The 71522-nt window shown below is 44.3% G+C and overlaps 3 protein-coding genes and 1 pseudogene across 7 annotated transcripts in view; 2 read left to right on the plus strand and 2 right to left on the minus strand.

The window, feature by feature from the left end:
* GFRA3 (GDNF family receptor alpha 3) overlaps positions 1-9341 on the minus strand; it is a gene marked incomplete at both ends in the record, with an annotated part of 21226 nt that extends 11885 nt beyond the window's left edge. Inside the window, 2 exons of the mRNA XM_080710454.1 lie at positions 895-1182; positions 9272-9341. Coding sequence (XP_080566580.1) covers positions 895-1182; positions 9272-9341 — 358 coding nt within the window. The remainder of the gene's footprint in view (positions 1-894; positions 1183-9271) is intronic.
* LOC308270572 (DNA damage-regulated autophagy modulator protein 2-like) lies at positions 1378-3869 on the plus strand (annotated as a pseudogene). The gene is made up of 2 exons: positions 1378-1451; positions 3290-3869. The product of its transcript is annotated as a DNA damage-regulated autophagy modulator protein 2-like (transcript).
* Positions 9342-25749: 16408 nt separating the features above from the next.
* On the minus strand, positions 25750-57735 carry CDC25C (cell division cycle 25C; the record flags this gene model as incomplete). Its single annotated transcript, XM_080716181.1, has 9 exons — positions 25750-25899; positions 26081-26192; positions 28626-28759; positions 32279-32377; positions 33817-33879; positions 35973-36074; positions 39157-39315; positions 52683-52728; positions 57545-57735. The coding sequence occupies 9 exons, from the start codon at positions 57733-57735 to the stop codon at positions 25750-25752; spliced, it is 1056 nt and encodes a 351-aa protein (XP_080572307.1).
* A 12530-nt stretch (positions 57736-70265) lies between these two features.
* Positions 70266-71522, plus strand: part of FAM53C (family with sequence similarity 53 member C) — a gene marked incomplete at both ends in the record, with an annotated part of 6767 nt that continues 5510 nt past the window's right edge. For 2 of the 4 annotated variants that reach the window (XM_080703824.1, XM_080703827.1), the window contains 2 exons: positions 70385-70462; positions 70865-70922. In XM_080703824.1, coding sequence (XP_080559950.1) covers positions 70385-70462; positions 70865-70922 — 136 coding nt within the window. Of the gene's footprint in view, positions 70314-70384; positions 70463-70864; positions 70923-71522 lie in introns of those variants that run through there. The other 2 variants (XM_080703825.1, XM_080703826.1) reach the window with 2 other exon arrangements.

Raw genomic sequence — 71522 nt, forward strand, 5'->3', positions numbered from 1 at the left:
TCTTCTTCTTCTTCTTCTTCTTCTTCTTCTCCTCCTCCTCCTCCTCCTCCTCCTCCTCTTCCTTCTCCTTCTCCTTCTCCTTTATCATCATCATCATCATCATCATCATCATCATCATCATCATCATCGTTGTTATTATTTGTGGTACTGGGGATTGAACCCAGGGGTGTCCTAGGTCTGAGCTATACCCCAGCCCTATTTTATTTTGAAACAAGGTCTTTCTAAGTTGCAGAGGGCCTCACTAAGTTTCTGAGGCTGGCCTTGAATCTACAACCTTCCTGTCTCAGCCTCTCAAGAACTGAGATTATAGACCTGGGCAGCCACACCCTGCTTCCTCCATCTCTTATTGATGCTAAATGAAGAGCTTCAACATCATCCCCATCAGAATCCACCATTTGCCTCATATCCTACAAGATTAAAAACAACCCCCAAAGCCAGGCGCAGTGTTGTATGCCTGTAATCCCAACTACTCAGGAGGCTGAGGAAGTAGACACACAAGTTCCAGGCCAGCTTGGGCAATTTAGTGAGACCTTGTCTCAAAATAAATAATAGCGTGGTGGTGCACACTTGTAATCCCAGCATTTGGGGGTCTGAGACAAGAGGATCCAGGTTCGCGGCCATCCTCAGCTACTTAGTGAGGCCCTTTGCAACTCAGTGAGACCCGGTTTCAAAATAAAGAATAAAAACTAGGCCTGGGGGTGTAGCTCGGAGTTAGAATGCCCCTGAGTTCCATCCCCAGTACCGCAATAAATAAATAAATAAATAAATATAAATAAATAAATAGGGCTGGGGATGTAGCTCAGTGGTAGAGCACCCCTGGGTTCAATTCCCAGTAGTGAAAAAACAAAAGTCCAAGAGCCATCTTCCAGAGCTTAGCCCACTCCAGGGCCTCACCAAGGCCCCGGGCAGGATGGACGGTCCAGTAAATGTCCAGGCACGTAGCTTGGTTCTTCATGCGCCGGTGGCATGAGCAGCTCAGCAGAGAGCTGTTCCTGAGGTGCCGCGCTGCTTCCAGGCAGTCTGCAGGAACCGAAGACGCTGCAGAGGGCAGTGGGGTGCTTAGATGAGAGGCGCAGGAACCCAGGTGGTGGTAGGCAGCATTACAAGTGGGGTCAGCCAGGCACCTCCTCCGGGCCTGGACACAGCTGTTGGTGAGCCGGCTCTCTGTGGGAAGGGGATCTCCTGTAGAGGGAGAGATCAGGTGAGGCGCAGGTGAGATCGCAGTAGCCGTCTGGAGTACCAAGTCATGAGGTAGCATCAGGGAGATTCCTGATGATACCCTGAGAAGCTTTTAGAGTGGCGCAAAAGGCCTGAGAAACAAGGGTGGAGAGAAGTCCAGATCTGCATGCTCTATGATCCGCAGCTCTCACGATCCGCATGGAACAGACCTTGCCTGAGAAACGATGGGGTCTGGAGAGGCTGTTCGGCCTCCAGGGAGTCAGAGGAGGACAGTGTGTGAAACTAAGCCTGACCCTGCCAGGAACAGGGGAAGAGGGCCCTAGGCAGGGTCCTGCCACGAGCAGGGCTAACAGCAGAACTGGAGAGTTGAGAATGTGCAAGAGAATTTTAAATGAGAATTAGCACTAAAAATCATTTTAAAGCCAGCTTTGGCTACTTAGTGAGGCCCTCCTCAACTTAGTGAGATCCTGTTTCCAAAAAAAGAATATTAAAAGATAGGACTGGGGGTAGAATATCCCTGGGTTCAATCACCAGTACCACACACAAAAAAAAAATCATTTAAAATAAAGACAGGTTTGGTGGCACACATCTGTTATCCCAGTACTTGAGAGGCTGAGACAGGAGGATCAGAGTTCAAGATAGGCTTTCAGCAACTGAATGAGGCCCTCAGCCACTTACTGAGACCCTGTTTCAAAATACACACACACACACACACACACACACACACACACACTTACAACCAAGGCCTGGTGGGTACTAGTGATCCTATTACTTGGGAGGCTGAGGCTAGAGAATCACAAGTTCAAGGCCAGAATCCAGAAATTTAGTAACACTGTGTTTCCAAATTAAAAACAAAAAAACCACAAAAAAACCACAAAAATGACTGTGGTGGTACAGGCCTATAATCTCAGTACTTGGGAGGCTGAGACAAGAGAATAGCAGGTTTGAGGCCAGTCTCAGCAATTTAACAAGACTCTCAGCAACCTAATGAGACCCTGTTTTCCTAATATTTGGGAGACTGAGATAGTGGGATCGCAGGTTCGAGACCAGCTCCGCAAGTACTGAGACTCCTATCAACCTAGCGACACCCTGTTTCATAATAAAAATAATATAGGGCTGAGGATGTAACTTGGAGGGAGAATGCCTCTGGGTTCAATCCCCAGTGCCACAAAATAAAAAATAAAAAATAAAGTGAACAGTCTGGCTGGGCATGGTGGCTCATGCCTGTAATCCCAGTAGTTATGAGGCTGAGAGAGGATTGCAGGTTAGAGGCCAGACTTAGCAACTTAGCCCTTGTTTCAAAATAAAAAAAAGCCAGGCATGATGGCGCATGTTTATAATCACAGTACTTGGAAGGCTGAGATAATAGCCTCCCAGGTTTGAGGCCAGTCTTAGCTACTTAGTGAGGCCCTCAGACAACTTAATGAGATCCTGTTTCAAAATAAGAAAATAGGGCTGGGGGGTGTAGCTTGGAAGTAGAATGTTCCTGGGTTCAATCCCCAATGCCAATAACTAACTAACTAACTAAGGAGTACTGAGCACAGAGGCATCTTCCTAAAATTGCAGTACTTGGGAGGCTGAGACAAGGATTGCAGGTTCAAAGCTAGCCTCATCAACTTGGCCCGGCTGGACACAACTTAGTGAGACCCTGTTTAAAAAAAAAGCCGGGCGTGGTGGCGCACGCTTGTAATCCCTGCGCTTGGGAGGCAGAGACAGGAGGATCACGCAGGTTCGAAGCCAGCCGCGTGCCCTGGCTTAGGAGACCCTGTTTCCAAATAAAAATATAGGTCTGGGAGTGTAGCCCGGAGGAAGAAGGGCTTCCAGGAACCCCAGTACCACCAAAAAAAAAAAAAAAGAGGGTTAGGCCGGACGTGCACGCTTGTAATCCCAGCATTTGGGAGGCTGAGACAGGAGGATCATGGCTCAAGGACAGCCTCAGCTACTTAGTGAGGCCTTTGCAACTCAGTGAGACCCTGTTTTAAAAATAGAGTAGGTGCCCACGGGCGGTGCTGGAGGGTCGTGGCGGGACAGACCAACAGATTTCAGAATTTGCAAAAGGTTCAGGTTTGGGCAGTTCTGAAGACTGAAATTTTGTGAACTTGTAAAACAGTGACACTGATACAGTAGCTCCAGAAAAATGGTTGTTTGGGGCAATGCTAAATATTGCTGCAGTTTCACGCATTGCTACCATTTATGTCTGTTATAAGCAAGTTCATGCCCTGAACCCTTAGCATCAAATAAACAAGGCTAGTCTTGTACTTGGAATACTGAGTGGTTTAGGACTTTCTCTTGTGGCAAATTTCCAGAAAACAACACTTCTCGTCGTGCATGTATGTGGCGTGCGCTTACTTTGGGTACGTGTTCATTACATGCTTGTTCAGACCATCCTTTCCTACCAAATGCAGCCCGAATTCATGGCCAGCGTATCTTCTGGATCGGATTGCTCTTGGTTATCTCGTGTGGATGCTGACTTGCTCATCAATTTTGTACAGTGGTGATTTGGGCACTGATTTAGTACAGAAACTCCACTGGAACCCCGAGGACAAATTTTATGTGCTTCACAAGGTCACTACTACAGCAGAATGCTCTATGTAATTTTTCTTCTTTGCTTTTTTTTTTTGACTTACATTCATGATTTTCAGAAAATTTCTTTACGAGTGGAAGCCAATTTACATGGATTAACCCTCTAAGATATTGCTCCTTGTCCTGATATCAATGAACGAACAAGACTACTTTCCAGAGATTTCTAATGAGAGGATAAAATATTTCTGTGATGGTTATGATTCTCAGGGATTTTTCTTAAGAGAGCCTTTAACAAAGCTGGGCGTGGTGGCGCACGCTTGTAATCCCCGCGCTTGGGAGGCTGAGACAGGAGGATCGCACAGGTTCGAAGCCAGCCTCAGCTGGCTTAAGAGAGCCTGTTTCCAAATAAAATATAAAATAAAATAAAATATATAAAATAAAATATAAAATTAAAAAGCGCCTTTAACCTTTGCAGATATTCTATAAGAAAACCAATCTATTTTAAAGCCCAGAGAAATATCAAAGAGCATTTAAAGATGATACATATTATGTGATATGTTATCATCAATATTTTTCATCAGGTAGCTCTAGTTTTAAAAAAAAATGTAACTGTTAAATGTTGGTCCTGTTAAGTGTTTTCTTATGGGTGAGAGCTACTCTATCCACTTAATATTAAACATTCTTTACCTCGTATTCAGCAAACCAACTAACACAGTATTTACTTTACCACTGACCACTAAAATGATAGCTCCAGAAATGTGACCAGTTTCATATGCAGATACCCACTCCCCCCTCCTCTTTGAATAGGATGGAGATATAAGTGCATCCATTGTCTTGAACAAGGATTGAATGGACACAAACCAATGAAAAGATGACGCAGAGTAAAGCAACGTGGGTTCAAAACTCCCATGTTCGACGGGGAGGTTTTAAAAACCATCTTTCCTTATGCAGAGAATAAAAGGACCATGTGCAATAAAAAAAATAAAAACTAAAAACCATCTTTCCACGACACCATATAATCTGGCCATACCACTCCTGCATATCTTTCCAAAGGTACTGAAATAAAATTATAGTAACACATGCATAACTTTGTATTTTTATTTCTTTATTTTGAAAGCAGCTTACTAAGTAGCTGAGGCTGGCTGCAAACATGTGATCCTCCTGTCTCAGCCTCCCAAGTCCTGGGATTACAAACCTGTGCCACCACACCCGGCTGGCTTTTTCTTTCTCTTAGTACTGGGGTTAGGACCCAAGCACACTTTCATCGCTGAGCTATATCCCTCAGATTGTTTTTAATTAATTATTTATTTATTGTGGCACTGGGAATTGAACTAAGGGGTATTCTACCTCTGACTTACACCCCAGCCCTGTATGTATGTATGTATGTATGTATGTATGTGTATGTATGTGTATGTGTGTGTGTGTGTGTGTGTATATATATATATATATATATATATATATATATATATATATAGTGGCACTTGGGATAGAACTCAGGGGCATCCTACCTCAGAGTGATACCTCCATGCCGGGCGTGGTGGCGCACGCTTGTAATCCCCACGCTTGGGAGGCTGAGACAGGAGGATTGCACAGGTTGGAAGCCAGCCTCAGCTACTTAGTGAGGCTTTCAGCAACTTAGTGAAACCCTGTTTCCAAATAAAGTATATATATTAAAAAAAGGTCTGGGAGTATAGCCCAGAGGTAGAAAGCCTCTGGGTTCCACCCCTAGTACCACCAAAAAAAAGAGTGATACCTCCACTTCTATTTTTTGTGTGTGTGTGTGTGTTTGTGTGTGTGTGTGTGTGTGTGTGAGTGATACTGGGGATGGAACCCAGGGGCATTCTACCTTCAAGCTACACCCCCAGCCCTAATTTTCTTTATTTTGAAACAGGGTCTCACTGAGTTGCAAAGAGTCTCACTAAATAGCTGAGGTTGTTCTCGAACCGTGATCCTCCTATCTCAGCCTCCCAAATGCTGGGATTACAAGCATGCACAACCACACCCCGGCTCTTTTTTATTTTGAAACATCATCTCACTAAATTGTGGAGGGTCTTGTGAAGTTGTTGAGGCTGGCTGCTAACCTGCAATCCTCCTGTCTCAACCTCCCAAGTACTGATTACAAGAATGCATCTGGTTCATTTCCTCCTCCTCCACCTCCTCCACCACCACCACCACCACCACCACCACCTCCTCCTCCTCCTCCTCCTCCTCCTCCTCCTCCTCCTCCTCCTCCTTCTTCTTCTTCTTCTTCTTCTTCTTCTTCTTCTTCTTCTTCTTCTTCTTCTTCTTCTTCTTTTCAGTCCTGGGAATGGAACCCAGAGGCATTCTACCTCTGAATGACACCCCCAGCCCTATTTTTTTTTCTTTCTTTCTTTCTTTCTTTTTTTTTTTGGTGGTACTGGAGGTGGAACCCAGAGGCTTTCTACCTCCGGGCTATACTCCCAGACCTTTTTTAAATATTTTATTTGGAAACAGGGTCTCACAAGTTGCTGAGAGCCTCACTAAGTAGCTGAGGCTGGCTTCGAACCTGTGTGATCCTCCTGTCTCAGCCTTCCAAGCGCAAGGATTATAAGCGTGCGCCACCATGCCCGGCCCTATTTTTTTTTAATTAATCTTTATTTTGAAACAGGGCCTCATTAAGTAGCTGAGACTGTCTGTGAACCATGATCCTCTGGTCTCAGCCTCCTGAATGCTGGGATTACAAGCATGTGCCGCCACACCTGGCTCTTTTTTTTTTTTTTTTTTTTTTTTTTTTTTTTTGGTGGTACTGGGGGTGGAAGCCAGGGGCTTTTTAAATTCCAGGCTATACTCCCAGACCTGTTTTATGTTTTATTTGGAAACAGGGTCTCACTAAGTTGATGAGAGCCTCACTAAATAGCTGAGGCTGGCTTTGAACCTGTGCAATCTTCCTGTCTTAGCCTCCCAAGTACTAGGATTACAAACGTGCGCCACCACGCCTGGCTCTTTTTTATTTTGAATCAGGCAGGGTCTAAGTTGTAAGTTGAAAAGGGCCTTGCTAAATTGCTGAGGGTGTCCATGAATCTTCAATCCTCCTATGTTAGCCTCCCAAGTATTGGACTTACAAGCATGGACCACCAAACCCAGCTATCTTTTGAGACAGTCTTGCTAAGTTACCTGGAATAGCCTGAAGAGTTTTTTGTTTGTTTTGTTTTGTCTGAAGTACTGGGGATGGAACCAGGGGCATTCTACCTCCCAGCTATACCCCCCAAGCCCTATTTATTATTCTTTATTTTGAAACAAGGTCTCACTAAGTTGTGGAGGGCCTAAGTAGTTGAGGCTGACCGGGAACCTGTGATTCTCCTGTCTCAGCCTCCCAAGTACTGGGATTCTAGGTGTGCACGACCACACCCGGCACTATTTTATTTGAAACAGGATATAATTAAGTTGCAGAGGCTTGCTATGAGCCTGCGATCCTCCTGTCTCAGCTTCCCATGTACTGAGATTATAGGTGTGTGCCACCATGTCTGGCTTTATTTTTGTTTTGAAACAGGGTTTCTTGCTGCATATGGTGGCACACACTTGTAATCCCAGTATTTGGGAAGCTCGGACAGGAGAATCCAAGATTCAAAGCCTGCCTGGCCAATTTAGCAAGGCTCTCAGCAATCTAGTGAAACTCTGTTTCCAAATAAAAAATAAAATCTGGCTGAAGGTAGAATATCTCTGGGTTCAATCCCTAGTACCATAAAAAGAAAAAAAGGTTGCTAAGAGTCTTGCTAAATTGCTGAGGGTGGCCTCAAGCCTGCAATCCTTCTGTCTCGGCCTCTCAAGTACTGGGATAACAGGCATGCACAACCATACGTGGCCAATTTTATTTATTTTGGAACATGGTCTCCTGTTCCAAAACACTAAGTTACTTCGTGTTTTTCTGGATCCTGACACACAGACATACATTAAGGTTAGCGAAAATTCCTGGGCAGTCAAATCAAATTGGTGATGTCTTGCTGTACACATTTACTGATGAAACCAGTCTGAACAGACCAGTCCTCTCCCTCCTTCTTTCACCTCGTGAAAGGAGGTGGTGGGGCAATGTGTGTGGTCTCTGCTTCAGGATTCTCTCCACTCAGGCTGCTGAGGAGCCTCACGATGAGATTCCATGCATCTACCCCAATCTCCAAGGCCTTAAGCACCTCCCCAGGGATATGGTGAAGCTCAGGCTGCCCTTCCTCTAAAGAAGGGCATAGTTCTAAAATCAGGCTTTGGCCAGGCATGGTGGCACACACTTGTGATTGCAGGTTTGAGCACAGCCTCAGCAACATAGTGAGAATCTCAGCAACCTTGTTTCAAAATAAATAAAATGGGGCTAGGGGTGTAGACTGGAGGTACAATGCCTCTGGGTTCAATCCCCAGTATCACAAACACACACACACACACACACACACACACACACACACACACACACACACACAGCAAAACAGGCTTTGGGCTATACATCCCACTAAATATATACTATTTTTTATTCTTTATTTTGAAACGGTCTGTTGCGGAGGACCTAAGTAGCTGAGGCTGGCTGCAAACCTGTGATTCTGTGTCAGCCTCCCAAATACTGGGATTACAAGCATGCACCACCACGCCAGGCTACTATGGATCTTTTCTCCAGGGGTCAAAGCAAGGCGCTGAGCAGCTTGCAGGGGAAAGGCCATCCTGCCCAAGAGGAAGTCTTCTGCACCAACTTAAAAAGTAAGTATATGAGCTGGGCGTGGTGGCGCATGCTTGTAATCCTAGCGCTTGGGAGGCTGAGACAGGAGGCTTACACAGGTTCGAAGCCAGCCTCAGCTACTTAGTGAGGCTCTCAGCAACCTAGTGAGACCCTGTTTCCAAATAAAATATAAAATAGGTCTGGGAGTATAGCCTGGAGGTAGAAAAGCCTCTGGGTTCCACCCCCAGTACCACCAATACATAAATAAATAAACAAACAAACAAACAAAATAAAGAATAAAAAATAGGGCAGGGGGTATAGCTCAGAGGTTGAATGCCCCTGGGTTCCATGCCCAGAACCCACAAAAATATAATAATAATAATAATAATAATAATAATAATTATAAGTATAATAATAAGTATATGGGGAGAGGGAGTATTGATGTTAAAGTCTCAACAATACAGCCAAAAATGATGTTGGCAAGGTTTGTGCTGTTTACACCCTAGTTTATAACAAGTGCTAACAAACTGTACCCAGTTTCAGTCCTCAAGGAAGGTGGAGGAGTGGAAGCCCCGTGGAGCAAATGGCAGTCCTAGCTGTGCCCAGATTCTCCTCTCTTCCAGGAGATGCTGTCTTGAGGTTGCCCGACTGCGTGTTGTTTTGTAACTACAGAGATGCACCTCGAAAGAGGAGAACCAGCCGCGGGGAGACGCTTGGGTGCCCGGCCGTTGTTGGCACTCAGTTTCACAACTGTTAAGATGCTCTATCAGGCACAGAGCCCAGCCCCTGCCCGGCACCCTGGGCTTGCTCCCCAGTCCCCGGCTCCGCTGGGCCGATGCACGGGGCTGGCCCGCCGTGACCTGGCCCGCCTGCACGCTCACCTCCACCCGCCCCTCCGCAGGGCACACTCACCCGCTCCGAGTGGCAGCGGCAGCAGCAGCAGCAGCAGCAGGACCACCCGCGGGCTCGGGGGTCGCACCATGGCGGATCAGGGCGTCGGGGTCCGCCCCGGGGCGCTCTACCTGCGCGGGACGCGGCGGGTGCGGGGCTCCGGGCTCCGCGCCGCCGCCCTCCTCCTCGCCCTCCTCGCGGCCGACTCTCCCACCAGGGTCCCGGCGCCGCCCTCCAACTCCACGCGCTCCGGAGCGCACGGGCGGGGCGGGCTGGGGGCCGAGGGTGCTCCGCCCGCCCGAGGCTGCCCCACTGCTGTCTGCTGCCAGCTGGGCTTAGCGAGGCTGAGGAAGCTGCCCAAGAGATGTCCATCTCCCGGATCCAAATATTTCTCAAGAACACCCCCACCCCCTTTCTGAACAACAGCAACCACCGCAAATGCAATCTTGTAACACAACTTGAACAAACAAGGCACGTGGCGTTTCTAGTATTTTGTTTTTCTTGTAGAAATTGCACAACTGAGATTTCATTTGTCCCTCAGAAGTATCTTCAAGGGTAAGATTCCCCAATTTTTTTTTTTTTTTTTTTTTTTTTTTGGTACTGGGGGTGGAACCCAGGGGCATTCTACTTCAGGGCTACACTCCCAGAGCTATTTTTTTTTTTACTTTTTTTTTTTTTTAAAAAGGGTTGAGTTGCAAAGGACCTCATTAAGTAGCTGAGACTGTTTGTGAACCGCGATCCTCCTGTCTCAGCCTCCCAAATGCTGGGATTACAAGCGATCGCTACCACGCTGCCAGGCAGATTCCATGGTTATTAAAAGTAAGATTCTGCAAATGGGCCCGGGCCATGTGAAATGACTTTGCTGGGAGCAAAACTGGAGCAGACTAGACTGCTTCAAATCTCAGGCCCTTTGTTGTTGGGAAGATGGAAGGATTGCCCCACACCCTACTCCTGCTAAGTAGATTTCCCTGGATCAAAGACAAGTCCCTAAGGAAGGTGCCTGGAGAGACAATTTAGGAGCCCATCATTTTTAGATGATGAGTTTTATAGAGCAAGCTACAATACCAGAATTAAGCCAGGTAGAAATACAACTGTGCCCAGAATCTAGTATGTCTACCTGTAAGGATAAGGGAATTAATTGGGGCTGGGCCCGATTACCGCCAGCTCCCATGGTAAAGGTAGAGTGACTTGAAAGAATGAGAACTCAGCAGTGCCTAGAAAGAGAAGAGGGTGATGAAAGTGTGTGTGTGATGGGGTTCCACCCCCTAACCCTTCGACTCGGGCCCCTCCTCACTTCCATGGCCCGCCTGGCAGAGGGCCAGGAGGGAAGGTATTGCAAAGTGCAATATAAACCTCTGAGATTTATTGGCTGCCGCTTCTGAACATGGCCATCCTGCTGTGGCCTCTGGGGGGCATTTGCCGATGTAATCAGCCCAGAAAGAGAGTCATTCCAGCCAGGGGTGTAAATCACCCTTCACAAAGCCGGGAGAGAGACATGTGGCCCTAGATAAGGAAGGAGACTGACGTGGCCTCTGCGCCTTTCCCACCCTTCTCCTGCCCAGGGGGAGCTGGTTCCTGAGCTGTAATGCACTTTAAATGGAGTTTGTGCTTTTTTAAAAATCTATATCTGCCCTGCCAGCTTTATAAGAGAGCTGTGAAAGTGAACATCTGGCTACCCAGCCGCAGCCTGCTCCCCTCCAGCCCCATCTACCTGTGTACCTTTCTCAAGCACTGCCTTCCAGTGAGGTCAGGAAACCTGTAGCTGGGGAGTTCCTGTCCTCAACTTTCTTCTCCACCCTGGCAGTGGTTTCAAAAAGAATTTAAAAAGCCAAAAGGAATATTTCCAGGTGGTTGGGATGCTAGCAAAGGGCCCATGAACCTACAAAGATGGAGGGTGGTCAAGGAATATCCCCCTCCTCCAGCAACCAAGCCAGGTCAAGTTCCAGTTAGGCGGGTGCCCACTGAATTGTCTGCCCAATGCTACCCTGATGGAATGAGCCAAGAACACAGGAACAGGGGCAAGCTGACGGGCTGGGAGTGATGGCCAGTCTTTTGTGAGAGTAAATAAAGTGCCGGGAGCATTATTTCTGTCTGGGCACTAGGGTGGAGAGCCTGACATGTCGGCCCTTTAATGAGGATTGGTAACCAAGGCCAGGAGAGCATTGAGGAAGCCTGTGCAAATAAATATGACTCCAAGACTAATATTGACAGCCCTCCAGCATACCCTTCCCCACCAACCATGTCCTCTGTGACTGCCAACACCTGCTAGGTAAAACGCACTGCCATTGGGAGCCTTGTGGATAATGATAAACGAGCCAGTTCTTTCTACAAAGATGGTGTTAGCCATCATTCAATAATGACTTTTGAGACGGAGTATAACTCTAGCGTTGTGCTAGGTACAAAATGATTAAGATATGAACCCTGTCCTGGGAGAGCCTAACAAACTACTGCTGGGGTCTCAAAGGTCCAGAGCCCCTGTGTCCCGACTGCACTTGCATTGGCAATACTGTTTTCTCCTTTTGTGGTCAGACTATATGGATTCTATCTTCTCTCAAGTCATTTCTCCATATTGAGCTTTAAATTGCTGATATCATCCTGAACTAGGATGAGAGAAGTATAATGAATAGTCAAGACCACACATTTATGCAGATCACACTAGTAATCCCAGTACTTAGGAGGCTAAAACAGGAGGATTGCAGTTTCCTCAGCAACTTAGTGAGGCCCTGTTTAAAAAAAAAAGAAAAAGAAAAGACTGGGATGGGGGGTTGTAGTTCAGATATAGAATGCCCCGGGTTCAATCCCTAGTAACACACACATAGCACAGACTTTACAGATTGCCTGGGTTTGATGCCATGTCCAACACCTGCTAGGTGATCTTGAAGTCACAACTTTTCTGTGCTACCATTTCTTCATCTGTAAAATCAAGGGTAATAGTATATTTTTTTTCTTGGTACCGAGGATTGAACCCAGGGGCATTCTACATCAGAATGACATTGCCAGCTCTGTTTTTTATTCTTTATTTTTGAAACAGGGCCTCACTATGTAGCTGAGGCTGGCTGTGAACCTAAAATCCTCCTGTCTCAGCCTCCCAAAAGTTGGAATTACAAGCACGAGCCACCACGCCCAGTATCTCTTTTGTGTAATGGTTGTGAAGATTAAATAAGTATATATCAGGTATAGAGCTTATAGTACCTACAGTATACCAAGCACTGAATGAGTGATATCATCCCGGTGCATGTGGGAGTCAATTAGTCTATAAACTTGGCCGGCCCCACCACCTGACCTGCTGATTTAAGCTGGAGGCTACAGGATGTCTTCCTTTTTCTGAATATACAGGTGGGCCAAAGTGCTTGCACTTTGGGAACAAAAAGAACCATATTCTACCTTATCAGTTACTTCTTTTTTTTTTTTTTTTGTACTGGGGATTGAATCCAGGAGTATTCTACTTTTATTTATTTATTTATTTTTTATTGTAGTTCTGGGGATGGAACCCAGGGGTATTTGACCTCTAAGCTACACCCCCTGCCCTATTTTTTTTATACTTTATTTAGAAACAGGGTCTCATTAAATTGCGGAGGGCCTAAGTAGCTGAAGCTGTCTGCGAACTGCAATCCTCCGTTCTCAGCCTCCCGAATGCTGGAATTACAAGCGTGCGCCACCACACCTGTCTCAGGGGTATTCTACTTCTGAGCTACAGGCTCAGTTATTTTATTTTTTTGTACTGGAGATTGAACCGAGGGCCATCCAACCTACAAGGTACATAAACAACCCTTTTTGTTTTTGTTTTTTTGAAAGAGTGTCTCAGCCGGGTGTGGTGGCACATGCTTGTAATCCCAGCATTCAGGAGACGGAGACCTGAGGACCGCAGTTCATAGCCTCTGTACTTAGTGAGGCCCTTCACAATTCAGTGAGACCGTTTCAAAAAATAAAAAGACGCCGGGCGTGGTGGCGCACGCTTGTAATCCCCACGCTTGGGAGGCAGAGACAGGAGGATCGCGCAGATTCGAAGCCAGCCGCGCTGGTTTAGGAGACCCTGTTTCGAAAAATAAAATAGGTCTGGGAGTGTAGCCCGGAGATTGACGGGCTTCCAGGAACCCCAGTACCACCAAAAAAATAAAAAATAAATAAAAATAAAAAGACTACAAAATAGGGCTGGAGGTGTAGCTCAGAAGTAAAATGCCCCGGGATTCCATTCCCAGTATCACAAAACAAAACAAAACAACACAGGTGTGGTGGCGCATGTCTGTAATCCCTGCACTTGGGAGGCTGAGACAGGAGGGTTGCACAGGTTCAGAGCCAGCCTCAACTACTTGGTGAGGCTCTCGGCAAGTTAGTGAGACCCTATTTCCAAATAAAATATAGCCGGGCGTGATGGCGCACGCTTGTAATCCCAGCATTTGGGAGGCTAAGACCGGAGGATCGCAGTTCGCGGAAAGCCTCAGCTACTTAGTGAGGCCCTCTGCAACTCAGTGAGACCTGGTTTCAAAATAAAGAATAAAAAATTGGGCAGGGGGTGTAGCTCGGAGGTCGAATGCCCCTGGGTTCCATCCCCAGACCTGCAAAACAAAACAAAACAAAACCAAATAAAATATAAAATAGGTCTGGGAGTATAGCCCGGAGGTAGAAAAGCCCCAGGATTCTACCACCAATAAAAATAAACTAAATTTAAAAATAGATAGGTCTGGGAGTATAACCCAGAGGTAGAAAGCCCCTGGGCTCCACCCCCAGTACCACCAAAACAAATAAAAAGTTTAAAAATTAAAAAAAAGAGGGTCTCACTAGGTTTATCAGTCTTATTATTTGATGAGGCTGTCTTTGAATCTGCAGTCTTCCTGTCTCAGCCTCCCAAGTACTGACATTACAAGTATGTACCATCAAACCCGGTTCTATTTTATTTTTTACTGTGAAACAAGGACTCACGGAGGGCGTGGTGGTGCACGCTTGTGATCCAGTATTTGGGAGGCCAAAGGATCGCGGTTTGCGGACAGCCTCAGCTACTTAGTGAGGCCCTCCGCAACTCAGTGAGACCCTGTTTCCAAATAAAATATAAAATAGGTCTGGGAGTATAGCCTGGAGGTAGAAAGCCCCTAGGTTCCACCCCCAGTACCACCAAAAAAAAAAAAAAAAAAAAAAAAATTGAGCAGGGGTTGTAGCTCAGAGGTAGAATACCTCTGGGTTCAAGCCTTAGTTCTGAAAAAAAAAAAAAATTAGTAAAATGTGAAAACATGGACACCAATTTCTTTTCAGGTTGGTTTTATCATTCTGGAGCTAAATATCAGGAAACGACCCATTAGTGAAAGCGACGCATCTAGGACTTCTCCTCATACTTAGAAGAGGTGCTTCAAGCAGTTTCTTCCATAGGCTACTAGGAATTCTTGCTGGGAGTGGGGCACCTGTGCTAGAACACAACGCAACAGATCATCTCTTTGTCAAATGCAGGTGCACCTCCTCTCACCTTCCTTCTGAGCTTCAGAGTTTAGTTAGAGAGAAGGCCAGAGTGGTAGCCCCCATCCCCACAGACACGCAGTATTGGCCTAGAGGCTGCAAGCTCTGGCTGGCTGTCTTGGAGAATACAGTACTGCCCTCTGCTGAGAGGCACGCACATGGCACTCCAGGCCAAGAGCACTTGAGAACTTTGCACCCAAATAAAAAACAATCCCAGGCCAGCTGTTTCTGCATAGTGGTGTAGGTTTCCCTAAGGCTATATATAACCTTCCTTCCCACCCACACAGTTTTTGTTTGTTTGTTTGTTTTTTGGACCGGGGTTTGAACTCAGAAGTATTCTACTTCCAGCTAAACCCCTAGCCCAATTTTATTTCTTATTTGGAAAAAGGGCCTCACTAGGTTGCTGAGAGCCTTGCTAAATTGCCAAGGCTGGCTTTAAGCCTGTGATCCTCTCCTGTCTCAGCCTCCCAAGTACTGGGGATGACAGGTGTGCACCACCATGCGTGGCTACCCGCTCCCTTTTTTTCTTTTTTTTTTGTACTGGGGATTGAACCCAGGGGTCATTCTACCTATGAGCCCTAGTCTCACTACTTGCTGAGGCTGTCCTCAAACCTGCAATCCTGTCTCAGCCTCCCACATCAAGATTACAGAGGTACAAAATCACACCGAGATACCTGTTTTGGGGGGGTTTGTTTTTATTTTTTGTTTGTTTTTTTGCTGTACTGGAGATTGAACCCAGGGACATTCTACCTCCAAGCTACACCCTCAGCCCTATATTTAAAGTCTTTTTTGTGTGTGTAGTACTGGGGATTGAATCCAGAGGCATTCTAACTTTGAGCTATACCCTCAGCCCAATTTCATTTCTTATTTGGAAAGAGTTTCAGTAGGTTGATGAGAGTCCACTAATTGCTGAGGCTGTCCTCGAACCTGCGATCCTCCTATCTCCGCCTCCCAAATACTGAGATTAGAGGTGTGCACCACGAACCCCGGCTTTATTCTTTGTTTTGAAACAGGGTCTCCCTAAGTTGTAGAAGGCCTCACTAAGTAGCTGAGGCTGTCCTCAAACCTGCAATCCTCCTGTCTCCGCTCTCACGTACTGGGACTACAAAAGTGCAACACCACACCTAGCTACTCACTCACTTTTTAAGTAACTCTGCTCTAGAACCTGAAAAGATGTCAGTGTTGTCTCTAGTCCATGATTCAGAGTGCTTTGTCCTTTTCTTTTTTCTTTTCTTTGTACTAGGGATGGAACCCAGGGGCTTTCTACCTCCGGGCTACACTCCCAGACCTATTTTCTATTTTATTTGGAAACAGGGTCTCACTAAGTTGCTGAGAGCCTCACTAAGTAGCTGAGGCTGGCTTCGAACCTGCGATCCTCCTGTCTTAGCCTCCCAAGTACTGGGATTACAAGCGTGCACCACCACGCCTGGCTAATTTGTCCTTTTCTAATTGTGGGCTTTCAGTACTAGTAGGTCAATGCCAGAGAATGACATGCGTACTTAATTCCTCTGCTACCTCAGGCCAAGTAAATCTATACCTCACTACACACAAAAAAGGCAGACTCACCTTAAGTATCTCTGAGAAAGAAAAGCCTAGGATATTACTAAAGAATGCAGTTTAAGTACATGGATTGACAGAATAAATATCATTAAATATCATTAAAATATCATCCAAAAGTGATCTACAGATTTAACACAATGCCCATTAAACTACCAATATCATTCCTCACAGACATAGAAAAATCAGTCCTTAAATTTATTTGGTATAACAAAAAGCCCAGAGAGACTTCCGGGAAGATGGCGACCGAGAAAAGCGGGGCTTAAGAGCCCCGCTAACAACCAATCTCCATTACCACAAAATCAGCGCCTTTCATAGCCAGAAAACACCATCACCAGAGAAACAAAAAAATCACCAGGCTCCAGAGAGAAAGCGGACTGAGAACAGAGCTCAGAGCCACAGAGGAGATACACCGGCCTCACGCCCGAGGACGCGGCGGCAGCGCCATACTGCTGGCGGCAGCGGCGAATTCACCGGACGGCTACAGCAAGCCAAGGTGAGCCGCTGCGGAACAGCCAGGCGGGATCTTTCGGCGCAGGAACATCTAAAGCTCCCAGTGGCTGAGCTCAGCACATGCTGCAGGGACTCAGAGTGGAACTCAAAACCAGAGAAGAAAAAATACACCAGCCTCACGGCCGAGGGCGTGGCAGCGGCACCGTATTGCCACCTGTGGCAGCAGCAATGAATTCCAGTACAGCTACATCTGCATACTCAAGAACAGTGAGTCAAATTGCGGGCCACAGAGGAGAAATCCCAGTACTGTACTCCCTGGGACTTGACCCAGTGGGGGAGTGGCGGTAGCAGAGATATCACACCATAGGAGAACGTGCAACCTGGCACCCCCCATAGTTTAAAGCAGCCTCTATCGACTCCCTGGGTCGGAGACTCTGTGATACAACCCAGTAAAGGAGTAGTGGGGTCTGAGATACCACAGACTTGAGATCCAGAGCACCTTAAGTAGTGACCCAGGGAAGAACCCAGAGAAGGCACAAACCTCCAAAATCATGGGAAAGAGGAATAACACTGGAGCAATGAATGCCCACAACCCCACAACATCAGAACCCGATAAAACTGAAAATCAGAGATTTCTAGAAGATCAAATCAGGAAAATAACTGTAGAAATAATAGAGGTGCTTCGAAAAGAACTCACAGAGAGCCAAAAAGAGATGAAGGATGCAATTAATGAAGTAAAGGCCTCAATTCAAAGCACAAACAACCGATTAGACCACATGGAAAACAGAATCTCGCTCTTAGAAGATGATCATTCCAAAAATGAACGCATAGTTTCTAATCTAGAAAAAAATACCCAACAGCAGGAATCTGACATTGAAGAAATATGGGCCCATTTTAAGAGAGCTAACCTAAGAATAATTGGAATAGAGGAGGGAAAAGAAAGTGAAACCAAAGGGATTAACAATCTCTTCAAGGAAGTAATAGCAGAAAATTTTCCAAACATAGGGCAAGAGGTTGATACACAGATCCAGGAAACTTATAGAACTCCCTTTAGACAGGATTGGAGAAGAGGATCCCCACGCCACATAATTGTCAAAATGACCAATGTGGAAGCCAAGCAGAGAATCTTAAAGGCAACTAAAACAAAGGGCCAAGTGACATTCAGAGGCAAACCAATTAGAATCACTCCAGACTTCCCAAACCAAGCTTGGAGTAACATATTCTAAATTCTGAAAGAAAACAACTTCCAGCCAAAATTTTTTTGAGAATTTTATTCTTTTCCATGTAATTATTATTTTTCAACAATATTTAGTTAAAAGATTATTATTTCCACCACCAAATGTTCGTGGAAACCTTGTCAAAAATAACTTGACAATACAGGCAAGAATTTAGCTCTAGGCTTTTATTTAACTCCAATAGTTTATATATCTGCCTTTAGAACAGTACTACACTGTTTCAATTATTGTAGCTTTATATGGTTTGAAATCAGAAAATATATATCTTCTAGCTCTGTTCTTTTTCAAGATCGTTTTGGGTATCTAGAATCCATATTCCATATTAGGATAGATTTTTTTCTGAAAAGTAAATATATAAATATATGATAGTTTCACCTAAAAAGATAGAAAAAGAATATTCTCTGGTAAGAAAGAAAGCAAAAAGAAATATTGAAATGTTATCTTTAAGTCATCAAAAGCTTGGTATCAGACAAATGAAACTGTTATGTGAGATTATCATTTTTAATTTTGGATAAATTGCTATAATACTAGATGTCAACCACTAAGCCAAGCATGGGAAGGAGGGATGGGGAGAGAATGGGGTGGGGATTGGGTGGGGGCTGACTGGGTGATGTGTGCATGTATGTCTACAAAATTTTGTATCCCACTATGATGTATGAATACAGTGCACCAATTAAAAAAAAAAAAAGCCCAGAATCACCAAAGTAGTTCTCAGCAACAAAACCATGCAGGAGGAATCAAAATACCTGACTTTAAACTATACTACCAAGCCACTGTAATAAAAACAGCATGGTTCTGGCACAAAAACAGATACATAGACCAATGGAGCAGAATAGAAGACCCAGAAACAAGTCCACACACTTTCAGCCAACTGATTTTTGACAAAGGGGCCAAACCATACTGGAAAAAAGATAGCCTCTTCAATAAATGGTGTTGGCAAAACTGGTTAACCATATGCAGAAAATTGGAAATTAATCCCACTTTCTCACCCTGTACAAAAGTCAATTCAAGATGGATCAAAGACTTGGAAATCAAACCAGAGACCTTGAAGCTCCTTGAAGAGGGCATAGGTCCAACACTGCAACACACAGGCACAGATAAACACTTTCTCAACAAGACCCCAAAGGCACAACAAATTAAAAGGCGAATCAATACATGGGATTGCATGAAACTGAAAAGCTTCTGTTCAGCAAAGGAAACTGTCAAGAACCTCAATCAAGAGCCAACAGAATGGGAGAAGATTTTTGCCACTTACACCTCTGATAGAGGACTAATATCTAGAATATACAGAGAACTCAAGAAACTCAACAGTAAGAAAATAAAGCATCCAATAACAAAATGGGCAAGTGAACTAAATAAACACTTCACTAAAGAATAAATTCAAATGGCCAATAAATGCATCAAAAAATGCTCAACATCACTGGCAATCAGAGAGATACAAATCAAAACTACCCTGATATTTTACCTAACTCCAACTAGAATGGCAAGCATTCAAAACACAAACAATAGATGCTGGCGAGGATGTAGAGAAGTGAGAACTCTAAAACATTGTTGGTGGGACTGCAAATTAGTGTAACCACTTTGGAAAACAGTATGGAGAATCCTCAGAAGAATGGGAACAAATCTACCATTTGATCCAGCAATATCACTTCTGGGTATCTACCCAAAAGATAGTAAACCAAACTACCAAACTAATGCATGTGTATCTATGTTCATAGCTGCACAATTCACCATAGACAAACTATGGAACCAGCCAAGATGTCCATCAACAGATGAATGGATTACAAAACTATGGGATATGTACACAATGGAATTTTACTCAACCATCAAAAAAAACTAAATTACATCATTTTCAGGGAAATGGATGGAACTGGAGGACATTATGCTAAGTTAGATTAGTCAATCACAAAAAATAAGAAATCAGATGCTTTCCCTAATATGTGAAAGCTAAGGAGAAATGGGTCATAGGAGGAACTCTAGATGAAAAAGGAAATCTTATAGAGGAGCAAACAAGACAACCTAAAGGAGGAGAAAGGAGGGGGGGGAGAAACTCTCTAAAACACACAATGTACTTAAACATATCGAAGTCAACCACTAAGCCAAGCAAGGGGAAGAAGGAAAATCTCTAAAACACACAATGTACTTAAACATTTCGAAGTCAATCACTAAGCCAAACAAGAGAGGGAGGGATAGGGAGGGAATGGGGTGGGAATTGGGTAGGGGTTAAACCAGTGATGTGTACATGTATGTACACACAAGTTTTTTACCCCAATATGATGTATGAATATAATGCACCAATAAAAATTTTTTAAAAAGAACGCAGTTTATTTTTTTAACCCAGAAGAACAATGAGTATTTATTTAAAGAGTATTTAAATACTTCATGAAAGAAGAAATCAATATGGTCAGCAAACATATGAAATGATGGTGAACTTCAATAGTAGTTAGGTAAGCACATATACACCACTAAACTGGTAACTTTAAGAGTAGATCATCAGCCGGGTGTGGTGGTGCACACTTATAATCCCAGTACTTGGGAGTCTGAGACAGGAGGATCGCGCAGGTTCAAAGCCAGCCTTAGCTACTTAGTGAGGCTCTCAGCAGCTTAGTGAGACCCTGTTTCAAAATAAAAAACTATAAAATAGGTCTGGGAGTGTTAGCCTGGAGGTAGAAGGCCTTGGGTTCCATCCCCAGTACCACACACACAAAAAAAAAGTAGATGATCAATATCAAGTGTTGATCAAGTGAAGTGGTGGACAAACTCTTGGCTGGATACTGTTAAATATGAGAACAACTACTACAGAACAGTTTGTGATTACTGATGAGGCTGATTTCTGTAAAGAAACCAACAATACAAGGTGGTTTAAAAGAATGCAGTTTAAAAGGTCTTCCTACACTGGGCACAGTGGCACACACTTGTAATCCCAGTACTTGGGAGGCTGAGACAGGAGGATCTCAGGTTCAAAGCCAGCCTCAGATACTTAGTGAGGTCCTCAAAACTTAGTGAGACCCCATTCCAAAAGAAAGAATAATAGCTGAGCGTGGTGGTGCACGCTTGTAATCCCCACACTTGGGAGGCGGAGACAGGAGGATCGCGCAGGTTTGAAGCCAGCCTTGCTGGCTTAGGAGACCCTGTCTCCAAATAAAAATATAAAATAGGTCTGGGAGTGTAGCCCAGAGGTAGAACGGTTTCCAGGAACCCCAGTAACACTAAAAATAATAAAAATAATAATAAATAGGGCTAGGGGTATAGCTTTGAGGTAGAATGCCCCTGGGTTCAATCTCCAATACTGCCAAAAATAAAAAATAAATAAAAGGTCTTCCTTGAGCCCGGTGTGGTGGCACACACTTGTAATCCCAGTACTTGGGAGGCTGAGACAGGAAGATCATAGGTTCGCAGCCAGTCTCAGCTACTTAGTGAGAACCTGTTTCCAAATAAAAGGCAGAGGGTGCAGCTCCAAGGTAGAAAGCCGTAGAGGTCAATCCTCAGTGTCACACACTTACAAAAAAGATCTTCCTTGAGTGTAACTGGATTTTCTTTATACTTTTTAAATTTTTTTTTCTCTTATTTTCTTCATATATAACAATACTCTTATGTTCAGCCATACTAAATCTAAACTTGTTTTTTCTTTTTTGCATGTCTGAGGATGGAACCTAGGGGCACTCTACCTCCGAGCTACCCCCACCCCCGCCCTATTTTTTTTCTTTATTTTGAAACAGGGTCTCACTGAGTTGCAAAGGGCCTAAGTAGCTGAGGCTGTCTGCGAACCGTGATCCTCTGGTCTCAGCCTCCCAAATGCTGGGATTACAAGCGTGCACCACCATATCCAGCTTAAACTTGTTCTTAATATGAAATAGAATGAAAAGGACTATGAGAAATGGAAAAAGTCAAATCCCATTATAATTATTTTTTGTGGTACTGGGGATTAAACACAGGGACATTCTACCTCTAAGCTACACCCCCAACCCTATTTTATTTTTTGTGGTACCAGGGATGGAACCCAGTGGCATTCTACCTCTGAACTAAACCCCTTGCCCTACTTTTTATTCTTTATTTTAAAACAGGATTTCACTGAGTTGCAAAGGGCCTCACTAAGTAGTAGCTAAGACAGTCCACAGACCATGATCCTACCATCTCAGTCTTCAGAATGCTGGGATTTACAAGTGTGCACCACCATGCTTGGCTTTTATTTTTATTTATTGTTGTATGTGTGGGTCTGGGGATGGAACCCAGGGGCATTCGACCTCCGAGCTACACCCTCTGCCCTATTTTTTTTTTTTTTTTTTTTTTTTTGGTGGTGGTACTGGGGTTCCTGGGAGCCCTTCTACCTCCGGGTTACACTCCCAGACCTATTTTTTATATTTTTATTTGGAAACAGGGTCTCTCTCTTTTTTTTTTTTTTTTTTTTTTTTTGGTGGTACTGGGGTTCCTGGAAGCCCTTCTACCTCTGGGCTACACTCCCAGACGTATTTTTACATTTTTATTTGGAAACAGGGTCTCATAAGCCAGCGCGCGCGGCTGGCTTCAAACCTGCGCGATCCTCCTGTCTCTGCCTCCCAAGCGCGGGGATTACAAGCGTGCGCCACCACACCCGGCTGAAAACGGGGTCTCTTAAGCCAGCGCGGCTGGCTTCGAACCTGCGCAATCCTCCTGTCTCCGCCTCCCAAGTGTGGGGATTACAGGTGTGCGCTACCATGCCCAGCTACCTGCCCTTTTTTATTCTTTATATTGAAACAGGGTTTCACTAAGTTACAGAGGTTCTCACTAAGTAGCTAAGGCTGACTGTGAACCGTGATCCTCTGGTCTCAGCCTCCCGAATGCTGGAATTACAAGTGTGCGCCACCATGGCCAGCTTACATTTTTATTTTGAAACAAGGTCTAAGTTGCAGAGGGCCTCACTAAGTAGCTGAGGCTATCCACAAACCGTGATCCTCTGTTCTCTGCCTCCCAAATGCCAGGATTACAAGCATTGACCACCACACCCAGCTGAAAAGGAAATATTTTAAAAACCAGATTTGGGGGTCCTAACCTCAGAAGTCCTGACTTAAAGTCTGAGGTGGGCCATGAAAATCCACACTTCAAATAAGTTCGGATAGTGCTGATGATCTGAGATCCAAAATTGAGAACCAGAGCCAGTGTGGTGCTGCATGTCAGTAATCCCAGTATTAGAGACAGGAGGATCGCAGGTTCATAGCCATCCTTGGCAATTTAGTGAGGCCCTCAGCAACTTAGTGAGACCTTGTTTCAAAATAAAGAAAAAGCCGGGCGTGGTGGCGCACGCTTGTAATCCCCGCACTTGGGAGGCAGTGACAGGAGGATCGCGCAGGTTTGAAGCCAGCCGCGCGCGCTGGCTTAAGAGACCCTGTTTCCAAATAAAAATGTAAAAATAGGTCTGGGAGTGTAGCCCGGAGGTAGAAGGGCTTCCAGGAACCCCAGTACCACCAAAAATAAAAATAAAAATAAAAAAATAAAATAAAGAAAAAAAGGGCTGAGGGTGTAACTCAGAGGCAGAATGCCCCTGGGTTCAATCCCCAGTACCATAAACAAACAAACAAACAAAAATAAATAAATAAATAAATAAAAAGATTGGGAGTGTAGAATGCCCCTGGGTTTAAGCCACAGTACCACCACCACAAAAAAAAAAAAGCTTGAGAATCACTTTCAGAAAAAAGCAATTTGGCCTCAGCTATGAATAAAAATAGCTACACCTCACTCTCGTTTCTAGCCTCTTATGATACCAGAGAAAAGCTCTGTGCTGTCCCTCTCCACTTCCCACCACTGCCTGCCCTGAGATCCGCAGTCCCTGGCCTTAACCCCAGTATCGCTAAGGAAAACTGTGAGCAAACCTTCCTTCCTCTTCCTCTTCCTCCTCCTCCTCCTCTTCTTTTTCTTCTTCTTTTTTGCAGGTCTGGGATGCCCTATTTTTTATTCTGTATTTTGAAACTGGGTCTCACTGAGTTGCAGAGGGCCTCACTAAGTAGCTGAGGCTGTCCGCGAACTGTGATCCTCCAGTCTCAGCCTCCCGAATGCTGGGATTACAAGCGTGCGCCACCACGCCCGGCACCTTCCTTCTTCTTCTTCTAAAAAAAAAAAGTAATCAGGGCCAGGTGTGGTGGCACACACTTGTAATCCCACTACTTGGGAGGCTGAGACAGGAGGATCCAGGTTCTTGGCCAGCCCCAGCTACTTAGTGAGGCCCTCCAAAACTTAGACCTGTTTCACAAATAAAGAATAAACCAGTGTGGTGGTGCCCGCTTATAATCCCAGCATTTGGGAGGCTGAGACAAGAAGATCGCGGTTTGTGGCTAGCCTTGCCTGCTTAGTGAGACCCTTTGCAACTCGGTGGGACCCTGATTCAAAAATAAAGAATAAAGCCGGGCATAGTGGCGCACGCTTGTAATCTCAGCATTTGGGAGGCTGAGACTGGAGGATCGCAGTTCACGGACAGCCTCAGCTACTTAGTGAGGCCCTCTGCAACTTAATGAGACCCTGTTTCAAAATAAAGAATAAAAAACAGGGCAGGGGTTGTAGCTTGGAGGTCCAATGCTCTTGGGTTCCATCCTCAGACCTGCAAAAAAAAAAAGAATAGGCCAGGCGTGGTGATGCACGCTTGTAATCCCAGCATTCAGGAGGTGGAAACTGGAGGATCACAGTTAGCTGACAGCCTCAGCTAGTTAGGCCCTCCACAACTTAGTGAGACCCTGTTTCAAAATAAAGAACAAAAAATAGGGCAGAGGGAGATAGAATCCCCCTGGGTTCCATCCCCAGACCTGCAAAATAAATAAATAAATAAATAAATAAATAAATAAATAAATAAATAAATAAATAGGGCTGGGAGTATAGCTCACAGGTAGAATACCCCTGGGTTCCACCCTAAGTAGTACCACAAAAAAAATAATAAAAAATAATAAAATGAAATAAAATAAATAAAATTAGGGCTGAAGTGTAGCTTGGAGAATGCCCCTGGTTTCAATCCCCAGTACCACAAAAAATTAATTAATTAGTTAAAAAGGTTATTACTTGTGTCTAAAGTATGGCTAAAGGAGTCTTTTTATTTTTTTTTCCCCCAGTACTGGGGATGGAACCCAGGAGAATTCTACCTCTAAGGTCTCACTAAGTGTAGAGTGCCTCACGAAGTAGCTGAGCTGTCCCCAAACAGCGATCCTCCTGCATCAGCCACACAAGAAGTTCTGGGATTACAAGCATGTACCCAGCTAAGATTTTTTTTTTTTTTTTTTTTTTTTATGGTGCTGGAGATCAAACCCAAGGCCTTGTGAGGGCGAGGAAAGCACTCATCAGTGACCACATCCCCAGTCTAATTTGGTGATCATCTCTTTATACACATCTTCTAAGTAGGAGACTGGACTCAATCACACTTCTTATTCCGCAATATTTACTTTCCCATCTTAAAAAGAAAAGGGAGATGGAAATATAAAGAAAGAAAACAGAGAAAGAAGGCAGGCAGTTCTTTTGTACAGTCCGAAGCTCAGGAAGAGAAAGCCATCTGGCTTGTAAGATTCGAAAGATGTGAGAAGCTGAAAAGAAGAACGAAGAATTCCCTGAAGCAACAGGAATCTCTATGCAAGTCGAGGCCACAGCTTTCTAAGCCAGCGCCGAGTCTCAGCCACCAGCCAGCTGGTTTCTACTGAAACCCAGCCATCCCAGCCAGGCCTGTGATTTCATTAGTGTGGCAGCCTGTGGTTGGCAGACATCGTTTGAGCTGTCTCAAGTCTAGCCACATAGCTTCCTTCTCCTTAGGGTCTCTACAGTATCTTTTAGTGACGAAGTCATTGCCACTGGTTGATTCAGTCACGGGCCCGCGTCCTTCACCAGGAGGGCGATTTGCTCCCGCAGCTGCCGCTCCCCTTCCTGAGCTTTGCTCTGGCTTCGACACCTCAGCAGCTCAGCCTGGTGGTCCTGGTGATGCATAGGGCAGTAGCTCTGTGGTTCACACAGCTCCTGAAAGGTAGGGAACAGAGTAAGGGACTCTCTAGACTCCTGAACGCTACTAAGTATCACAGAGACTAGGCCGCTGATGGAAAGAACAGTGTTTTCTGCTCAGAGATTTTGCAGCCTGTAGGAGTTGCATGCTGTGCTGGCTTTGCTGACTCTGACCCCTACCAAGTGTCCCACCATTTACCATATATTCTGAAAAAAAGTCTCTGTAGCCCCCTTTGAGGATATATAGCTCTGGGTAGTACAATGTAGGATACTGGTTCAGAGCCCTGTCCTCTTCTCTCAGAGCGCGGCACCTTCAGAGAAAACACAGAGAAAGGTGGGATAGAAAGAAGCAGGGTCAGAATCTCATGACCATTCATGGGGTTCAATCCCCAGCACCACAAACCAAACAACAAGAATAAAAAGCTTCAGATCTTACTGTGCCTGCAAAACAAGATCCAAAACACAGTATCCCTCTTCCTCCTTTCTTCTATGGGATCTCATTCCTAATCCTTTTACCTTTATTGCTACAAACATTGTTTAAATGGCACCGGTGATTGAACTCAGGTGTTCTTTACCATTGAGCTACATCCCCAGGCAACCCTCACCCCTCGCTTTTTTTGGTAATAGAGGATTGAATACAGAGACATACTGCTTCCAAACTACACCCCCAACCTTTTTTGTTTTGAAACAGGGTCTCACTAAGTCCAGAAGCTGGCCTTGAACCTGTGATCCTCCTGTCTCAGCCTCCCAAGTACTGGGATTAAAGGGGTGTGCTACACTCAGCTCAGCCATTTATGTATGTATGTATGTATGTATGTATGTATGTATGTATGTATGTATGTATTGGTACTGGGGATGAAATTTAGGGGCATTCTGCCTCCGAGCTATACCCCCAGCCCTATTTTTTTTTTTTTTTGGTAGTATTGGGGTTCCTGGAAGCCCTTCTACCTCCGGGCTACACTCCAGACCTATTTTATACTTTTTTTTTTTTTGAAACAGGGTCTCTTAAGCCAGCATGGCTGGCTTCAAACCTGCGCGATCCTCCTGTCTCAGCCTCCCAAGCGCGGGGATTACAAGCATACCACCACGCCCAGCTTATTCTTTATTTTGAAACAGGGTCTCACTGAGTTGCAGAGAGCCTCACTAAGTAGCGGAGGCTGTCTGTGAACTGCGATCCTCCAGTCTCAAGCCTCCCAAATGCCGGGATTACAAGTGTGCACCACCACGCCCAGCTCATTTATTTATTTATTTAGGGATTCAGCCAGGGACATTCTACCTCTAAGCTACACCCAGAGCCCTATTTTATATTTTATTTTTTATTTTGGAAACAGGGTCTCTGCACAAACCTGTGCGATCCTCCTGTCTCTGCCTCCCAAGCGTGGGGATTACAAGTGTGCGCCACCACGCCCGGCCCTATTTTATTTTTATGTGTAAACAGTATTGCTAAATTGTTGACAGTGTCACTAAGTTACCCACTAAGTTGCTGAGCCTAGCTTTGAACCTGCAATCCTCCTGTCTCAGCCTCCCAAGTACTGGGATTACAGGCACAGACCATCCTGACCAGCTATTTATTTACTTATTTATTTTGCAGTGCTGGGGATTGAACCAAAGGCATCTTACCTCTGAGCTACAACCCCTACTCCCAGCCCTTTTTTATTTAGAAACAGGGCCTTGCTACGTTTGCAGAGACTGGAATTGAATCCAGGGGCATTCTACTTTCGAGCTATACCCCAGCCTTATTTTTTATCCTTTGTTTTGAAACAGGGTCTCACTAAGTAGCTGAGGCTGGCCATGAACCTGGATCCTCTCAGCTTCTCAAGGACTGGGATTACAAGTATGCACCACCACACCCAGCTTAGAAACTAGCTTTAAAACTAAACTGCAATCCTCCTGTTTTAGACTCTAAATGCTGGGATTACAGGTATGTACTACCAAACCCAGCTCAACCCTTTTTTTCTTTCTTTCTTTTTTTTTTTTTTTTTTGCAGTACTGGGGATGGAACTCAGGGACATTGTACCTCCGAGCTACACCCCCCGCCCTATTTTTTAGTTTCTTTTGAAACAGGGTCTCACTGAGTTGCAAAGGGCCTCACTAAGTAGCTGAGACTGTCTGTGAACCCTGATCTTCCAGTCTCTGCCTCCTGAATGCTGGGATTACAAATATATGCCACCACACCTGGCTTCCAGCTCAGCCCTTTTTTGAAAAAGGGTTTTGCTAAATTGCCCAAGCTGGCCTTGAACTCAGTCTCCTAAACAGCTGATATTATAGGCCTGCAACCAGTGGCTCCAATCTATATTTATAAAAATACCTTCTCTCAGCCTCCCTAACATTCTGATTGTAGTTGAGAGCATTCAGTCAGTCTGTCTAAACTGGTCTGGGAAGTCCAGCTCCAGATTCATTTCCAGGCTGGGATGTAGCTCATTGGTAATATATTTGCTTCTAGCATGTTTGAGGGCTGGATTCAATCCCTAGTATGAAAAAAAAAAATTCCATTTCAAGATGCATACATTTGTAATCCCAGCATTTGGGAGGCTGAGACAGGAGGATCGAGGTTCACAGATAGCCTCAGTTACTTAGTGAGGCCCTCTGCAACTCAGTGAGACTCTGTTTCAAAATAAAGAATAAAAAATAGGGCTAGGGGTGTAGCTCAGAGGTAGAATGTCCCTGAATTATACTCCCAGTACCACAAAAGAAAAAGAAAAAATCCATTTCTATCACCCACCCTAACCCATGTAGATACTCACATTCGGGGGCCTCTCTCTGATGAGAATTCACAGTGGAACACGATAATTATTCTTTTCTGGATGTCCAAGGGAACAATGGGCTTCTTCAGAAAGAAGCTATATAGTTCTTTCTGACTATACAAGTTTAAGGCACCCTGTTAGAAGAAATTTTTTTTTTGTTTAGGTGTGTGGTAATTGGTACGAAGGAGCATTTATCTCCAACCTACACCCCCAGTCTTTTTTTTCTTTTCTTTTTGCGGTACCTGTGATGAAACCCAGGGTCATTCTTTCTCCAAGCTACACCCCCAGCCCTATTTTTTAATCTTTTTAGTTTTGAAACAGGGTCTCACTGAGTTGTGAAGGGCCCCACTAAGTAGCTGAGGCTGTCCACGAACGCAGTCCTCCGGTCTCCACCTCCCCAATGCTGAGATGATAAGTGTGCACCACCACGCCAGCTTCCCTGGCCTCTCTCTTTTTTCTTTTCTTTCTTTCTTTCTTTCTTTCTTTCTTTCTTTCTTTCTTTTTCTTTTCTTTCTTTCTTTCTTTTCTTTCTTTCTCCCCCCCCTCCTTTCTCTTTTTGTGGCATTGGGGATTGAACTCAAGAGGCATTCTACCTTCAAGCAATACCCCAGCCCAATTTTCTTATTTGGAAACAGGGTCTTGATAGGATGATAAGAGTCTCACAACTTGCTGGGGTTTCTTTTGTTGTTGTTTGTTTGTTTTTTTGGTACTGAGGATTGAATATAGGGGCATTCTACCTCCGAGCTACACCCCCAGCCCAATTTTTTAATTTTTTAGTTTATTGATTGATTGATTGATTGATTGATTGTAGTACTGGGGATAGAACCCAGGGGCATTGTACACATCAAGCCCTATTTTTTAGTCCATTTATTTATTTATTTATTTATTTATTTATTTATTTATTTATTTATTTATATTTTTGTGGGTCTGGGGATGGAACCCAGAGGCATTCAACCTCCAAGCTACACTCCCTGCCCTATATTTTATTCTTTATTTTGAAGCAGGGTCTCATTAAGTTGTGGAGGGCCTCGCTAAGTACCTGAGGCTGTCCTAAAACCATGATCCTCCACTCTCAGCCTCCCGAATGCTGGGATTACAAGCATGCGCCACCACGCCTGGCTAGTCCTTTTATTTTTGAAACAGGGTCTCACTGAGTTGTGAAGGGCCTCGCTAAGTAGCTGAGGCTGTCCGGGAACCACAGTCCTCCAGTATCCACCTCCTGAATGCTGGTATTACAAGTGTACACCACCATGCCCGGCTTTTTTTTCCCTCTTGCGGTACTAGAGATTGAACCCAGGTTCTACCCCCAATCTGCTCCCAAGCCCCATTTTTTTTATTATTATTTGGAAACAGGGTCTCACTATATTGCAGAGAGCCTCACTAAGTAGCGAAGGCTGTCCATGAACCATGATCCTCCTGTCTCAGCCTACCAAATGCTGGGATTACAAGTGTGCGCTACCATCCCAGGCTCTATTTTATTTATTTAATTCATTATTATTATTATTATTATTATCATTATCATTATTATTATTTTGGTGGTATTGGGGTTCCTGGAAGCCATTCTATTTCCAGGCTACACTCCCAGACCTATTTTTATATTTTTATTTGGAAACAGGGTCTCTTAAGCCAGTGAGTCTGGCTTTGGACCTGTGTGATCCTCCTGTCTCCGCCTCCCAAGCACTGGGATTACAAGCGTGTGCCACCATGCCCGGCTCATTTACTTATTTATTTATTTAGTGGTGCTGGGGGTGGAACCCAGGGGCTTTCTGCCTCCAGTCTATACTCCTAGACCTATTTTTTATTTTATTTGGAAATAGAGTCTCACTAAGTTGCTGAGAGCCTCACTAAGTAGTTGAGACTGGCTTCGAACTTGTGGGAACTTCCTGTCTCAGCCACCCAAGTGCAGGAATTACAAGCATGCACCACCATGCTCAGCTTTATTACTTTTTTTTTTCAGTACTGGGGATGGAACCCAGGGGTATTCTACCTCAGAGTTACACCACCAGCCTGATTTTTTAATTCTTTATTTTGAAACATGGTCTCACTGAGTTGCAGAAGGCCTCACTAAATAGCTGAGGCTGGCCGCGAACCGTGATCCTCCAGTCTCAGCCTCCTAAATGCTGGGATTACATGCGTGTGCTACCATACCCAGCTCTATTTTTTTATTTTTGAAACAAGATCTCACTAGCCAGGCTTGCTGGCCGCACGATTGTATTCCCAGCACTTGGGAGGCTGAGACAGGAGAATTAGGGTTTGTGGTCAGCCTCAGCTACTTAGTGGGCCCTCCACAACTTTATGAGACCCTGTTTCAAAATAAATAATAAAAAAAGCTGGGCATAATGGCGCATGTCTGTAATCTTAGCATTCGGGAGGCTGAGACCAGAGGATCTTGGTTTCCAGATAGCCTCAGCTACTTAGTGAGGCCCTCCACAACTTAGTGAGACCCAGTTTAAAATAAAGAATTAAAAATAGGGCAGTGGGTATAGCTCGGAGATAGAATGCCCCTGGGTTCCATTCCCAGAACTACAAAAAATAATTTAAAAAAAAAACAATAATAATAATAAAGAAGAAAAGAAATAGGATTGGGAATGTAGCTCAAAGATAGAATGCCACTAGGTTCTATCTGCTCCTGGGTTCAATCCCTAGCTCAATAAAAAAGAAAAAGAAAAAAAACAGGATCTCACTAAGTTGATGAGCCTCACTAAATTTCTAAGACTGTCCTCAAACCTGTGATCCTTCTGTCTCAGCCTCCCAAGTACTGGGATTGTAAGTGTGCATCTCCATGCCCATTGATTTTTTTTCCAATAGGGTCTCATTAGGCTGTGGAGAGTCTAAGTTGCTAAGGATGATCTCGAACCTACGATGCTCTTGTACTTAGAGTATCAATACTTGGAAATGACTAGGATACTATCCTGTGATATTTAGTCCAGAAAAATTAGATGATAAGGACTCTAAAGGCAAGGACCTAAGTATATCTTTGAATCTACCCCAGAGCCTGGCCTAGAGCTTAGTATGTAGTAGATACTGATTAAAGTTCAAAAAGCTGAATCACAAATGGAGTCTAGGGATCATTACAAGGAGCGTCTATGGACAGTGTTTTCTTTTTTTTTTTTTTTTCTGGGGAAGAAAAATTTTTTTATTTGAAGTCACAATCATAATGACACTATCATACAATATCCAATGTCTACTTTAACTGAAAAAAGCAGTATCAAGATATCTCGAGCATACATTTTTTGTTACCAATGCATTTGAGTTCGTTTCAGCACTTTATGGAATAAACCGAACGCATATACTGTCCACCAGCTATAACAGGCAGTCAAAAGAAAATTGACTGCTCGGAGCATAACAGCAGGATCAGAACTTGACAGACAGTGTTTTCAAAGTGCTTCTCAGTACTTGTGTTAATGTTTTGATTTGAGTGTAGGAGCCTTGGTGTCTACAGAAAAGGACACTGAATGAGAACAGGAAAAGGAAAGGTAAGTTGCTCAAGACACACAGAATCAAAACAGGAATGGCAACTTCAACCTTGAAGTGCTCCAAATATATGATCCCTGCCGTGGTTCTAGACTTCACAGGACACTCTGTCCACAAACTCACTCAAGAAACACCCATCATTAGCCCCTTCCCTGTTAATGTCCACAATGTAACCTCACCTGGATGTGTCCTCCCAAGTATTCATATGGATAGCGGCAATCAATGATATAAAACTTCTCAATCAGATTCTGGAACTTTCCAGACAGTAAGGCAGCCACCTGCACAGAAACAAGATTGAATACCCTGCTCACTGTCACTCAGACAGAGAAGAGCAGTCACATAGCTCCCTGTGGGCACACTCCCACTAGTCACTCATGATTCCACTGTACGCCAACCCTCCAAATTTAACCTATATTTCAAAAATGGTAATGGTTAATCTCCATCTCACGTAAAAAGATGAAATAGGAGAGGCTAAGACAGGAGGATCACAGGTTGAAGGCCAGTCTCAGCAACTTAGTGAGAGCCTTATTTCAAAGTAAGAAATAAAAACTCTGGGTTCACTCTCCAGTACCAAAAAAGCTTATTAATAATAATGATGATGCGCACGCTTGTAATCCCAGCATTCGGGAGGCTGAGACTAGAGGACTACGGTTCGGGGACAACCTCAGCTACTTAGTGAGGCCCTCTGCAACTCAGTGAGACCCAGTTTCAAAATAAAGAATAAAAAATAGAGCAGGGGGTGTAGCTCGGAGGTCGAATGCCCCTGGGTTCCACCCCCAGACCCACAAAAAATAAATAAATAAATAATAATGATGAAGAAGGCTGGGTGTGGTGGCACACGCTTGTAATCCCAGCATTTGGGAGGCAGAGACTAGAGGATCACAGTTCACGGACAACTTCAGCTACTTAGTGAGGCCCCTTGCAACTTAGTGAGACCCTATTTCAAAAATAAAGAATAAAAAATTAGGGTTGGGGATGTCTCTCAGAGGTAGAATGCCCCTGAGTTCCACCCCCAGTACCACAATAAAAATAAAAATAAAAATAAAAATAAAAAATAATAATGATAGCCAAGCATGGTGGCACATGCTTGTAATCCCAATACTTGGGAGGCCGACAGAAGGATCACAGGTTCAAAGCCAGTCTCGGCAACTTAGGAAGACCTTTTGCAACTCAGTGAGACCCTGTTTCCAAATAAGAAATAAAATTGGAGCCGGGCATGATGGCACACGCTTGTAATCCCAGCATTTGGGAGGCTGAGACCGGAGGATCACGGTTCACAGAAAGCCTCAGCTACTTAGTGAGGCCCTCTGCAACTTAGTGAGACCCTGTTTCAAAATAAAGAATAAAAAATAGGGCAGGGTATGTAGCTTGGAGGTTGAATGCCCCTGGGTTCCATCCCCAGACCCACAAAATAAAATAAAATAAAATAAAATAAAATAAAATTGTGTTGGGGGTATAACTTAGAGGTAGAATGCCTTTGGGCTTATCCCTAGTACCAAAATAAATTAATAATAATAACAACAACAACAACAACATCATTATCACTAAAAAGTAGACTAAAAGAGGAATCTTTTAATATAGCTTTAGTAGAATAAGGAGCCTATGAGAGTGAACACAGTGAAAGAAATACAAATGGAAGTGGAGATTTTAGGGACAGAACAGACCAGACCAGATGGTAGCTTATGTAACCAGTTACCATCTCCAGAAATCTGCTTACTGTTTCTGGGTTGACGTACTTCAGATCTTGGTGTCTCCCTGACACGGTTGGCAGTGCACATACCTAGAAATATCCAAGAGCTGAAATAAAAGTTAAGTATTCCCACCCACAGACCCATATATATTGGACCTTCTTTCCATGTAATTCTTAAAACCCGAAAGCCCTTAAAACAAAAGAAATATCAATGGTCTCTCTAATGTGTGTAGCAACAATTTTGTTTCTAAGAACTGATCCTAGGGAACTAACCCAAGATATATACAGAGTTTTAGATTTCATCACAAATATATCTATCACATTCATAAAGAAAAATTATCAAACAAAATAAATCCTGTAAGATGGGATTTATGAAGAAACTATGAACAGCCCAAAATTAAATAACGCAGCTATTAAAATGATAAAATTATGAAACAGAACTGTTCATAAACATGAAAAATGTTCCTGATATTGTTTTTCTTTTTGGCATGGCTGATGATCAAATCAAGGGCCTTATGCATGCTACTTGAGCGCTCTATCACTACACCTCCAAACCCGTGATGTAATATTAAATTAGGGAAAATGCCCAACAGATCAAAAAGCAGGGTAAGAAATTTTTGTACAGAGCCGGGCGTGGTGGCGCACGCTTGTAATCCCCGCGCTTGGGAGGCAGAGACAGGAGGATCGCGCAGGTTCGAAGCCAGCTGCGCGTGCTGGCTTAGGAGACCCTGTTTCCAAATAAAAATGTAAAAATAGGTCTGGGAGTGTAGCCCGGAGGTAGAAGGGCTTCCAGGAACCCCAGTACCACCAAAAAAAAAAAAAAAGAAATTTTTGTACAGAAAAAAAATACTTTGCGTGTATATATGTGCTTGCGAAAACACATAGAAAAATGTCTATAAGACTATAAGAATGGGCATGGAGGTACATGCTTGTAATCCTAGTATTTAGGAAGCTAAAACAGGGGTGATTATAAGTTCATGGGCAGCCTCAGCAACTTAGCAAGGCCCTGTTTCAAAATAAAAAATAAAACCAGGTGTGGTGGTGCACACTTGTAATCCCGGTATTCGGGAGGCTGAGACAGAAGGATCACAGTTCGCGGACAGCCTCAGCTACTTAATGAGGCCCTTTGCAACTCAGTGAGACTGTTTCAAAATAAAGAATAAAAAGTAGAGATGGGGGTGTCGCTTGGAGGTAGAATTTACCTGGGTTCCATCCCCCGTACCACACACAAAAAATAAAAAAATAAAAAATTATAAAAAATAAAGTTGGGCTGGGGGTATAGCTTAGAGGTAGGATGCCTCTGGGTTTAGTTTCTAATACTGAAAAAAATAAAATAAAATAAAATAAAATGAAATAAATAAGCCAGGCATGGTAGTGTAAAATAAAGAATAAAAAATAGGGCCGGAGCCAGGCGTGGTGGCGCACGCTTGTAATCCCCGCGCTTGGGAGGCGGAGACAGGAGGATCACACAGGTTCGAAGCCAGCCGCGCTAGCTTAAGAGACCCTGTTTCCAAATTTAAAAAGTATAAAAATAGGTCTGGGAGTGTAGCCCGGAGGTATAAGGGTTTCCAGGAACCCCAGTACCACCACCAAAAAAAAAAAAAAAAAATAGGGCTGGAGGTGAAGCTCAGAGGTAGAATGCCCCTGGATTCTATCCCCAGTACTGCAAAAAATAAAGTAAAATAACTAATTAATTAATAAAATAAAATGTAGCTAGGTGTGGTGGCGCACACCTGTAATCCCAGTACTTGGGAGGCTGTGAAAAGAGAAGCCCAGGTTCGAAGATAGCCTTAGTGAGGCCCTTAGCAACTTAGTGAAACCCTGTATCAAACTAAAAAACAAAACTGGGCTAGGGATGCAGCTGAGAGATAAAATATTCTTGTGTTCAATCCCTAGTACCACATGCATACAAATAAGTAAATAAAATATAACACATGATGACGTCATTGATAAGGCTCGAAAAGCAATAGCCAAGCATGCACAAGGCCCTGGGTTCAATACTCAGCACCACATGTGTATACACACAAATTTATAACTATTGGATGGGTATAACTAAACTCACCTTGGAGAAACCATCAATCCGATGCTCCTGGTTAGAGGCATCTATCTATTTGTCTGTCTGTCTACCTACCTACCTACCTACCTACCTATCTATAGTATTGGATGGGTATGACCGAACTTACCTTGGAGAAATCACCAATCAGATGCCCCTGGCTAGAGTCTTCCTCTAGCATCTGAGTGATATTATTGTCACAGAGAGAGATTGTCTTCTTTAGACCTAATCCCTGAAATGAAAAGATTCCCACTCATCACCAACCCACATGTTAAAGGTTTACAAACCAAAGGATGGGGGATTGGAGTCCTATTAACAATATGCAAACCTTTAGATCTAATAATTTCCACAAGGAAATAAAAATACATACAAATATTTGACTATAAGGATGAGTGGGCTTACATATTTTATACAAAGAATAATTAGTGAAAAAATTAAATATTCAATAATAGGGGTCATAGTTAAACAAATCATACCCTACACTATTATAGAGTACTATTGTACTACAAAAGGTATGATGTAAATCAATTTTACTGACACAGAAATAACTTTTTTTGTGTGGTACTGGGGATGCCCAGGACAGTCTACCTCCAAGCTACATTCCCAGCCCTATTTTTTATCCTTTATTTTAAAATAGAGTCTCACTAAGTTGTAGAAAGACCTTACTAATTAGCTGAGGCTGGCTGTGAACCTGCAATTCTTCTGTCTTAGCCTCTCAAATACTGGGATTACAAGCATGCACCAACATGCCCAAGAAATAAATTTATGATATTAAATGAGAAAACATGGACTTCATGATGCCATTCTTTTGCTATATATTGTAATGCTGAAAATCAAACTCAGGTACATGATAGGGAGATGATCTACAAGTGAGCTTGTATCCACAGCTCCATACTACCACTTTAAAAATATATGGTGTAGCTGGGCGTGGTGGCGCACGCTTGTAATCCCTGCGCTTGGGAGGCTGAGACAGGAAGATCACACGGGTTTGAAGCCAGCCTCAGCTACTTAGTGAGGCTTTCAGCAACTTAGTGAGACCCTGTTTCCAAATAAAATGTAAAAAAGGTCTGGGAGTATAGCCTGGAGGTAGAAAGCCTCTGGGTTCCACCGCCAGTACCACCCCCCCCCAAAAAAATATATATATATATATATGTATATATATATATGTATATGTATATATGGTATGTGCTGGGCATGGTGGCGCACACTTGTAATCCCCACGCTTGGGAGGCGGAGACAGGAGGATCGTGCAGGTTCAAAGTCAGCCTAGCTGGCTTAAGAGACCCTGTTTCCAAATTAAAAAAAAAAAAAAAAAAAAAAAACATAAAATAAAATAGGTCTGGAGTGTAGCCCGCAGGTAGAAGAAGGGTTTCCAGGAACCCCAGTACCACCAAAAAAAAAAAATATATATATATATATATATCCGAGGCCGGGATCAGAGCCTGCTGAGGGGTAAGGCTGGTGCTGGGGCCACTGGCCAGCATTGGAGCCTTCCGTGAGGCAAGGCCACTATTGAGGCCTCCGAGGCCAGGATCGGAGCCTGCCAAGGGGTTAGGCTGGTGCTGGAGCTAGCGAGGCTGGCATCGGAGCCTGCCGTGAGACAAGGCTGGTGCTGGGGCCTCCAAGGCCGGGATCGGAGCCTGCCGTCGGGTTAGGCCAATGCCGGGACCAGCGGCCTGCATTGGAGCCTGCCGCGAAGCAAGGCTGGTGCCGGGGCCTCCGAGGCCGGGATTGGAGTCTGCTGAGGGGTTAGGCCAGTGCCGGTGCCAGCAGCCGGCATCGGAGCCTTCTGTGAGGCAAGGCCGCTATTGAGGCCTCCGAGGCCAGGATCGGAGCCTGCCAAGGGGTTAGGCCGGTGCTGGGGCCAGCGAGGCCAGGATTGGAGCCTGCTGCGAGGCAAGGCCGGTGATGGGGTCTTGGAGGCCGGGATCGGAGCCGGCCGAGGGGTTAGGCCAGTGCCGGGGCCAGAGGCCGGCATCGGAGCCTTCCGTGAAGCAAGGCTGCTACTGAGGCCTCCGAGGCCTGGATCGGAGCCTGCCGAGGAGTTAGGCTGATGCCGGGGCCATCGGCTAGCATCGGAGCCTGCCGTGAGGAAGGCCTGTGCTGGGGCCTCTGAGGCCGGGATCAGAGTCAGCTGAGGGGTTAGGCCAGTGTCGGGGCCAGCGAGACCAGAATCAGGGCCTCCCATGAGGCAAGGCAGCTGCTTGAGCCAGCGAGGTCTGGATCAGTCCACCGGGTAGCCAGGCTACAACTGGGGCCGTCAAGAGTGGGATCGGTATTTTCAAAGCGGCATGCACAGAGAAATATCGCAGAAAAGTAAAACCAGATGCTTCCCCTAATCAGCAATAACTAGGAGGAAAGGGGCAACAGGAAGTGGTTGAGCTATAGAAAGGGCCCTATAGTGAAGCAATTAAGGTGACCAATCAGAGGGTATGGAATAGGGGAGGATGGAGCCTCTTTAAAATGCAGGAGGTACATAAACAAATGTGTCAAAGTTAATCACCAAACAAGCATGGGATCAAGGGAGGGGGAAGGAATGGGATGGGGACTGGATGAGGGCTAATTGGATGATGTGTGCTTGTATATCCTCTCAAGTCTTGTATTCCAATGTGATGTATGATTACAATGCACCAATAAAAATAAATTAAAAAAAATATATATATATATGGTGTGTGGAGCCAGGCTTGATGGTACACCTTTGTAATTCAATCATGTGGGAGGCGGAGACTGGAGGATTGTGGTTCGCAGACAGCCTCAGCTACTTAGTGAGGCCCTCTGCAACTCAGTGAGACCCTGTTTCAAAATAAAGAATAAAAAAAAATAATAGGGCATGGGGTGTAGCTCAGAGGTAGAATGTTCCAGGATTCCATTTCCAGACCCTCAAAAAAAAAAAAAAAAGAGTAAAAAATAGGGCTGGGGGTATAGCTCGGAGGTAGAATGTCCCTGGGTTCCATCCCCCAACAAAAGAATAGTCAGGCGTGGTGGCGCATGCTTGTAATCCCAGTACTTGGGAGGCTGAGACAGGAGGATCATGCAGGTTCGAAGCCAGCATCAGCTGGCTTAAGAGACCCTGTCTCCAAATAAAATATAAAATAGGTCTGGGAGTATAGCCCACAGGTAGAGGACCCCTAGGTTCCATCCCCAGTACCACAAAAAAAAAAAAAAAAAAGAAGTGCTTAGAATCTGAAGACTATTTTCCTGATCTCCCTAGCCCTAACATTTAGCACAGGGGCTGAACATATTAGATATACAATATGGTTTATTGATGGATGAATGAATGAAGAAATGTTAAGAATGCAAAGATAGCAGTGTACCTTGGAATCTTCTTGATCATCCAGGGAAAACTCCATCACTTCACTGGGAATCTCTTCTGCAGGTCCTTCTCCTTGCTTTGGATTTTTATCCAATTTTGGAACTGGAGTGATGGGACTACCCAGATATTCCATCTTCCTTTCCATCAAGGTTCCATTGTCCTGTCAAGTATACTGACATTGAAACTACACAGGACCCCTTACCTTAAACGATATAAAAAAACAACTAAAAATATATCAAAGATCAGCCGGGCATGGTGTGGCACACTTGCTTGTAATCGCAGCATTTGAGAGGCTGAGACAGGAGGACTGCAGATTGCAGTCAGCCTCAGCTACTCAGTGAGACCCTTTGCAACTCAGTGCAACCCTTTTTCAAAATAAAGAATAAAATATAGGGCTAGGGTGTAGCTTGAAGGTAGAATGCCCCTGGGTTCCATCCCCAGTACTGCAAAAATAAAATAAAATAAAATAAACCTAAGAGTTAAAGCTATAAAACTCTTAGAAGAAAAAAAAATAGTGGAATAGCTCCATGACATTGGATTTGGCAATGATTACCTGAGAATGATATAAAAAACATAGGTTACAAAAAAGAAATGGATAAATTGGTTTTCATCAAAATTAAAAATTTGAAGCCAAGCATGGTAGTACACACCTGTAATCCCAGTACTTGGGAAGTTAAGACAGGAGGATTGCAAGTTTGAGACTAGCCTCAACAATTTCACAAGATTCTCAGCAACCTAGCCAGACCCTGTTTCCAAAAAATGAAATAAAAAATTTTTAAAACTTTAGCTGGACGTGGTGGCACATGCCTATTATTCAAATTACTTGAGAGGTGGAGGTAGGAGGATTGAAAATTCAAGGCCAGCCTTAGTAACTTAGCAGGACAATGTTTCAAAATAAAAAATAAGGGTGAGATGTAGTTCAGTGGTAACTTCTCCTGGGCTCAATCCCCAGTATTGAATTTATACATCAATGGACCCTTTTTCTTAAGATTGTATATTTTTTAATTATTATTATTATTACAGTCATTCTGGGGTTTGAACTCAGAGCCTTGGGCATGTTAGGCAAACACTTATCCAATAAGCTATATCTCCCGCTCAAAGGACACTATTAAAAAACAACCTACGAGCCGAGTGTGGTGGCGCACGCTTGTAATCCCTGCACTTGGGAGGCTGAGACAGGAGGATCACACAGGTTCGAAGCCAGCCTCAGCTACTTAGTGAGGCTCTCAGCAACTTAGTGAGACCCTGTTTCCAAATAAAATATAAAATAGGTCTGGGAGTATAGCCTGGAGGTAGAAAGCCTCTGGGTTCCACTCCCAGTACCACACACACATACACACTCACACACACACACAAAAATCCTATGGGCCAGGTGTGGTGGCGCACCCTTGTAATCCCCGCGCTTGGGAGGCTGAGACAGGAGGATTGTGCAGGTTCGAAGCCAGCCACGCTGGCGTAAGAGACCCTGTTTCAAAAATATAAAATAGGTCTGGGAGTGTAGCCCGGAGGTAGAAGGGCTTCCAGGAATCCCAGTACCACCAAAAAAAAAAAAAAAAAATAGGGCAGGGGGTATAGCTCAGAGGCTGAGTGCCCCTGGGTTCCATCCCCGGACCTACACACACAAAAGAATAAAAATAGGGCTAAGGGTGTAGCTTGGAGGTAGAATGCCCCTGGGTTCAATCCCCAGTATGCCCTCAAAAAAAAAACTTAAAAATTCAAAAGATCAGAGAACATATAGTTCCTCCTATTCTCTGCTGGAACTTTAAGATCTAACCTCTTTTCTCACACAAGCCAGCTTAGAAAAAGTCAAAGGGTCTTCAATCCAGGTGTGTTACACCATAGCTTATAACGCCTCAACTTATGACTCACCAGTAAAGAAGTGGTGGACACATACGGTCCCCCTGATCGTTTTTTAAATATCATGTTCTTGGGTTCTTGCCACTCCAAGACCTTCAAAGTGTTGATTTTCTGCATAAGAAAAACTGCATTAGCTGGAGGAAGAAAAGTGTTAGCGGGCCTTGTCCCAAAATATTTAATCCCATCAAACTGTGAATAGCTCTCATGAAACACAATGAATGAAATCATTAAATATAAATTCTATCTGGGCATTGTTGTACATGCCTGTAATCCTAGTACTTGGGAGGCTGAGACAGGAGGATCACAGGTTCACTGCCAGCATCAGCAACTTAGCAAGGCCCTCTGCAACTCAGTGAGACCCTGTTTCAAAATAAAAAATAAAATTTGTCTTGGAGCCAGGCATGGTAGCACACACTTGTAATCCCAACATTTGGGAGGCTGAGACAGGAGGATCACAGTTCATGGCTAGCCTCAGCTACTTAGTGAGGCCCTTTGCAACTCAGTGAGACTCTGTTTCAAAATAAAGAATGCAGTGCCGGGCGTGGTGGCGCACGCTTGTAATCCCCTTGCTTGGGAGGCAGAGACAGGAGGATCGCGCAGGTTCGAAGCCAGCCCCGAGCGCTGGTTTAGGAGACCATGTTTCCAAATAAAAATGTAAAAATAGGTCTGGGAGTGTGGCCCAGATAGGTCTGGGAGTGTGGCCCAGAGGTAGAAGGGCTTCCAGGAACCCCAGTACCACCAAAAAAAAAAAAAAAAAAAAAAAAAGAATGCAGAGCGTGGTGACTCACACTTGTCAAACTCCCAAATTCCCAGCGTTTGGGAGGCTGAGAAAGGAGGATGCTGGTTCAAAGCTAGCCCCGCTGGCTTAAGAGACTCTGTTTCCAAATAAAAAAAGTATAAAAATAGGTCTGGGAGTGTAGCCCAGAGGTAGAAGGGTTTCCAGGAACCCCAGTACCACCACCAAAAAAACAAACAAAAAACATTTAAAACATTAAAAAAAAATAAAGAATACAAATAGGGCTGGGAGTGCAGCTTGGAGGTAGAATGCCCCTGGGTTCCATCCCTAGTACCTCCAAGCTACACCACCAACCTACTTTCTATTCTTTATTTTGAAACAGGATCTCACTGAGCAGCCTCACTTAGTAATAGGTGAGGATCCTCCCGTCTCAGCTTCCCAAATGCTGAGATTACAAGCATGCGCCACCACACCCAGCCCTGTATTCTTTATTTTGAAACAGGGTCCCACTGAGTTGCAAAAGGCCTCACTAAGTAGCTGAGGCTGACCTCAGGCCAGACTTCCGGGAAGATGGCGACCGAGAAAAGTGGGGCTTAAGAGCCCCGCTAACAACAAATCTCCATTACCACAAAATCAGCGCCTTTCATAGCCAGAAAACACCATCACCAGTGAAACAAAAAATCATCAGCTCCAGAGAGAAAGCGGACTGAGAACAGAGCCACAGAGGAGATACACCGGCCTCGCGCCCGAGGACGCGGCAGACGCGGCAGCAGCACCATACTGCCGGCGGCAGCGGGGAGTTCACCGGACGGCTACAGCAAGCCGAGGTGAGCCACTGCGGAACAGCCAGGCAGGATTTCTCCGCGCAGAGAGCATCTAAAGCTCCCAGTGGCCGAGCTCAGCACACGCTGCAGGGATTCAGAGTAGAAATCAAAATCAAGAAGAAAAACGCCAGCCCCATAGCCGAGGGCTTAGCAGTGGCGCCATATTGCCACCAGTGGCAGCAGCACCGAATTCAGCGAGGCCAGTACAGCCACATCTGCGTACTCAAGAACAGTGAGTCAAATTGCGGGCCACAGAGGAGAAATCCCAGTACTGTACTCCCTGGGACTTGACCCAGTGGGGGAGGGGCGGTGGCAGAGATATCACACCATAGGAAAACGTGCAACCTGGCACCCCCCACAGTCTAAAGCAGCCTCTATCGACTCTCTGGGTCAGAGACTCTGTGATAAAACCCAGTAAAGGAGTAGTGGGGTCCGAGATACTACTGACTCGAGATCCAGAACACCTTAAGGGAAGTCATAGTGACCCAAGGGAAGAACCCAGAGAAGGCACAAACATCAGAAATCATGGGAAAGAGGAATAATACTGGAGCAATTAATTCCCACAACCCCACAACATCAGAACCCGATAAAACTGAAAATCAGAGATTTCTAGAAGATCAAATCAGGAAAATAACTGTAGAAATAATAGAGGTGCTTCGAAAAGAACTCAGAGAGAGCCAAAAAGAGATAAAGGATGCATTTAATGAAGTAAAGGCCTCAATTCAAAGCACAAACAACCGATTGGAACACATGGAGAACAGAATCTCGCTCTTAGAAGATGAGCAATCCAAAAATGAACTCATAGTTTCTAATCTAGAAAAAAATACCCAACAGCAGGAATCTGATATTGAAGAAATATTGGCCCATTTTAAGAGAGCTAACCTAAGAATAATTGGAATAGAGGAGGGAAAAGAAAGTGAAACCAAAGGGATCAACAATCTCTTCAAGGAAGTAATAGCAGAAAATTTTCCAAACATAGAGCAAGAGGTTGATACAAAGGTCCAGGAAACTTATAGAACTCCCTTTAGACAGGATCGGAGAAGAGGATCCCCACGCCACATAATTGTCAAAATGACCAATGTGGAAGCCAAGCAGAGAATCTTAAAGGCAACAAAAGCAAAGGGCCAAGTGACATTCAGAGGCAAACCAATTAGAATCACTCCAGACTTCCCAAACCAAGTCATGAGAGCCAGAAGGGCTTGGAGTAACATATTCCAAACTCTGAAAGAAAACAACTTCCAGCCAAAAATTTCCTACCCAGCAAAACTTTCTATCAAATTAGATGGAGAAATAAGAAGCTTCCATGACAAACAGAAACTGAAGGAATTTATGTCTTCAAAACCAGCACTAGAGAAAATACTCAAAGAGATTAACTACAAAGAAGAAATAGGTAACACACACCAGAACCAGAGAAACAAGAGTTTCCATCCAACAGACAATTAAGATTGGTTATCTGTGGAGATTCATTATTTATGTTAGTCTTTTACCTATCTCTAAATGGTATTGTTTGCCTTTATAGTTGTTAATTTTTAGGATTTCTAGTTGGAATATTAATATACCTTCAGATATAGCAATTGGGAATATTTTATCCCATTCTATTAGTAACTGTTAACTCTGTTTACATTGTCTTTGGATATACAATGTTTTTTAAAATTTTTTAGGGAGTCTGTATACTCCTCTGTTGCCTGTGTCATTGAAATCATAACCAAGAAATCACTGCCAATTTCAATGTTGTGAGGTTTTATGACCCAGATTTTCTCCTAAAAGTTTATAGTCTTAAGATTTGTATTTAGGTCTATTATCTATTTTGAGTTAATATTTGTATATGGGATTAGGTAAGGGTCCAATTTTATTCTTTTCCATGTAATTATTATTTTTTAACAATATTTAGTTAAAAGATTATCATTTCCACCACCAAATGTTTGTGGAAACCTTGTCAAAAATAACGTGACAATATAGGGAAGAATTTAGCTCTAGGCTTTTATTTAACTCCAATGGTTTATATATCTGCCTTTAGAATAGTACTACACTGTTTCAATTATTGTAGCTTTATATGGTTTGAAATCAGAAAATATATATCTTCTAGCTTTGTTCTTTTTCAAGATCATTTTGGGTACCTAGACTCCATATTCCATATTAGGATAGATTTTTTTTCTGAAAAATAAATATATAAATATATGATAGTTTCACCTAAAAAATAGAAAAAAAAATATTCTCTGGTAAGAAAGAAAGTAAAAAGAAATATTGAAATGTTATCTTAGTGTCATCAAAAGCTTGGTATCAGACAAATGAAACTGTTATGTGAGATTATCATTTTTAATTTTAGATAAATTGCCATAATACTAGATGTCAACTACTAAGCCAAGCATGGAAGGGAGGGATAGGGAGAGAATGGGGTGGGGATTGGGTGGGGGCTGACTGGGAAAAGTGTGCATGTATGTCTACAAAAGTATGTATCCTACTATGATGTATGAATACAGTGCACCAATTAAAAAAAAAAAAAAAAAAAAAAAAAAAGTAGCTGAGGCTATCCACGAACCGTGGTCTTCCTGTCTCAGCCTCCCAAATGCTGGGATTAAAAACATGTGCCACCACACCGGGCACCAGCCCTATTTTTCATTCTGTTTTTTTCTTTCTTTCTTTTTTTGGGGTGGTCGTGGTACTGGGGTTGCTGGAAGCCCTTCTACCTCTGGGCTACACTCCCAGACCTATTTTATATTTATATTTAGAAACAGGGTCTCCTAAGCCAGCACTGCTGGCTTCGAACCTGCGTGATCCTCCTGTCTCTGCCTCCCAAGCGCGGGGATTACAAGCGTGGGCCACCAAGCCCAGCTCATTCTTTACTTTGAAACAGGGTCTCAATGACCTCAAAGGCCTCACTAAGTAGTACCTGAGACTGTCTGTGAACCATGATCCTCCTGTCTCGGCCACCCAAATGCTGGGATTACAAGCGTGGACCTCCACACCCAGTTCCCAGCATAGGTTAAAAAAAGGAAAAAAAAAAAAAAAAACCCAGCTTGCCATGGATTTCTATCCCCAATATCATAAAATATAAAAATAAAAATTGGGCATGGTAGCTCATGCCTGTAATCCCAGTACTTTTTCTTTTCTTTTGGTACTAAAGTTGGAACTCAGGGGCATTCTACCTCCGAGCTACACTCCCATCTCTATTTTTATTTTGAAATAAATTCTCATTAGGTTGATGAGAGTCTCACTACTTGCTGAGGCTGTCTTTGAACCTGGAATCCTCCTGTCTCAGCTTCCTAAGTACTAGATTACAATTATGTGATGCCATGCCAGTCTCCCAGTCTTTGGAGGCTGAGACAGGACGACTGTAGATTGGAGGACAGCCTCAGTAAGTAGGGTAACTCTAAGCCGGGTGTGGTGGCACACTCTTGTAATTCCAGCATACAGGAGGCTGAGACAGGAGGAATCGGGGTTTGCAGACATCCTCAGCTACTTAGTAAGGCCCTTTGCAACTCAGTAAGACCCTGTTTCAAAATAAAGAATAAAAAATAGAGCTGTGGGTATAGCTCAGAGGTAGAATGCTCCCGGGTTCTATCCCCAGTACTGCAAAAAAAAAAAAAAAAAGTAGGGAGACTCTCATCAACCTAGTGAAACCCTGTTTCAAAACAAAAATTAAATTGGCCTGGGTGTGTATCTCAAAGTAAAATGCCCCTGGTTTTCAACCCCCAGCACCACAATTAATTAATTAGATATATCTCCATTTGTAAAATCCATGCAAAGGATCTGTGAACAAGTTATAAATGTTGTCCCTATGTATTAAAAAAAGAAAAAAGCTGACGTGGTGGCACATGCTGTAATCCCAGCATTTGGGAGGCTGAGACAGGAGGATTGTGTTTCGCAGACAGCCTCCGCTACTTAGTGAGGCCCTTTGCAACTCAGTAAGACCCTGTTTCAAAATAAAGAACAAAAAATAGGGCTGCCTGGGGGTGTAGTTCAGAGGTAGTACACCCTGGGTCTTATCCCAGTACAGAAAAAAAAAAACTAAATTGTTTTGCACTATATTAACAGAAATGTTTGTCCTTAGACTGATCAAATTGAGCCAGGCATGGTGGCACACACTTGTCATCCCAGGACTTGGGAGGCTACAACAGGAGGATTGCAGGTTTGAAACTAATCTCAGCAACTGCAAAACTCTCAGCAACCTAGGGAGATCCTGTTTCAAAGACAAAAAACAAGCCAGATGTGCTGGCACATGATTGTAATCCCAGTACTTGGAAGCTAAGACAGGAGGATCACAAGTTTTCACCCAGCCTCATCTACTTAGAGAGGCCCTCCGCAACTTAGTGAGATCCTGTTTCAAAATAAAGAATAAAAATCAGGCATGGTGGCACATCCTTCTAATCCAAGCACTTGAGAGGCTGGGACAGGAGAATCACAGGTTCGAAGCCAGCCTTGGCAACTTAGCAAGGCTCTCAGAACCTAGTGAAAGCCTGTTTCCAAATAAGATATAAAAAATAGGGCTGTGAGTATAGCTTGGAGGTAGAATGCATCTGGATTCAATCCCTAGTACTGCAAAATAAATAAATAAATAAATAAATAAATAAATAAATAAATAAATAATAAAAGGGCCAGGATTATAGCTTAGATGTAAAAGGCATTGAATTCCCAGTAACACACACACACACACACACACACACACACACACACACACACACACCCCTGATCAATGGAACATGAGTACATGAGTAAAAAAACAAAAACAAAAACAAAAAACAACAAAAAAAACTGCTATGGAGGATTTGGCCCTAAGATTTTGTCCTAGGTTTAAACCTTAACAAGAAAAACAAAAAGTTTTGTTTCTATAGTGGCACAGTTTATGTGTATAGGGATATTAACAGCTATAGGTCTCACAACCTCATCAAGGAGTTGCTTCAATCAAACAAAACTAATATAGCGATGTTTCCATTAAATACTCACATTTTCCTTATTTTCGGAGGAGCTACACACTGCATCTTTCCCTCTCTGGCCATGGTCCAAAGCATGTGGAGTGCTACAAAGAGGTTGAGCCTAAAAGACATAGCTTGCTGAGACATCCAGAATCCTTGAGCCATGAGTGAGTTAGAAACCCTTTGCCTCCCACCTGGAAACAAACCGAAACCCCCAAAGAGGAGCTACTCACTGGGCTGCCTTTCATAAGGTACTGAGGATGGCTCCTGCAGATTTAAACAAACCACCAGTCAGAAGAGTCCCAAATATAGTTTGATTATTGCTTAGTGGGTTGGGAAATTCCAACTTTTCCTTCCTTCCAATTAGCCCTAGTTCTAACTGATATGTCTTCCATAACAAAACATAGGAGCCTGGCATGGTGGAATATCGCTATATTGTCAGTGGATCACAGGTTTGAGCATCACAGGTTTGGGGACATCCTCAGCAATGTAAGGAGACTCTCGGCAACCTAGCAAATCCTGTTTCAAAGTAAAAAATAAGAATGGGCCGGGCATGGTGGTGCACACTTGTAATCCTAGCATTTGGGAGGCTGAGACAGGAGGATTGTGGTACGCAGACAGCCTCAGCCACTTAGACAGGCCCTTTGCAACTTAGTGAGACCCAGTTTCAAAATAAAGAATAAGCCAGGCTTAATGGCGCACGCTTGTAATCCCTGTGCTTGGGAGGCTGAGACAGGAGTATTGCACAGGTTCGAAGCCAGCCTCAGCTACTCAGCTACTTAATGAGGCTCTCAGCAACTTAGTGAGACCCTGTTTTCCAAATAAAATAGAAAATAGGTCTGGGAGTATAGCCCAGAGGTAGAAAGCCCCTGGGTTCCACCCCCAGTACCACCCCCCCCAAAAAAAAAAGAATAAAAAATAGGTCTGGAGCTGGGTGTGGTGCACACTTGTGATCCCAGCATTCGGGAGACTGAGACCAGAGGATCGCAGTTTGCGATCACAGTTTGCGGACAGCCTCAGCTACTTAGTGAGGCCCTCTGCAACTCAGTGAGACCCTGTTTCAAAATAAAGAATAAATAACAGGGCAGGGGGTGTAGCTCGGAGGTCGAATACCCCTGAGTTCCATCCCCAGACCCGAAAAAAAAAAAAAAAAATAGGGCTGGGAGTGTATCTCAGAGGTAGAATGCCCCTGGGTTCCATCCCTAGTATCGCAAAAAAAAAAAAAAAAGGAATAAAAAAATAGGGATGGGGGTGTAATCGGAGGTAGAATGCCCCTAGATTCCACCCTCAGTACCACCAAAAAAAAAAAAAAAAAAATCGGGGTGTGGTGGCACACACCTGTAATCCCAGTACTTAGGAAGCCGAGACAGGAGGATCGCAGGTTCACAGCCAGCCTCTTAGTGAGACCCTCTGCAACTCAGTGAGACCCTGTTTCAAAATAAAAAATATAGGGCTAGGGGGTAGCACAGAGGTAGAATGCCCTAGGTTCCATCTCCTTTCCCAAAAAAAGCTTGGTATGTGCTAAATATACATTTTCATTATTTAATCCTTGCACTAGCTGTTTATGAGAAGTGCTATTATCTCTGCGTTTTGAATAAAGAAACAGGTTTAGTGCCACTGGAATCCAGAAACTCTCATTGTAGACTCTGCACCCTGCACCTGTAGTCACTAAAACTTGTACTTTTCAGGTGACTAGAAGCTGATGCAAAAGTATAATATGCCATTTTCCTGTGTGTGTGTGTGTGTGTGTGTGTGTGTGTGTGTGTGTGTGTGTAACTGGAGATTGAACTGAGGGGCATTCTACCTCCGAGCTACACCCCAACCCTATTTTTTATTCTTTATGTTGAAACAGGGTCTCACTGAGTTGTAGAGGGCCTCACTAAGTAGCTGAGCCTGGCTGTGAACCATGATCCTCCTGTATCAGCCTCCTAAATGCTGGGATTACAAGCTTGTGCCACCACACCTGGCTCAACACTGTTTTTTCTTTTAAGTCTTTATTTATTTATTTATTTATTTATTTTTCATGGGTCTGGGGGTGGAACCCAGGGGCATTCAACCTCCGAGCTACATCCCCTGTCCTCTTTTTTATTCCTTATTTTGAAACCGGGTCTCACTGAGTTGCAGAGGGGCCTCACTCAGTATCTGAGGCTGTCCACGAACCACGATCCTCCGGGTCTCAGCCTCCCAAATGCTGGGATTATAAGCGTGCGCCACCACGCCCGGCTCTTTATTTTTTTGAAACAGGGTCTGAGTTGTAAAGCAGAGCTTGTCCATGAACCGAGATCCTCCGGTCTCAGCCTCCCGAATGCTGGGATTACAAGAGTGTGCTACCATTGCCCTGCTTCAACAGTTTAGATCAGAAAAACTCAAAAGCTGTTCAAAGCTGGAAGCAGTAGCATACTTCTGTAAAGCATTTAGGAAGCTGAAACAGGAGGATCACAACTTTGACGCTAACCTCAGCAACTTAGTGAGACCCTCAACAACTTAGTGGGACTCTGTTCCAGTTTAAAAAAAAAAAAAAAAAAAAAAGCTGGGCGTGGTGGCACGCAGTTATAATCCCAGTATTTGAGAGGCTGAGACAAGAGGATAGCAGGTTCTCAGCCAGCCTCAACTAATTAGTGAGGCCCTCCACAACACAACTTAGTGGACCCTGTTTTAAAATAAAGAATAAAGGCCGGGCATGAGGGCACATGCTAGTAATCCCAGTACTTCGGAGGCTGAGACAGGAGAATTGCATGGGTTCGAAGCCGGCCTTAGCTATTTAGTGAGGCTCTCAGCATCTTAGTGAGACTCTGTTTCCAATTAAAAATATAAAAATGGGTCTAGAAGTGTAGCTCAGAGGTAGAAGGCCTCTGGGTTCCATCTCAAGTACCACAAAAAATAAATAAATATAAAATAAAGAATAAAAAATAGGGTTCGGGTGTAGCTCTGAGGTAGAATACCTGGGTTCAATCCCCAGTACTGCAAAACAAACAAACAAACAAACAAACTGGACATGGTGGTACACACTTGTAATCTCAGTACTTGGGAGGTTAAGACAGGAAGATTGCAGGTCAAAGTCAACCTCAGAAACCTAGCAAAACTTTGTTTCAAAATAGAAAATAAGCCAGGTATGGCGACACATGCCTGCAATCCCAGTAGTTGGGAGGTTAAGACAGGAGGACTGCAGGTTTGAGACCAGTCTTAGCAACTTACTAAGGTTCTCAAACACTTAGTGAGACCTGGTTTAAATAAAAATAAAATAGCCGGGCATGGTGGTGCATACTTGTAATCCCAGCTTTCGGGAGGCCAAAACAGGAGGAGGATCAGGTTTGCCGACAGCCTCAGGTACTTAGCAAGGCCCTTTGCAACTCAGTGAGACCCTGTTTCAAAAAATAAATAAGACTAAAAATAGGACCGAGTGTGTAGCTCAGAGGTAGAAGGCCCCTGGGTTCCATCCTGAGTACCTCAAAAATAAATAAATAAATAAATAAATAAATAAATAAATAAGGGCTTGTGGTGCAGCTCAGAGGTAGAATGCTTCTGGGTTCAATCTCCAGTACTCCCCACCCCCCCAAAAAAAACCATAAAAAAATAAAAGCAGGGTATGGTAGCCCATACTTGTACTTCCAGTATCTGGGAAGTTGAGATAGGAGGATTGCGGGTCCTTGAACCTGCAATCAGCAAGTAGTAAGACATTCATTAATATGATGAGATTCTCTTTTTTTTCTTTTTGCAATACCTGGTATGGTGGCGCATGCTTGGGAGGCTGAGACAGGAGGATCGCACAAGTTCGAAGCCAGCCTCTTGGTGAGGCTCTCAGCAACTTAGTGAGACCCTGTTTCCAAATAAAATATAAAAATATAAAAATAAGCCTGAGAGTATAGCTTAGAGGTTTAGAAAGCCTCTGGGTTCCAACCCATTACCACAAAAAAAAAAAAAAAAAAAAGCCAGGCGTGATGGCGCACACTTGTAATCTCAGCATTCAGGAGGCTGAGACTGGAGGATCACGGTTCATGGACAGCCTCAGCTACTTAGTGAGGCTCTCCGCAATTTAGTGAGACCCTGTCTCAAAATAAAGAATAAAAAATAGGGCAGGGGATGTAGCTCGGAGGTCAAATGTCTCTGGATTCCTTACCCAGACCCACAAAAACAAAACAAAACAAAAAACAGAATATCAAGCTGGGCGTGGTAGAGCATGATTGTAATCCCAGCATTTGGAAGGCTGAGACCGGAGGACACAGGCAGATTACACGCACTGCATCACTACACCAGCTTTTTTTTTTTTTTTGGGGGGGGGGGGGCTGGGGATGGAACCCAGGGGCATTCCACAGACCTCTGAGCTACACCCCCTGCCCTATTTTTTATTCTTTATTTTGAAACAGTGTTTCACTAAGTTGTGGAGGGCCTAAGTAGCTGAGGCTGTCCCAGAACTGTGATCCTCCGGTCTCAGCCACCCAAATGCTGGGATTACAAGCGTGCGCCACCACATCTGGCTCTCCAGATTCTTTTTTAAAATAAAAATAAAATCAGACTGGGGGTGTAGCTGGGAGTAGAATGTCTGGGTTCAATCCCCAGAACAAAAAACTAAAATAAAATAGGACTAGGGGTATGACTCAGAGGTAAACTGTACCGTTCAGTCCCAAGTACAAAACAATAATAATAGATAAAAGTAAAAAATAAAAAGGGCTGAAGGTATAGCTTGAAAGTAGAATGTCCCTGGGTTCCATCCCCAGTACCAAAAAAGAAAGAGAGGAAAAAAAAAAGCTGTTCAAGGTCAGGATATAGGCCTTGAAGCCCACTCATACCCAAAGTGAAATATTTTATGCTACGTAAAATGGGCGTGGTGGCGCACGCTTGTAATCCCAGCATTCGGGAGGTTGAGAACAGAGGATCGCGGTTCGCAGACAGCCTCAGCTACTTAGTGAGGCCCTCTGCAACTCAGTGAGACCCGGTTTCAAAATAAAGAATAAAAAATAGGGCAGGGGGTGTAGCTGGAAGGTCGAATGCCCCTGAGTTCCATCCCCAGACCCGCAAAAAAAACAAAAGACAAAAAAAAAAAAAAAAAAAAATATATATATATATATATATATATATATATATATATATATATATATATATATATATTTTATGCTACGCAAAGTCTGGGTAGGATAAAAATCTCTGTGGCCAAGGCTGAAAGGCTTTAGTATGAGTTTCATTTACCAACAGAACTTACATCCCAGCTAACTGTGCTCCCTGAGTTCCTGAAGAGTCCAAGTGACCTGAAATCAGATAGAGAAAACATCAGTAAGAAGCATTATTCCTGTCTCGGCATCCTGTTTTTCCCTCTGATTTTCTCCATTACTAGTCAGCCACATTAATTTTGTTGTTGTTGTTGTTGTTTGGTAATGGGGATTTTTTTTTTTTTTTTTTTTTTGCAGGTCTGGGGATGGAACCCAGGAGCATTCGACCTCCGAGCTACACCTCCTGCTCTACTTTTTATTCTTTATTTTGAAACCGGGTCTCACTGAGTTGTAGAGGGCCTCACTAAGTAGCTGAGGCTGTCTGTGAACCACGATCCTCCGGTCTCAGCCTCCCGAATGCTGGGATTACAAGCGTGTGCCACCATGCCTGGCGCCTATTTTTTATTCTTTATTTTGAAATAGGGTCTTATCTAAGTTGTGAAGGGCCTCACTAAGTGGCTGAGGCTGGCTTCAAACATGCGATCTTCCTGTTTCTTCTTTACTATACTTTCATTCCTACCATTAATCATCAAAATATTTTTCCCTGTTGTGTAACTTTTTTTTTTTTTTTAACAATATTGGGGATTGAACTCAGGGGCACTCTATCTCTGAGCTACACTGCCAGCCCTATTTTTTTTTAAGCAGGGTGGCACTAAGTTGCAGAGGGCCTCACTAAGCAGCTGAGGCTGGCCTTGCACCTGTGATCCTCCTGACTCAGCCTCCCAAGTACTGGGATTACAAGCGTTGTCACCATGCCAGCTTGTCTTCTCTCTTAAAAAGCATTCTTCCCTTTGAGAGCCTTACCTTCCTTCTCCTTGTCAATTTCATCAAGTTCTGCCGAAGTGGTAAGGTGTGTAGCAGACATCTCCCCACTGCTAAGATTTGAAAGATTAAGGCACCGTATTGGGGTTCCTCTGTTGAAACATAGTAGTATATATGTCAAGATCCCATTAGGCTATAATATCCTTGAAAAGCAAAGGTCATGTGACTTTTTGGGACATACTTCTCAATGACTACCACAAATACTAAAGAGTATCCACAAAGTATAATTGCTTTTTGGAAATATATCAGAATGAATTGAGAAAAATCTCCCATTTTTTCTCTACTTCAATATGTGCCTTATTTTCTTCTCAACAGAATATTGAGACAGGGTAATTTTCTTTTGGTACTTATTGAACCCATGGGTACTATACCACTGAACTACATTCCCATCCCTTTTAAAATATTTGAGGGCGTGGTGGCACACGTTTGTAATCCCAGGGCTTGGGAGGCTGAGACAGGAGGATCACATAGGTTCAAAGCCAGCCTCAGCTAGTGACGCCCTTCAAAACTCAGTGAGATAGGCTGGGTGTGGTGGTACACACTTGTAATCCCAGTATTCAGGAGGCAGAGACCTGAGGATCCTGGTTAGCAGACAGCCTCAGCTACTTAGTGAGGCCCCTTGCAACTCAGTGAGACCCTGTTTCAAAAATAAAGAATAGACCTGGGCATGTGCTGCACTCTTGTAATCCCAGCATTTGTGAATCTGAGACAGGAGGATCACGGTTCGCGGACAGCCTCAACTACTTAGTAAGGCACTCCGCAACTTGGTGAGACCTGTTTCAAATTAAAGAATAAAAAATAGGGCAGGGGCTGTAGGATGTCGAATGCCCCTGGGTTCCATCCCCAGTACTGCAAACAAAACAAAACAAAACAAAACTACACCCCCTGCCCTATTTTTTATTTATTTTTATTTATTTTTAATTTTGGTGGTACTGGGGTTCCTGGAAGCCCTTCTACCTCCAGGCTACACTCCCAGACCTATTTTATACTTTTTAAATTTTGGAAACAGGGTCTCTTAAGCCAGAGTGGCTGGCTTCGAACCTGTGTGATCCTCCTGTCTCCACCTCCCAAGCTCAGGGATCAAAAGCGTGTACCACCACACCCGGCCCTATTTTCTATTTTTTTATATATTTTTATTTTTTATTATTCTTATTTTGAAACAGGGTCTCACCAAGTTACAGAAGACCTCACTAAGTAGCTGAGGCTGTCTGCAAAGTTACGGAGGGCCTCATTAAGTAGCTGAGGCTGTCCACGAACCGTGATCCTCCATCTCAGCCTCCTGAATGCCGGGATTACAATAGTGCGCCACCACGCCTAGCTTCTTTTTTTCAAAGTTTCAAACTTTATTGACTGAGTAGAATCTTGACCTCACATCCTATGCCCATTTCACCATGAGTAGACAGACTTGATTTCTTCTGGAGTCTCTAGTACTTTTTCTTGAGGGGGCACTGGGGATTGAACCCAGAGGCATTCTATCTCTGAGCTATAGAGGGTCTCACTAAGTTGCTGAGAGTCTTGGTAAATTGCTGAGGCTCAATCCTCCTGTCTCACCCTCCCAAATACTGAGATTATAGGCTTTTGCCACCACATGGTGACTCAGTACTTTTTTTTTTTTTTGTGGTGGTGGGACTGGGGATTGAACTCAGAGGCAGTCTACTTCTGAGTTATAGCCCCAGATCCTTTTTATTTTTTTATTTGAAATAGGGTCTCACTAGGTTGCTAAGAGTCTCAATAAACTGTTGAGTCTGGTCTTGAACCTGCAATCCTCTGTCTCAGCCTCATAAATGCTTGGATTATAGGCATGTGCCTCCACATCTAGCTTCTAGTGCTTTTTAGATACCTCTTTTTTGCTAATAAGGCATAAAGACATAGCAAAACCAATTTTTTTTGGTGTGTGTATGGTACTGGGGATGGAACCAGGGGCATTCTACCTCTGAGCTACACCTCTAGCCCTATATTATTTATTTTTAATTTTTTTCCAGTACTCAGGATGAAACCCAGGGACATTCTACCTCTGAGCTATATATACCCCCAGCCCTATTTTTTTAATACTTTATTTTGAAACAGGGTCTCACTGAGTTACAAAGGGCTTCACTAAGTAGCTGAGACTAAGAACCCTGATCCTCCTGTCTCAGCCTCCCGAATTACAAGCATGGGCCACCATGCCTGGCTCTTATTATTTATTTATTTTTGTGTTTCTAGGGATGGAACCCAGGGGCATTCTACCTCCGAGCTACACCCTCAGCCCCATTTTTTTTTTATTCTTTATTTTGAAACAGGGTCTGAGTTGCAAAGGTCTTCACTAAGTAGCTGAGGCTGTTGGCGAACCCAAATTTTCCTGTCTTAGCCTCTCAAATGCTGGGATTACAAGCATGCACCACCACCCCTGGCTCTTTTTTATTTGAAACAAGGTCTAAGTTGCATATGGCCTCACTAAATTGCTGAGGCTGGCTGTGTGGGAACCTGTGACCTTCCTGTTTCAGCCTCTCAAGTATGGGATTACAAGTGTGTGTCACCAGGCCTGGCTAATGACCAAAATTTAGAGTAGAACTACAGTAACAATAATACTAATACTAATAAAGTGATTAACATTTAACTCAATAGCTTGAGACTTCCCACACATCACATTATTTGATTCTAACAATATTCTAGAAAGATAGGAAGAGATTATTATTCCTGTTTTACAGAAAAGCAACAGGGGACTCAAAAGGGTCAGTCAAGGGTACAACTGAAACTTGAAACCTGATTTTTAGCTGGGTGTGGTGGAACATGTTTGTGATCTTAGTACTTGGGAGGCTGAGACAAGAGAATCACAGGTTGCCAGCAAGCTTCAGCTACGTAGTACCCCTCTGCAACTTAGAGAGACCCTGTTCAAAAAAAAAAAAAAAAAAAAAGCTGATTTTTTTTTTTTTGGGGGGAGGGTCACTAGGGACTGAACCCAGGGGCATTCTACCTCTGAGCTACTCCCCATACCCCCTTACTCCTGCCTACCCTCTAATTTTTAAATACTTTATTTATTTTGGTGGTACTGGGGACTGAACCCTTCTCCAGGCTATACTCCCAGACCTATATTTTATATTTTTTTAAATTTGGAAACAGGAAACCTGCGCGATCCTCCTTGTCTCCGCCTCCCAAGCAGGGAGATTATAAGCTTGTGTCACCACACCTGGCTAATTTATTTTTATTTTTTTGCGGGTCTGGGGATGGAACCCAGGGGCATTCTACCTCCAAATTACAGCCCCTGCCCTATTTTTTATTCTTTATTTTGAAACAGGGTCTCACTGAGTTGCAGAGGGCCTCATTAAGTAGCGTGCGCCACCACACCCGGCTTTTAATTTTTTTTTTTTTTTTTAAAGGGTCTCTTGAGCCGGGCATGGTGGCTCAAGCTTGTAACCCCAGTACTTGGGAGGCTGAGATAGGAAGATCACAGTACTTGGGAGGCTGAGACAAGAGGATTGAAGGTTCAGAGCCAGCCTCAGCAGTTTAGTTGAGGCTCTCAGCAACTTAGTGAGACCCTGTTTCCAAATAAAAAATAAAATAGGTCTGGGGGTGTAGGCCAGAGGTAGAAGGCCCCTGGGTTCCATCCCCAGTGCCAAAAAAAACAAAAAACAAAACAAAGCAAAAACCCAAAACAAACAGCCGGCGTGGTGGCGCAGGCTTGTAATCACCGCGCCTGGGAGGTGGAGACAGGTGGATTGATTACGCAGGTTCGAACCCAGCTGGTTTAAGAGACTCTGTTTCCAGATAAATTTTTTTAAAAGTATAAAAATAGGTCTGGGAGCGTGGCTCGGGGGTAGAAGGGTTTACAGGAACCCCAGTACACCCCCCCACACACACACACAAGGTCTCACTAAATTGCTAAGGCAGGCCTCAAATCTACCATCCGCCAGTCAACACCTACTAAGTACTGAGATTAGAGGTGTGCACCACAGTGCCGTTTAACCCCTGGTCTTTAAGCTGGTGTAATTAAACAAAGCTGTTTAGAGTGTTAGAAAAGCAAAGGAGACACAGTGTAAGACAAAGGTGGATTTACCCAGACAAAATGCTTAGGTTTGCAGAATCACCGAGTTTGTCCACTGGAGATCTAGGGAGATCTGGACAGATGGTAAAGGAAGTGTCTCTCTCCAGGAGCAGGTGTAACATCTTCCTCTGATTGGACCTAAAACTGGGTCTTGGGCCAGGTTTTCCCTCTTCTCTTGTGGATGAGACGAATTCTGTAGCCATAGTCTCCGAGTCCTCACCAAGAAAAACCAAAACGCAGCTAGAACACAGACTGTTGAGCTTTTCCAATCCCCCTTCCCTTCCTAGCCAAGCGAACCACCATTAGAGGGGAGGCATCCCCAGCGGAGAATCACCACCTGGCTTAGAGGTTACCCCAAGCCTCCCCGAGGCGGCTCCATCTTTTCTTTGAAACCTGAACTGACCAAGGGGCAATCCTTAGTAAGACGGAACGGAGGGAGGGCTTTGACTTGTTCCGGGCCGCAGAGCTTCTCATTCCTGACCGGAAGCGATTCAAGTCTCCTAACCCGCGGCAATGCCCACCCCGAACGGCCTCTCGAGGCCTCCATTGTCACCCCCCGGAGACCACGGCGGGCTTACCTCGGGTTCCGAGTCGGATTTGCCTTTGGGAGAAAGGAAAGTGGGAAGAAACTGGACACAAGCGAAGACTCGAGTAAATGAAAGTTAAATCCGAGGAAAGGAGGCAGCCAGACTACAATTCTTCCTAGACCAAGGAGGCCTAGATCCAGCTTTGCGGCTTCTCCGGAAAGCAGGCCGAAGTTTGGCCAGACAGCAAGAATACGAACAGCTACAGACCTAACCATTCAAACCTTCCGCCCACCTACTAACCTATCCTCGCCCGCCTACAAGCTGCGTCAGCCAATCCCCGCGCGCCCGCCCCGCCTCCCAAAGCCAATGGCTAGGCTCCTGCCTCAGCCGGGAGCGTAAGCTTTCTATTCAAGAGGCAAGAGTCGTTCCTCCCTGGAGCTACGGCAGGTTGGCGATTGGCCCACCAGCCGGAGCGCACTGCGGGGTAAGCTCCGCCTCGCAAGAAATCCGGCACACTATTGGCTCTCTCTCGGGCCAATCACCACACCCTTCTCGCACTCTCAATTCCCTGGGCCTTAGCAACCCCGGGAGATTTAAATTGCGCCTCGCTAGCGACGACGTCTCGCTAGGAGAGATTATTTCCAGTGGAAGTGTTTCTTTTTCTTTGCTTATTTCTCGTGTCCTTTCTCTTCAGTTTTGCTAGGCCTCCGCTGGGGATGGAGCATTTGCCGCCGGTGCGGCAGGTGTTGGGGCGTGACAGGTGTGTGTGTTTATGCTGAACCCCAAAGGTCCCTTCCAAGACTTTCCCTGTGGTTGTTCCTTTTAGTGTACGGCATCTCAAAAATGCTAGGATTTTTTTTTTATTTTTCTTTACTTTCTATTTTTTGGGGAGTACTAGGAATTAAGCCCAGGAGCATTCAATTTCTAAGATTTCTACCCCCAGCCCTATTTTATTTTAGTTTTATTTATTTATTTTTGCAGTACTGGGGATGGAACCCACGCGCATTCTACCTTCGAGCTACATCCCCAGCCCTATTTTTTATTCTTTAGTTTGAAACAGGGTCTCACTGAGTTGCAAAGGGCCGCACTAAGTAGCTGAGGCTGTCTGCGAACGTATGTATGTATGTATGTATGTATGTATGTATGTATGTATTTGCGGTACTGAGGATAGGATGCAGGGGCATTCTACCTCCAAGCTACATCTCCAGCCCTATTTTTTATTCTTTATTTTGAAACAGGGTCTGAGTTGCAAAGGGCTTCACGAAGTAGCAGAGGCTGTCAGCAAACTGCAATCCTCCTGTTTCAGCATCCCAAATGCTGTGATTACAAGCGTGTGCCACCATGCCCGGCTATTTTGTTTGTTTATTTGTTTATTTATTTATTTATTTGTGTGTGGTACTGGGAATTGAACCCACGGGCCTTCTACGTCTCAGCTACACCCCAACCTATTTTATGTTTTATTTGGAAACAGGGTCTCACTAAATTGCTGAGAGCTTCACCTAAGTAGCTGAGGCTGGCTTTGAACTTGTGCAAACCTCCTGTCTCAGCCTCCCAAGTACTGAGATCATAAACATGCGCCACCACCCCCGGCAAAACACTAGTTTATATAGGTAAAAATAAATTTCTTTTTAGAAAAAGTAAGGGAGTTGAATCATCTCTTCCCATAATTTTTACCATAGTCCAAAGAATCTCAAGCTTTTGCTGTTTTGGGATATTTGAACACTGAAAATGTGATACTTAGAATTTATTTTAAAATGTTTCTCATGAGGCCAGGCGTGGTGGTGCACATTTGTAATCCCAGCATTTGGGAGGCTGAGACGGCAGTTTGCGGCCAGCCTCACTTATTTAGTGAGGCCCCTTGTAACTCAGGGAGACCCGGTTTCAAAATAAAGAATAAAAAATAGGGCTAGGGGTGTAGCTCAGAGGTAGAATGCCCCTGGGTTCCATCCCCAGTACCACCCCCCCAAAAAAAATTGTTTCTTATGGCCGGGGTGTGGAGGCACACATTTTAATCCCAGCATTTGGGAGGCTGAGACAGGAGGATCGCGGTTCGTGGACAGCCTCAGCTACTTAGTGAAGCACTTTGCAACTCAGTGAGACCCTGTTTTAAAAATAAAGAATAAAAAAGTAGGGCTGGGGTATGGTTTGGAGGTAGAATGTCCCTGGGCTCCATCCCCAGTACCGCCAAAAAAAGAAAAAAATAAAAAAAGTTGAAATGCTCATGTTGAAGTGGTAAGAATCAAGCCTAGGGCTTGGGCATGCTAAGTGCTGTACCAGGGAGTCACACCCTCCGCCCTAGGAATGCATGATGTTTGGGATTTGCTTTTAAATAATCCCGAGAGCTTTGGGGTGGGTGTAGATGAAACAAGATTGGCCAGGAGAGTTGGGAGGTGGGTGGGTGGGAGAGTGGCCATTATTTTAGTACTTTTAAAATTTTAATATGAATACTAACCTCTGGGAATACTGTTTAAATCCAGATTCTGATTCGGTAGATCTGAATTTTCTTTCTTTTTCTTTTTCTTTTTTTTTTTTTTTTAGTGCTGGGGATTGAACCTAGGGGTGTTCTACCTCTGAGCTACACCCCAACCCTATTTTATTTTTTTTATTTGAAAACAGGGTGTCGCTAAGTTGATGCGAATCTCACTGAGTTGCTGAGGCTGGCTTCATACCTGTTATCTTCCTATCTCAGCCTCTCAAAAACTAGGATTACAGTTGTGCGCCACCACACCTAGCTAGTGGATCTGAATTGTGGGCTCAATTCTGCACTTTCAACAAGTTCCCAGCTGATGTTGATAATTCTGGTCCTGAGACCATACTTCAAGTAGCAAAGCCTTATGCTATACTCTGCCAGTGGAATAATAATAATAATAATAATAATAATAATAATAATAATAATAATAATGCCGGGCATGGTGGCACATGCTTGTAATCCCAGCATTCGGGAGACTGAAAGGCTGATACAGGATTATAGATTTGAGGCTATCCTCAGCCCCTTAGTGAGACCATCAGCAACTCAGTGAGACCCCGTTTCAAAATAAATAAAAATAGGGCTGGGGAGGGGGGTTCTCAGAAATGGAATGCCTCTGAGTTCAAGCACCAGTACTAATAAATACATAAATAAGCCAGGCATGATGGTGCACACTTGTAATCTCAGCATTTGGGAGGCTGAGACAGGAGGATCACAGTTCGACGACAGCCTCGGCTACTACTTAGTGAGGCCCTTTGCAACTCAGTGAGACCCTGTTTCAAAATAAAGAATAAAAAATAGTGCTAGGGTGTACCTCGGAGGTAGAATGCCCTTGGGTTCCATCCCCAGTACCTCTAAAAAAACACACACACACACATAAATAATAAAATGGGCTGAGATGTAGCTCAGGAGAATGTCCCTGGGTTTAATTCCCAATACAAAAAAAAAAAGTTTAAAATAACCTTGGGAGCTCATCAAAATGCAGGCCCCTAAAATGATTCAATGGGTCTAGAAAGGGCCCAGGAATTATCAAGGTCACCAGGTGCTACTCATGCAAACGGCTTGCAGACCACACTCTGAGAAACAAGTCAGAAATACATTTACCTGATGTCAGGATCTCAGTACTGCTGTGGCTGAGAGATGAAGTGTAGTCCATTTGTTTTTATCCCATACCCTTTTTAATCTGTAGAAACTGCTTCCCTCAAAAGGAGGTGTGTGAACAGTCTTTGGCCTCTAGGATGGAGATGGTAAGTGTGGGAGTCAGCACAGAGCCTTGTCACGCCAGGTAAGTTTGAAAATCTGGGGATTCAGAGAGTATGGGCTGCATTGATTTCAGCTTTGATGACTATAATCACATTTTGTGGGGCACTGTATACTCTGCAGGTGGGAAACGGAGACAGATAAAGTTGTCTTGCAGCGGCGGCAAAAGCAGATAGATTATGGCAAGCGCACACCTGGTTACCAGTGCTTTCTGCAGCAGGTCCCCAAGTGAGTGCAGTTGTGAGTGGTCACAAGCATGTCAATCAAGTGGCTTTGGTTCAATGTCAGGTGATGGAAAGATACTAGAATATGATTGCTCTGACAAAGTTGCAGCATTAATAATTCCCTTGTAATCTAGTCCCAAATATCTATCTATCTTTCTTTCTTTCTTTCTTTTTATTTTTTTGTGGTACTGGGGATTGAACCCAGTCTACCTCCAAGCTACATCCCCAGCCCTAATTTTTTTTATTATTCTTTTCATTTTGAAACGGTCTCACTTAGTTGCAGAGGGCCTTACTCAGTAGCTGAAGCTGTCTGCGAACTTGAATCCTCCTGTCTCATCCTCCCAGGACTGGGATTACAAGAGTGTGCCACCACATCTGGCCCAAATATAGGTTTCTGAAATTTTTCTCAAACAGAACAAGTCATTCATGGCCATAAGACTCCCTAAAACTCTATGTTTCCTAATGAGGTTGTTTCCTCTCAAAGATTTTATTTATCTATCTATCTATCTATTTATCTATCATGGTACTGGGAATGCAACCAGGGGTATTCTACCTCTGAGCTTCACAGTCAGCCCTATTTTATTTTTATTTTGAAACAGGGTTGGTCTCACTAGGTTGCTGAGAGTCTCACTGCTTTGCTGAGGCTGTCCTCAAACCTGTGATTGTCCTGTCTTGGCCTCCCAAATACTGGGATTATAGGCATGTACCACCATGCCTGGCATTTCCCAGATTTTAGTCATCTCCTTATGCCTCCAGCTGACTTACCTAGAAACATACTTGATTAATTGTATATAAGTTTACATGCATACATAATAGATTAAATGTGTGAAAGGGTAGAATGTATTTTGAAGGTATTTCAAAAACTCTTATAAGCCGGGTGTGGTGGTTAATGCTTGTAATCCCAGCGTTTGGGAGACTGAAACAGGAGGATCCCGCTTTGCAGACAGCCTTAGCTACTACTTAGTGAGGACCTTTGCAACTCAGTGAAATCCTGTTTCAAAAAATGAATAAAAAATAGGGCTGGGAGTGTACCTCACAGGTAGAATGCCCCTGGGTTTCATCCCCAGTACTGCAAATAAAAACAAAACAAAGCAAGCTCTTATATGTTAACTTCTGATGGACTTATATCTAACTTACCCTTTCCAGAAGAAGGAATATTAGGAAGGTAGGACTTTTGGTGTTTAATCTATTTGAAGATTCACTTTTTCTATTGGATTGAGGGCATTCATTCTGTCTTTCTTGGAGAATGCCTACTTAGACTCTTGATTCACTGTGATAACCAGTGAGCTGTGTCTATTCACATTGACCTCAATCTAATCCATATTTGTTGTTGCTAGGGCACAGAGACAGCCAGGGCTTCACCCCCAAACACCAAACAAGAACAGGAGGTACAGCCGCCGTTCCTGGGATGCTCAGATCAGGCAGTGGAGAAGAGCCCTACACACCTGGGACCCTCCCAACCAGCCTTTGCAGGGCAAGATGGCTGAGGGGTGTGTTCACTATTCCTGGTATTTTCTGTTACTGGTGGGCTGAGCCCTACCTCTCCCCATTTTGCAGAGGTTTAGCTTTTACCGGGTAGAAAGGGAGGGTCTGCAAACGTGTATGTTCTCTAACTCTGCTATCTCCCTAGGCAGGGAATGGAGAATTCTTTGAGGTTGATGGATTCTACCCCTTTGGATGACTTTCTAGATAACTGGCTCCAAACCTTGAAGTCCTCAGAGAATCTGGATGGAGGCCAGCAGGAGGTCCAGGTACTATCCTCTGCCTAACGCCATTGGATAGCCTGGTGTGGTGGTGCACACCTGTAATCTCAGTACTTGGGAAGCTGAGACAGGAGAATCACAGGTTCAAAGCCAGTCTCGGCAAATTTGCGAGGCTCTCAGCAACTTAGCGAGAACTTGTTTTCAAGTAACAAATAGGTCTGGGGGTGTAGCTTGGAGGTAGAATGCTCCTGGGTCCCATCCTTAGCACCACACAAAAAGTGAATGAATGAATGCATGGCACTGGAGGAGGGTCACGGATGGGGTCTGATTTGTGAGGGCACAATTAAGATAAGGTCCAGCCGGGCATGGTGCCTCATGCTGGTAATCCCAGCATTTGGGAGGCTGAGACAGGAGGATTGCTCAGGTTCAAAGCCAGCTTCAGCTACTTAGTCCCTTTGCAACTCAGTGAGACCCTGTTTCAAAATAAAGAATAAAAAATAGGGCTGGAGATGTACCTCAGAGGTAGAATGCCCCTGGGTTCCATCCCCAGTACTGAAAAAAAAGATAAGGTCCAAAGAAGTAGCCCAACCACAAAAGAATAAAGGGAGGGAGGCAACAGGAAAAAAACAGCAGGACACGACTTAAAATCTTCACCTTCTCCTCCTTCTCCTTATTGAGCCCAAGGGCTTTCTGAGCTACACACCCAGCCCTTTAAAATTTTTTTTGGTTTAGAAATAAGGTCTTATTAAGTTGTTGAGAGTCTTGCTAAGTTCCTTAGGCTGGCCTTGAGCCTCAAATCATCCTTAGTCCAAGTATTGGGAATATAGGTATGTGCCACCAAACCCATATTATTTTATTCTTGAAGAAAGGGAGAGTAAGCCGGGCGTGGTGGCACACTCTTGTAATCCCCACACTTGGGAGGCTGAGACAGGAGGATCGCACAGGTTTGAAGCCAGCCTCAGCTACTTAGTGAGGTTCTCAGCAACTTAGTGAGACCCTGTTTCCAAATAAAATAGAAAATAGGTCTGGGAGTATAGCCCAGAGGTAGAAAGCCCCTGGGTCCCACCCCCAGTACCAACAACAACAACAAAACAAAAAAGAAAAAAAGAAAAGGAAAGAAAGGGTATAACCTCTGTTTGAAATGAGGTCTGAAGCCTGACTTGCAGTGTGTGTGTGTTTTATTTTTTTTTTTGTTTTTATTTTTGCAGTACCCTAGTACCCAGGGGCATTCTACCTCCAAGCTACACCCCGGCCTTATTCTTCATTTTTTATTTTCAAACAGGGTCTCACTAAGTTGAGGAGGGCCTCACTTAGTACCTGAGGCTGGCTGTGAACCCAGATCTTCCTGTCTCAGCTTCCCAAGTACTTGTATATCAATCCTGGGCCACCACACCCGGTACAGTGTATGTCTTTAAAATTTGTTGTGAAGTGGTGTGTGTGTGTGTGTGTGTGTGTGTGTGTGTGTGTGTGTGTTGTTTTCTCCAATGTTTTTCAAATAAGCCAATGTTATTTGAAACTTTTTTTTTTTTTTTTTTTTTTGTGCAGTACCGGGGATGAAACCCAGGGGCATTCTACCTGTGAGCTACACCCCCAGTCCTATTTTTTTATTTTTTATTTTGAAATAGGGTCTTACTGAGTTACAACGGACCTCACTAAGTAGCTGAGGTTGTCTGTGAACTGCAATCCTCCTTCTCAGCCTCCCAAATGCTGGGATTACAAGTGTACACCACCATGCCTGGCTTATTTGAAACTTTTTTTACTCAACCATTTAACTTTAGTAATCATAGTTAATAATAAAAAGGGGAACAGTCTAGTGGCAAAAAGCAAGGGCTTTAGAGTCTCAGACTTTTTTGATACACCTTTACCAGCCACATGGGTATCACTTGACCTCTCAGAAGGTTTCATCTGTCAAATAAAGAGTATTTTTCATTTGGTGGTTGTAAACAAAAGTGAGAATACATATTTATTTGAAGAATGTAGTACTGTGCCTGGCACTTCATATGTATAAATACCAGAAACCTTATTTTATATATTTCACATCTCCTACCTCCGCCCCTTGTGCAGTAAAAAACAAAATATTTCTCTACCCCCATTTTCTGATTTTAATACCTTGTCCTTTGCTCTTCTTTTTCAGTTTGCAGACTTGGTTCCTGTTTCTTCCCTCCTCCAGCTCAATGAGGAAGATCACTACCACTGACTCTACTTTCTACCTTCTAGATGATCACAACTATATTTACCTGTCCCCGATTTGAATAGGACACAAATGTTTTGAGAAAACAGATGTTATGCAGGGGACTTGCTGCTAAGTGTTAACAGAGAAGATACTTGCATTACTACTTTCTAACCAATTAAAAAATGAAATCTAAAACTCTGCCATACAAAGAGATCACAACAAGAAGGCATTGCTTAAAACCTCTCATTTCTCCCCCTCCGCCTTTTTTGGCTTGTCTGTCTTTGATGATGAGATTTACAGAAAAGCCAGAAACCATCTACCCAGTCTCTTCACTACTTACATCTATATTCAGTCTCTTTGAAAAGGAATTAAACTTTGGGGTGGGAGGTGGTAGTGGTGGAGACTTAATAAGAAGGTGGTTTCCTCTTCCTGAAGAGTAAATATAGAGCCGTCAACATCCTTTCCCCATCTGACTGTTTCCTCCCTTTCCGTCTTAAGGAAAGTGGTCCAGCTGTACCCACCGTACTCCCCCCACCCCGCACCCCGCCCCGCGCAAGCAACTGAACCGCCTATGATGTCATAATCACAATCCCATTACCTCATCCTGCTGGGGAGGGCACAGAGGGAGGAGAGGGAGTGAGCGGTCCCGGGCCCTCATCGGCTTTTCAAAGTGTTCTGGGTGAGGGAAAATTACCGAACCAAGTGCGCATAGCCCCGCAACCATTGTAAGTCCCGGGTTTTTAAGGTTGGAGCCGACCCGGCAGCTGGAAGAGGGGCTCCAGGGACTCGGAGCAGGCCCTAATCGGCGCTTGGACTACACTTCCCAGCAGGCCTCGCGCGGCGGACGGGTCCTTTGCTGGGGGAAGGGGGATTCTTTGGGAGAGCTGGCAGTATCCGGTCCGACGGGAGAGCAGGTGAGAGGCACGCGAGCTAATCCTACCAAGCGGCCCTAGCCGAACGGGAGGCTGCAGCGGGGCCGGCGGAGCGATGCCGCGTGGGGGGATTGCTTTGTTTACCTTCGTCGGACATGGCCTCCCCCTTGGGTCTCAAGAAATGCCTCCAACTGGGCTCGTCCACTTTCGGCGATAGTTTGGAGGGGGTGACTATTTAGTGAGGCGACCGCCGCAGCCCCCAGCCGGAGCGCCGGGCTCGTTCCCGACGGCGCTAGGCTGGGAAGTGTTCGGGAGAGGAGCGACCTGGGGCCGCGGCCGCTGCGGGCGGCTGGCGGGCATCTCGAGACCCGAGGCCATCCTCCGGCTCTCCTCGGGGGCCGGTTGGTTCGCGCCTGCGCCTTTTAAGGGCACCGTGGGGCGAAGCGAGCGCTCAGAGCTGCTCCGGCCGCGGCCCTGGGAGCTGGAGGAGCCGCGGTAGGTGGCGGAGGGCAGGTGGCGCGGGGGCCTGGGGCGGGCACCTCGGCCGGCCCTCCCTCCCCTCCCCCAGCCCGGCGCTCGCGCGGCCGGGCCTCGGGCCGCCTCCGCGGGGAGGACGCGGGACCCGGTGGGGGAGGGGTGGCGAGCGCTGAGTCCCAGACCCTCCCCATCCCCTGCGTCCCGAGTTCGCTTCCCTTGGCCGGATGATGGAACCCGAGTGGGGAGAGGAGAGCGACAGCCCCCCTCTGGAGCGGGCACGGCTGCCCCCCCCCCCACAGGGCCGCCCCGCGCACCACCCCGCGGGGACTGGCAGGGCAACTGAGGGAGAGGTTGAAGATTGGAGGGGGCCTGGCCGGTTGCCTCTTTATCGGGGTGGGGGAGGGGTGCGCCCACTTGTCACCCCTATCCCCACCAGAACCATATGGAAGAAGAGCAGTCAAGTCCCCACTTACCTATCCTTACACCTCCCTTCTGCTTTCATGTTTTCCTTCATTCTCCCCCAGAGGTGTAGGGCTGGGACCTGGGGGCAGAGGCCCTCAGGGGATTTGACTCCCCTTTCGCTTGGCCTGACTTGATCCTAGGTTGTGCAGGTTTCAGCACAGCCCCGGCATCCTTGGAACATGAGTGTCAGGGGATACTGCCGTCCAATAGTTGATGGAGTGGGGGTCCAGTCTTTATTTTAGGGGGCTTGTGGTGGAAGGAGAGCCTGGACTGTTAGGCCCGTGGGGTTGCTGGAAGGGCCTAGCGGCCTGCTGCTCTCAGAAGGGCTGAGCCCCTTGCCAGTTGTTAGGCTGAGAAGTTTTAACTTGTTTAGTGAACATTCAGGGCTGTCTCTACCTCTCAGATACACAAAATGGAAGGGGAAGGAAGGCGGCAAGAGAGGGCTTCTTACACTTTTTTCAATGCCTGCTTGAGAAAAAGGAGGCCCCTCGCGGAGCTGGTTTGCCTTCTTTTGTGTCCTCGTTTGATTCCTTATGGCTTCCGTTCTGTTCCCTCTCTCAGCCTGGCCTGTTTTAGGCTGAGAGTATCAGTTGTGTGGTGGTAGTTGCATTGTTCCAATTACCGCCGTGTGTGGCCACATCCAAATAATTAAAATGCAGAAAAACACAAAAATCACTCACTTCAGTTGATCCTAGAGAAGGCTGAGAGTTTACTGTTTGTCCAAATTTCTCATGAAAAGCCTGAAAGAGTTTGCTTCACTCCCTTCTCCTCGTGGCTGGTCAGCCTGAGGCCTGGAGTCTCTAGGGTAAAAGCCTGCAGTTAGGTTCCTCTCTGGGTTGATCTTTGAGGGCAGAGTTAAGAAACCAGGAGCAGAAGTGATAAAAAAAAAACTTTAGCTTCTTTCACAAGAACTTTGGGGAAACAGCTGAAAGGAGCTCATGGGAGCTGGAACTTTGTTCAGGGTGGTAGTAATAAATTATGCATGAAAATGATAGTTAACCATAATGATGATTTCTTCCGTATCTTTCAAAGAACTCCAAGTACATCCAAGCGTATTTCTTTATTCTTCTTTGTGGTCTCTCTATGAAGTGGGAATGGAGTGGAGAGAATTCCCTTTTGTATAGGGTGATCTGCCCCCAAGGTTATAGAAAGAAGAGTGGTCTTAGGCCTCCTTCCCTGGGTGAGCAGATGAGGGAGGATGGCATCCAGCTAGAGAAATAGATTCCATTGCCTTCTTTATCTTAATGATATCATCACTTCTGGCATGCCAAGGCTTTGAAGAGCAACAAACAGGAGGGATGAGAAACAGTCTATGTGGATTCGGGATTTGAAAAGGCCAGATGGTATACTTTGTACATTTTGATATTTCATGTTATATTATCCCTGTAACTGATTTAAGATTTCTTATACCCATTTTATATATGGGTAAACTGAGAAATGTTAAGCTATTAGAAGTCTCAGCAAATTGGATTGACTTAGATTTCTTAATTGTTCTTTCTGTAGTTAATGCTACATATATGGTCTGGCAAACTATCTGCCTCCTTTTCATTTCAGGTAGAACAAAAATCAAGACATTAGTTTACCCTTCCCTCCTTCCTTGAACAAGGCCCTTGAGGCAAATGTTTAGGCTTGAAGGCTATTTTCTGCTAAGTGTTAGTTTGATTCTATTAGAGATTGAACATGAGAAATAATTTTTTTTTTTGGTACTAGGGATTGAACCAAGGGGCATTCTACCTCCAAGCTACACCCCCCAGTTCAATTTTCTCTTATTTGGAAGCAGGGTCTCACTAGGTTGCTGAGAGCCTTGCTAAGTTTTCGAGGCTTGCTTTGAACCTGCGATCCTCCTGTCTCAGCCTCCCAAGTACTGGGATGACAAGCGTGGGCCACCAGGCCCAGCTGAGAAAGAATCTTGATTACTTATATTCACTATCTTTTAGTCAAATCAAGCTAAAAACATAGTTGAAGTCACAAAGTTTTAAATACCTAGAGTTGAAATGTAATTAGAATTACTCTTGCCATTTCCTTATTTTCATCCCCTTGTATAGGAGAATATACACAGTATCTGCTGGAAAATAATATCAGGCTGTGGAAGGATATAAAATCCTTTTTATTTATGCCTATAAATATTCTTTATGTACTCTTATTTCTATAGTTTAGGGGAAGGGTACTTCTATTGGCTTCTGACTGAAAGATAAAATATTGGACTAATCAGGATTGAAATAACCATTTGGGCTCTGTTTCTAGGTGGTTCTGGTATTCCAGGTAGAAATAAGAGGACATGAGCCGGGTTAGGAATGGTAAATTCATTTCAACTTGCTTGCCAACTCCACTTTATTTTACTAGATATCTAAAGTGCCAAGTTCAGAATGTGTCTGAGGCTATGTTTAGGCTTAGCAGGGAAGAGCTATGATCAATTAATGATGTCTGCCAGAGGCTTGGCATACAGGTGCTGTGGTATGTGTGCCATGCACTTTCCATCTCTGGACCAGGTATATCTCTAATATCACTTGGGGCCGGTCCCTCTGTAATTGGCAGACTCAGCAGGCATGACTGGAGAGGGAAGTCCCAATGGTGCTAGAATGGTGCTGCAGTGGCAGAAGACGGCTCACGAGTGAGGTCTGGAAGAACGACAGGAAAGACATCCATCATTTGCTCCAAAGTGTGCAAGTCAAATCCTGGGGAGAATCATGATAACCCTGATCACTGAGCAGCTACAGAAGCAGACTCTGGATGAGCTGAAATGCACACGCTTCAGCATCAGTCTGGTAAAAGACCAGTCTTCCGGCTTCTCTATAACCCCCTCCCCCTTTTTTCTGAGGCTGTTTGTTGCTTCTGCTTTACCCTTGTCCTGTGTTGTATGAATTATTTATTGTATTTTTACTAGAAGAGCCCACTAAAAGGCCCAAAACCCAGCCCAAAAGGAAGGGGGTAGGTATTTTTCTACTGCTAGAGAAGGGAAGACCAAAACTTGGGTGGACAAGGGTTTGAGAAAATGGAAGATGTGGATTGTTTTACTCACTAATTTTGGGAAGACAATAGGAAGAGAACACTTAGGAGCCTCTAACACCCATGTAGCCCGTTAATTTCAGGGAAGCATTGAAGAGGGCTTTCTAGAAATCTGTTAGTGTCCTGAGCCCAAATCATGATAGATATTCTTTCTCTCTCAGCCTTTGCCTGATCATGCAGACATCTCCAACTGTGGGAACCCTTTCCAGCTTGTGTCTGGTAAGGTATCATGTGTGTGTTTTGTGTATGTTTGCTCATGCCTCTGCCCACATGTTTCTTTCATTGATTTCCAGTGACCAGGACTAACTAGCCTACCTCTAGAACTTTCTTGCCAGAGTCCAACTTCTGAGATTGGCACTTGCCTCCATTTTACCGCCCCAAATTAGTTATCTTTTAGTTTGCTCTTATTCTAGCTTATTGGATCCTTCTTTCCTTCCTACCTTCCTTCCTTCCTTCTTTCCTTTCTTCTCTGGTACTGGGAATTGAATCCAGGGGCATTCTACCTCCAAGCTATACCCCCAGTCCTTTTTATTTTTTGTTTTGAAACAGGGTCTTGATAGGTTGCTGAGTTGTTGAGACTGACCTCAGACCTGTGATCCTGCCATCTCAGCCTTCCATGTACTAGGATTACATGCAGGCACTGCCATTCTCACCCGCCCTTCCCCACCTTTAACTTCATACAGCTAGATCTTTCCCTGTCAGTGTGCAGAGCATTTCCTTATTTAATGTAGCTTCATATTATTGTACTGAATGGATATGCCATAATTCAGTTAACCAGTCTCCTATTAATGTATAGTTAGGTTATTTCCAATCTTCTAT

The sequence above is a fragment of the Muscardinus avellanarius genome, assembly GCF_963383645.1.
Source record: "Muscardinus avellanarius genome assembly, chromosome: 1".
Lineage (NCBI taxonomy): Eukaryota > Metazoa > Chordata > Mammalia > Rodentia > Gliridae > Muscardinus > Muscardinus avellanarius.